This window comes from Dioscorea cayenensis, chromosome 10 (assembly GCF_009730915.1).
Source record: "Dioscorea cayenensis subsp. rotundata cultivar TDr96_F1 chromosome 10, TDr96_F1_v2_PseudoChromosome.rev07_lg8_w22 25.fasta, whole genome shotgun sequence".
NCBI lineage: Eukaryota > Viridiplantae > Streptophyta > Magnoliopsida > Dioscoreales > Dioscoreaceae > Dioscorea > Dioscorea cayenensis.
In genome coordinates this window covers 22,672,324-22,744,412 of record NC_052480.1, presented here as the reverse complement: position 1 = coordinate 22,744,412, position 72,089 = coordinate 22,672,324, and the positions used below count along the sequence as shown (strand labels likewise).

Genomic DNA, 72,089 nt, shown 5'->3' with positions numbered 1-72,089 from the left:
CTTCCTTCCCGGGTTAGTGTATCCTGCGCTTGGAGTGAGGCCGGAAAATCCTGCACGAGGGAGGCCAATTCAGCGTTAGGGCAGTGCTTACGCACGCCTACCCCAGGCGAAATTTCTAACTGTTGTTTTTGAATTATTATTGTAGTTTGTGTTTTGCATACTATAGTTTGTAGTGTTTGCATGCTATTCAGTAGTATATTTCTTACATTCTAACGCTGAATTGTGTCTTATACATAAACTGTTTAGCTGCAAATATATTTCTGTATTTTGTGAACATATTCTGCAATATTATATTATGTACATATAATACTGTAGAATACCATATTTTCGTATAATACTGTAGACTGTATTTCATACGTAGAATTCTCGTATACCATATTCATACATATGATACCATATCTCGTATTCCCATACGTATAGTTCTACAGTACTGTATTTCTGCAAAATTAATTAAACTTCAAAACTTGCTTGTGTCACATTAGTAGACCTTGAACTTGATTAACGTACATTACACACACATGGATGCACAATCTGATACTTTCGTGTAAACCTGTCAAGTTTGACGGTAAGGTGAACTTTAGGAGGTGGAAACATCAGTGCAATTTTGGTTGTACACCTTAGGAGTATCCATGCCTCTTACTCTATCCTCCGATTACGATTCCTCCGATCTTGATCCGGTGGACTTTCGCCGATTATCCATCTCGATCGTAGACCAAACATCTAGCTCCTTAACTCCTAGTAAAACTCCCCGAAGAGATCGATTTCCATCGCCGCCATAGAATTCTTAGCATTCTTTTCCGATCGTCTTTTATGACAAATACTTTGATTATAAGATCGCTAAGGATATATAGAGTGCCTTAGAAAAAAGGAGTATGGCCCCGATAATGCTACTAGGATTAGCCACTCGAGCATAGAGTTTGAAAACTACAAGATGGTAGAGCGGAGTAGAGATGGGAGAACAGATTCACACCTTCGGGACTACCTTAGTGCCATAGAGAAGTGTGGCATGCGTGTACAATGAGAGCCACATTGTGTCCATTCTCCCGAACAAGCTACCACCTTCTTGGTCGAGCTTTTGCAAAATGGACTTAGACACAAGATTGATTCCTTGGACCTTGTAGGAGTTTACAACACCATTAGAATTGAGGAAGCCAACCGAATCTTCTCTAAGGGTGTAGATCCTCATAAAGGCCGGGTTTATCTAGCTGAACATAGTGATAGCCCTAATAGCTCTAAAAGCTCTAGGAATACCCACTCTTCTGATAGAGGTCGCCAGTTTTCCCCTAAAGGGAAATCCTTTAAGGCCAAGGGCAAGCCAACCCATTCTCGTTCTCAAACTTCTCAGCAACCCAAATCTTCGCTTCTAAACCTTATGAGAAAAAGTTCTAAACACTTTGCTTTTGTTTGTGGTAGGACAAACCATGTTGCTCGTGATTGCTTCTTCCGTAAGACTGAACCTGTCAGCAAAAACTCCGGTCCACCCAAACCGCAAGTAAATGTACTTGAGATGGGTGAACCTTCCTCTGGGACATTCTTTAGGTCAGTATCTTTCATTCCTTCTGTTAATTTGACTTGTCAAAACCTAGAGTGGTTCCTTGATTCTGGTGCTAACGTCCCATGTTTTGCTGCTGACCGCTTCCCGGGTTCTCCACTTATCAGGTCTCAAGTGGAGGATGTGTAACTCTTGGAAATGGCTCAGTAGCACACGTGTTAGGGAGAGGACGGATTGATTTGAAGATGACATCTGGGAAAGTTCTCACTCTGTTAGACGTTCAACATGTACCCGACATTAGAAAAAATCTTATCAGTGGTTCCCTTTTGATTCAGTCTGGTTATAAGATTGTACTTGAGTCAAACCGTCTTGTAATCTCCAGGAGTAATCTTTTTATTGGTAAAGGTTTTGTATCTGGTGGTCTGTTCAAGCTCAATGTATGTGAACCTTCTAATTTATCTATCAATGAAAGTTCTGATTATCTTTCTTCCTCTTCATCTGTTATTTTGAACATTGAATCTTCTGATCTTTGGCATGGAAGATTGGGTCATGTGAACTTTGGATCCATTAGAAGGTTGATGAACCTTGAACTGATTCCTAAATCCAAGATTGATCAAGTTTCTAAATGTCAAATCTGTGTTCAAGCCAAATTACCCAAGAAACCATTTCCTCGCATTCACCGTAATTCTGAAGTTCTTGATTTGATCCACAGTGACATTTGTGATTCTTGTAGACCTCCTACCAGAGCGGGAAACCGTTATTTCATTACCTTTATCGATGATCATTCTCGATTCTGTTATACCTATCTGATCAAATCCAAAGATGAAGCCCTTAGCAAGTTCATGATTTTCAAAGCCGAAGCTGAGAACCAGCTAGGCAAGACCGTTAAGGTTCTTAGATCTGATAGAGGTGGAGAGTATACTTCTAATGCTATGTCTTCATTCTGTGAACAGAATGGGATTGTGCATGAGTTTACTGCTCCTTACACTCCTGAGTCCAATGGGGTTGCTGAAAGGAAAAACAGGACATTGATGGATATGGTAAATGCCATGCTATTAAGTTCTGGTGTACCCGAGAACTTGTGGGGGAGGCTTTGCTCTCGACTTGTTTTTATCCTCGAATAGGATTCCTTTTTAAGGACCGTAGCACAACACCCTATGAACTTTGGAAAGGAAGAGCCCCACAGCTCAACTACTTCAAAGTGTGGGGGTGTCTAGCTAAGGTTAAGATCCCTGATCTTAGAACCCGGAAGATAGGCCCTAAAACCTTAGATGCAGTGTTTGTAGGGTATGCTCTAGATAGCAATGTTGGAAGATTCCTAGTTATTAACTCAGAAGTGAGTGAAATAGCTAGAAACACCATCATTGAAGCTAGAGATGCTGTTTACTTTGAGAACATCTTCCCTCTGAGATCAGCCTCCAGTCCCAGTTCTTTTGTACCTCTGACCTCTAGCTCTACTTCTGAATCAGTTCCTATCCCTGTACAGGAACCTAGAAGAAGCAAAAGAGGTAGAGTGGAAAGGAACCTAGGTGATGATTTTGTCACCTTCATGATTGAGGATACTCCTACCACTTATCAAGAGGCTATGGCTCGTTGATTCGGCTTTTCGGAAAGAAGTCGTGAGATGATGAGTACCACTCAATCATGAGTAACCACACCGGATACTTACTTCCCCGCCTCTTGGGAGTAAACCTTTGATCGTAAATGGGTCTTCGGAAGAAGTCGAGACCCGATGGATCCATTGAAAAGTTCAAGGCCAGGTTAGTTGCAAAAGGGTTCAAACAGAAAGAGGGACTTTATTACTTTGACACCTACTCACCAGTTGCTCGCACCACCACCATTAGGATCCTTATAGCACTTGCCTCTGCTTTCAGTCTTGAAATCCATCAAATGGATGTAAAGACTGCTTTCTTAAATGGTGATTTAGAGGAAGAAATTTTACATGGAGCAACTCTGAAGGCTTTGTTATCCTCGGACAAGAGCACAAGGTCCGCAAACTTGTAAAAAATCTCTTTATGGACTGAAGCAAGCCCCAAAGCGGTGGCATGCCAAGTTTGACTCTACAATCATCTCTTATGGATTTGTTGTAAACAACTATGAGCGAGTGTGTTTACGATGAAATTAGTAGATGGCAAATGTGTTATTGTGTGCTTGTATGTTGATGATCCGCTTATCTTTGCTTCGATCTTAATCTTGTCGCGTGATGTCAAGAACTTTCCGAGCGATGAAGTTTGATATGAAAGATCTAGGAGAAGCTAATGTTATCCTAGGAATCAAGCTTACGAGATCGATGATATGGCATCACATTATCCCAATCTCATTACATCGAGAAAAGTGTTGGAGAAATACTGGATATCCGGATTGCAAATCATTGCTACACCTTTTCGACCCCAAAGTGTACACCTTAAGAAGAACAAAGGTGAACCCAGCAAATCGGGATCTCTATGCTCGGATCATAGGATCTCCCGATGTATCTATCGAAACGTAACTAGACCCGACATCGCGTGATTCGTGATCTAGACCGAGTAGATATACCAAGAACTCCAAATCAAGAACATTGGTTTGCTCTTGAGAGGGTTCCTCGATTCCTAAAAGGTTCTATGACTTTTGGATCGAGGTACTGGATTCCCTAGTGTGGTAGAGGGATACACAGATGCCAACTGGATATCTGACTCGGTAGATCTTAAATCAACCTCAGGCCAAGTATTTTTACTTGGTGGGGGAGCTATCCAATGGAAATCGCTAAGCAGAAGCTCAATGCTAGGAGCACCATGGAAGTCGAATTGATTGCGCTTGATTCCACATGTACGTAGGTCGAGTGGATTAGAAATTTACTTTCGAGATTCCTCGTTATGTGTTCTCCTATGCCTCCCTATTGCTATACATTGTGATTCTAAATCGCTATCGAACTGCAAACGTGAAAGTACTAACGATAAAAATGAACAGGCATATGCGGATCCGCCACAAGTCAGTATGGAGACATCTGAAGCACAACGTTGTGAGCATTGATTACATAAAGTCAGAGCTAAATCTAGCAGATTGCCTGACTAAAGGCTTATCGAGACAAATGATAGCCGAGGCGTCGAGGGGAATGGGGCTAAGCCCATAAAGGTCAATAACAATAGCGACCCTACTTCTTTGAATGGAGATCCCAGGATAGAAGTTCAAGGGGAAGCTATTGATTGGTTGACTGGGAGAGCACCCTGTGCATATTTGAGATATGTACATTATAACCCCATTCCTATGACGTGTGCTCTCATGTAGTGGTGTAAAGGTTGAGCATAGCTCTTAATGAGATCAAATGCTGGTTAAGCGAGATATTACACTACAAATATCTCTGGAGATCTCACCTATATGGAGATAGCTGTCAGGCCGCAGCTATGAGAGTCAGCGGGCTAACTCTCTAATAATCTCCATGAAATGATATCGAGCGCATGGCCAATAACGCGCCAACCCCGTTTATCCAAGTGCAATCACAAGATCATCATTAAAGTTGAATTCTGATTCAAGGAGTTGTAGTTCAAGAACTCAGTTCACTACTGTCTCTATCAGTTGGAAACTCTAATGAAAGGTTAAGGTTCAAGTCTTCAAAGACACCTTAGCTTGGTCAAGTGAAAACCCAAGGTTCAGGCTGTTCATCTCTTATTCTTTTGATCATATATTTTTGATTGATTATCTTCCCAAAATCTTTGTTGCATATGTTATCATTGTTGGTCATACTTAGGTTATGAGTGTAGTGGGGGATTGTTGGATGTGGGTCCTGTGGGTCCCACTTGGTCCCACATGTTTTACACTCAAACCAAATCCCTCTCATTCTTTTAGTCCCACATTGCCTATTTTGAAGAGTTGCTAATGAACTCTCTCCTATAAATACATGCCTAAACCATGAACCAAAACACACACTTGCTTACTTCTTCTCTCATATTCTCTTTCTTCCGGGTGTGCTTTCTGCGTGCCTGGAACCGGGTGTGCTTTTTGCGTGCCTGGTAAACCCAAATATTTTGTTCTCATTACGTGGTTCTTTGCTCGAACCTTGTGGGTGCGCTTGGGATATCTCGACGCGAGCGTGCTAGAGCTACGAGAGTTCTTCCTTCCCGGGTTAGTGTATCCCTGCGCTTGAGTGAGGCCGGAAAAATCCTCACGACGAGGAGGCCAATTCGGGCGTTAGGCGAGTGCTTACGCACGCCTACCCCAGGCTGAAAATTTCTAACTGTTGTTTTTGAATTATTATTGTAGTTTGTGTTTTGCATACTATAGTTTGTAGTGTTTGCATGCTATTCAGTAGTATATTTCTTACATTTTCTTTCACTTTCACTCCAGAAACCTTCATATAAAAACATCTAAGAAACAACAAACAATACATTCAATTGGCCATTCATGTTAAATCAAGCATTTCTTTTAACAAGAATGATGTTGCCATCCAGCAATCTTTATATATATATATATATATATACAAGGAATGGTAATTTTATTCCCGTTTTAATGTTTTATTATATGGTTGTTGAATGAGATATATAGATTAGAATGGCCTAATATATTTAAATTTCTATTATATTTAATTATAAAATTTAATATTTAATTATCAAAATATAATTTTTCTTGATAAAAAATCTTAATAGATAATTTCAATATATATATATATATATATTATATTTTTTAAAGAAAGATTTTAATAAACTAGAAAGTTAATGTTAGGTATGGGAGTTGTGCTTCTCATTTAATAAAATGGTATCAAACATGGTAACATGTGTTTTGTTTATGTTGGAATGTGTATTTCATCCTCTAATTTGCCATTTTTTCTGCAATTTCCTTCTGCAAGATAGGGATATATATACCTCCCACTTATTTAAATTAAATGATCTAATTTTCTAACATTTAGACCAATCTCCCTTATAATTCCATTCCATTCTATTATCATTTAATCAAACAATTTTATTTTACTAAAATAAATAAATAGATAACAAGGATATATGGCAATGCATTAATTGATGGCAAACAAATCATCGCTTGTTATCATGAAACAATTTTCATAGTATGTTGTGGCTTAACTGGACTTAGACCCCCACCCAATATTTTAGTGAGTGCCATGGTGTCCGCAATACTTTCTGCCCCTTCATATATTGCTTATTTTTCTAGTTTTATTTTTATTTTTATTTTTTTATCTCTCTTGCCTCATTTTTTTCCTTTTTTTCTCATAGTAAAGAGTTTGGTAGATCATGTTCATCAAACATAATGTTTTGTGAGATTTATAGAATACAAGATTGAAGCTTTTGTTTGTAATGGTGGGCTTTGCTAGCTATTCTCCATTGTTTCTAACTTTGGGCTCTTGTTCATGAGTGCGTGTGTATATATATACATCATAATCATATGATGCTGATATAATGAACTATATATTTGTTTGTAATTATTTATAATTAATAATGATCATATCTATTATCATAACCAATGTTTTAAGTATCCATTATTATCTTGGTTTACCTTCTTCAAAGTAAAAGAGAGAGCCTCATGAATCATGAAAATATCTATTAATATAATTCAGGACCATCAAATACCATTCTTTTGCTTTCATTTCAATATTAAATAATTCATGAGAAGTCAAGGAAGAATGCATCCTATATATATATATATATATATTAATTACCAATTGCGTAAGTCTCTTAATCATTTTTCTCTTCTTTTTTATTTCATGGAAGAACAAAATGTATAAACTAATTCTGCCATGGCCGGTTCCAAATTGGGCAGTAGCCAGCAATTAAATTTTTATTAGAATATCTTTTAAAAGATTGTATATGTATTATTGAATACAAATGCTAATCTATTTTTACTGAATATCTCATCTTTATTAGTTTAAGATTATGTATATATATATCCCATTATATAAATATATATACTTAGTTTACAAAGTGATGAAATAATATTATATAAGTTCTAATTATTATAGAGTTCATTTTATTCTGATCATTTAATTGATCTAGAGTATATATATTAGCACTGATCACAAACACAAACATATATAAAAGAGGATGACAAAGCAATTCAAGAGAGAAATGAAGAAGGGTAATTAATTAAATTAAAGGTGGAAGGAATTGAAGTAGTGTTGCATATATGTATGGGAAGTTGCTAGGGTCATTGAAACTATAATGCAATTGATAGTGGATGATCACGGTATGATACTTTTTGGTAGCTGTTTTCCAGTTTTGACATGGTTACTGATCACTGCTCACTACTGCCTCTCTCTGTTATGAAAGCTGCTATACCATTCATTATATATATATAAACAAATAAATAAATAATAAAAATGCATCTCTTCATCTCTACTCCTCCATGTCCATGTGTTCAACCCTTTTAAACTATCATAACTATCCTCACGTCCATATACTCTTCATAGTTTTCATCAAGCCTGTCCCATGATCACCATCAAAAGCAAACCATGCTTTCTCTATGCTTTCTCTCTTTTCATATATTTATATATAGTTTGAATATAAAAGTAATGTACACTAACACAGAGGAGAGACAGAAGTTGATCAATTAATTATAATAAATAAAATGGTGACATGCATGAGCCACTCTCAACTTCTCTCTTTGCATGCCACTTCCCCCAAAATATTCCTTATACCTTTCCCTTATCCCCACTCTCCATCAACCCCTCTACATCATCTCCCAAAACCCATGGAACCCTAACCTTTCTTCTTCTCCTCCTTTTTTTTAATTTTCTCTATAAACTATATATATATATACATACACTCAAACAAAGAGAAAAATTAAAAAGAAAAAGAAAAAGAAAAAGCAAAACCTTTTGGATGCTTTATGATTGGAATTTGTTTGTACTCTAGTAAGCTAATAACTTAAGTCTATTTCTACATCATAAGTTTGATTACTTAAAAAGTCTAAGTGTGTGCATACTAATAACCCAATTAAACCTGAGAACTGTATATGTGCATATATATATATATATATATATTCAAATAGTCGTCCTTATTGACCAAAGGTGCATGCATGTAATGAGTTCACTGCTAATTAGTAAACTTGTTTACAACTCCCAAGAAGGTGGCCAATTCAGAAACATATACAACAAGAGTAAAAAAGAAAACCCCTAGAAAATTTTAAAAAGGAATTTTTCTGAAAAAGCTTCTGAGTATGAAGTGATGATACATGGTGGCATAATGGCATACAAAGGCACAGATCATACTCATTTCTTTATTCTTTCTTCATCTCTGTGCATGAGAGAAAGAGCAGCAACTCTGCAACCATCCCATATGCCCTGCCACACACTCCCTCACTCACTCACTCACTCACTCACAAACATATATATATATATATATATATAATGGAGTACTAAAGAAAGAAGAGCAGAGATGTTATAGTTTAGTTATTTAGGGTTTTATGAGGAGGAGGAGGAGGAGGAGAAGAAGAAGAGGGCGGCGGGACAGGATAAGAAATAAAGTACGTCCGCGAGTAATATTCCCGACAAGCATGGGATTGCACGCCATTGCATGGGTGTTGAGTTGGGGCCCACTAGTCTGACCACGCGTGCTAAGTGAGTGCTTCTCTACTTCATATATATAATAATTCATATCAATATATTATACATTATATATATTATATATATATAAAGAAAGAAGTCTGTGGTTACGTATCACTAAACAGTACAGTTTTCTGTTACTTCCCATCATTGCCCTTTTTGCACCCATTTAAATAAATAAGTAAATAATTACTCTATTTATATATAATGTTTAGGGTTACAGCCACTCAAAAACTCTGTTAAATGAATCTCTTTCATTATGTATCATGCATGGTTATTCTAGTGTTTTTATCAACTTTTAGTACCCAATAAGTGCCAAAACCAATTAAATATTAGTATGCCCATTTAAATAAATAAGTAAATAATTAATCTATTTATATAACTTGTTTAGGGTTATAGCCATTCAAAAACTCTGTTAAATGAATCTCATTATGTATGTCATGGTCATTCTAGTGTTTTTATCAACTTTTAGTACCCAATTAGTGCCAAAAACCAGTTAAATATTAGTATAATATATATATATATATAATGTGAATGGGCTACTAACCCTAATTGTTGTTGGAGGGAATTGATCCCCCAACCTCCACTCAAGAGCGAAGAGAGTTATCGTTCTTTTGTTGTGAATGTTATTAATATAATATTTTATTTAGTATATAATATATCGAACGAGTTTTAATATATGAACATTGTTTTTAAGTAAGTGATGTTTTTTTAAAAAGAAGTTATATTTAAATAAATTGTTTTTTTAAGAAATGATATTTTATTTTATTTTCCCTAATTCTATGTTTATTTTAATTAACTATTTTGACAATTATCAACAATTCCATAATTTCCAAAGTCAGATATTGTTGTATGTGAAAACTGATGAAGTAGTAATTGAAAATAGTTTTTATAAAAGGGGTTTTTGATCTAATCAATACTCAATAATTTAAAATATTAATTTTTTTAATTAATCTCAATATCAAAATTTAAACGACATTTATTAGAAAACTTAAGGAATACAAAAGTTACGTGAAGTGTAATATTTTATTTACCAAGAAATTGATCTTAGTTACCGAAGTTTGTATTTTTCAAGTGAGTGCTTTTAAATTCGAATAATTGTGTTATGAATAAAAAAATCTCCTAAAAAAGGTCTTCCACTATAAAAAGCTTTTCAATATCTTGCTCTACACTGATTTAAAACATGTGGTTTCTAACAAGCCTGTGGGTCAAACACTATATATATTATTTAAAACATTATATATTTAAATTTTGATCAAAATGATTATATTGTACATCATATAAGTGCCTATACCAAAGTACTACATGCCCTATTCATTTCATGTAGAATTGGTGGACAACAAATAAATCTATATATTTTTTTTTTATGTAAAACATCAAAGTTAATAATGAAGTTCACTTTAAGTTGGAAAAAAAGAAAAACTTCAACCATAATATTTATTAGGGTTATGTTAAAAGTTGATGACATCTATACATTAAAATGCTCATATATGTTATTATATGCAGAAAACAAGTTCCCATTGGTAAAAATATATAAATAAATATATATATATATAAAAATTAAAAACTAGCTAGGGTTAATCCATGAAACCTAATTGCACATGTACAGTGAGAATGTGTGTGTTGGGTGTGGAGAGGGAATGATCATTGATCATGTGCATTGTGAAGCATTGTCAGTTGTACTGGTTTACAGGCACTAGGGTTGGCTCCATGGAAAGCATTTGAGATTGAGAAGACAAATGGGAGGGAAATAAAATGAAATGAGAGACAGTGTGCAGCAGTACTATATACTACTACTACTCCAAAAAGCTCAAACCTCAATGCATTTCATATTTGACAGTCTCCAAATTATCAAAACTTTGTCACCAAGTGAATTTTCAGAACAACATCAATAAAGCACAAGTTAGTGCCTCTTGGTTAATAATCTTTTTGTTTATTTTTTTTTGTATTTGCTAGTGGTCCACAAGATCTTCCATGATAAATCATGGTCTGGAGAAAAATATCATCAGTTTCTCTGACCTCAAACATCTTATCATCTTTTGTTTTTCCTTTTTTTTTTTCTCTTTTCTTTTTGTTCTAAGTGGCCACTATGCTGACAAAGAGGAGATGCATGGGAGAAAGAATGCAGCAAGGCTTTTCTTCTTGGCTTTTGGTGAGATGGAATGCAATACCATTGAGAAGTGATCAAAAACTATAGACAAAACCTCTGCATGTATATATATATATGTTACTATGTATGCATTCATGTGCATCCAAAGTCAATGCATATTCAACTCATAAAACTTTTCTTTATTTTCCATTTTTTAAGAAGAAAAAAATAAATAGAGAGAGCCATAGAGAGAGAGAGAGAGAGAGAGAGAGTTTAATTGGAGAGATTAAATTGTACGTACGAATGCATGCAGGGCATGCATGGAGTGGGCTACGTAGGCAGGTACTCAAAGATAGGCTAAATAAGGGGGTGCAATTAGTGGCATTTTTTGCTTGTATGAAGCATCTAACTTGTTTGAGCTTGAGCTCTCATGAGCCATGATGTTCATGACCTAGCTAGCCCTAGGTTATATATAAGGAAAATATTAGAAGAAGGAGAAGAAGAAGAACAAGGAGGAAGAAGGAAGGAAGAAGAAAGAAGAGGTTTCCTTTCCTATAAAAATTTCCTTTTTGCCAAAAGACCAAAAGAGAAGAGTGCATGGGAAATATCAAATGGGCAAAAGTCTTTGATAGGGCATGCAGTGATGTCAAGTCCCATCAAAGGTCTATTTGGAACAAATGAACTTTGTAGTAGTGTGCTCTTTGCTTTGGAAGCTTTTATCAGATACTTTTTAATCATAAGAAGCCCATTTTAGCCATTAGAGACTCAAGGGTCATAGCTAGCTTGGACTTGTTCTATCACTAGGGTGCATTCATTGTTTTCAAGTCCCATCAAACTATGCCCATTTTGCAGTCCTTGTATTTAGACATCAGTGTTTTATACCCTTCTTTTTCAAATGCCACAGTCCACTATACTTCATAGCCATGCATGAAACCAAAAAACTATATAAATTTTATTAACATATATATATATATATATAAATGCCATGAGAGCACATTGAAAAGAGAGGAAGGAGGGAAGAGAGTTATGATGAGACAGGCATTGATCTACACCTGCCATGCACTCTTTGGCTTTTCTTTTGGTTATTCCATTTCGGAGGAAGAGGAGTTTTTAATTTTATGTGTTTTTTGGGGGAGTGAAACTGATAGGGCAGAGGGCACACATACATAACAGTCCAATGATCTTTATAACAGGGTTATTAATGAGAGAAGAGAATGGAATGTTTGCTAAAAGAAATGGCCTTTCAGCAAACATGTATATATAGCTTTGACATGTCAACTTCCTTCTAGCTAGTTCTACAAATGCATGCTCTGCTTTCCCCATTTGCTTTTTCAACTTCACATGAAAGATGAAAAGTTTTCTTTTGCCCTTCTCTCTCTCTCTCTCAATATATATATATATATATATCTCTATATACAAAGGGCCTTTTACTTTACTTCTTTATTTATATAAAATCACATTTGTAATGTATGTAACTAATCAACATTATATCATCATTAATAAATAACAATGAGAGTTGTTTATAAAAAAACATAAAATAATGTTATATGTGATTTTATATCCTTATTAATTCCCTCTCTCTTTAAGATCTTTAAGGGTTTTTCTCTTTATTTTCTTTTTTTTGTTGTAACCCCTCTATTGCTTATGGAATTTTTTTTCTTTTATATCATGTTAATTCTCTATTTTGCATCTTTGTTTATTTCAATAAATTATAATTTATTTATTTTAATAAAAAATATGTGTTACAAAAAAATTGTATAAATAAAAAATCATTTGAACTGAAGCTAACACTGCATCAAACATATACAAATTTATCTCTATATATATACTATTCAGAAAAATTATATAGCAATTTCTTTTGTAATTAATGATTATAAAAGCATATTAATAGTAGTAGTAATTAATTAACTTGATGAAGGATTAATAAACTCGCCATGGTGATGAATTTGAGAGTCAATTAGATGGTGACACATGGACTAATTAAATTAAATTAAAAGCCAAAAAGAGTGAGAGAGAAGAACCAAAACATTGGGGTTGATGCAGTCTCAACCTGACAGGCCCTTGCCCCCACCTCTTTCTCTGTGAACACACAAACTCATGCATGCATTTACAATCATCAACCGATATTATAAAACTAATTCTCTATCTCAATAAATCTATATATCTATATATCTATATATTAGATATATATAATAAATATATATATATATATATAAAATAAGGTTTTCTCTGTGTAGAAACACAAACTCACATGCAACACTGACAAAGTCACTCATTAGTCCACATGTAACTTTTCTCTCCCACCTGTCTGTTGTGCTCTTCCTTCACTCTCCAATTGCTTCCGTTTTGCTCTCTTTATATAATATATATATATATATTCTTTGGCTTATTAATTAATAGGTCCATGCTTTTTGATGACGATAATGATGATGGTATCATGACGGTTTTTTCTTTTCACTCTCCCTTCTCTTTATACCTACTTACGTATATACATACTTAAATACACTTCAAAATCTATAATAAATACTTGCATTATATTTTGAAACTTAAAGGTAATTAATTAATTAATTAGAGGATGATATATATATATATTTCAAGTTTATTACAGTGAACATGTTAAGAAGAAAATTAGTTGGTGATTAATTTATAAATAAGCGTTATATATGATTCATATATAAAGGTGAACGTGCAGATACTGAAACAGAATGTAGCATAAAAATGGAATGGAGCAGATCACAAGATTCACCACAATGCAAATATGATTAAATAAACTTCAATAATGCATTATATCATAGAACTCATAGTTATGTTGGGAAGAGACATGACAAGATGGGTTAAGAATGAGTGGGCAACACCCCCGGCAGTATGATATATGGGTTTTTTGTTATAATTATACCAGATAGAGTTTGAATATATATATATAGATATATATACATTCATGTAATTTATAACTCAAATTTTTTAATTAAAAAAAAACTACGTACATTATCGTGTCTCGTTAAATCTGTTGTTGTGTTTGAGATTTCTTTCAACAATAAATGATTCTATATATAGTTAATAAATTGATGTGTACTTTTGAGAAGAAGCTAATTATATATACAAATAAAAAAAAAACTTAATTCTTTATGAGCTTGCCGACACTAAAATCCAACATTAATTTAAGCCTATTTACAAGTCATCTCTGCAATGAAGGCATAATTTGTCTCTTTACTAGTGTTTGTTGTATGACATAATGGACTACTTGAACTTATTTGCATCTCTCTTTAAATAAAATCAATACAAACATGAGAGAATTCTATTCATCATAAAGATGACATGCAAGACCTAATTCATATTTATTCATATTTGTACAAACATATATAGTCCTTAATCATCATGCATGCATGAACGTTAATCACGTTTGAGAAAAGACATGTTTAAAAGGTACGTATGTCTTTGTTCTTTAGTTGTTATATCATCTATCATTTCTAACTCGTTGTGTGAATTATCTGATCTTTGATAAGAACAATCATGATCTATAACATTTTATTAACAATGTAGTTAGTTATTATCTTATTTTTTAATGCATGGCAAATAATTGAAGACTCTCAAAGCCTAATTAAATTCATGCAAAAAACCTATAAAAGTAACAAACCCTAATTTTAACCTTTTGTGATGGATGATTCTCTTCTTTTTATTATTTTGTAATTTGCAGCTTCAATGATGTTATGTATGTATATATATATATATATAAATATATATAATATAAATAAATCAAGGTAAAAATACACACATGACCATATAAAAATTTATATTTCCAACAAAGTCTTATTTCTTTATTTAAGTTAAAAAATATATAAAAATATACAATAATCAAATAGATATTTATCGAGTATCTAAAATAAAATTATAAACTTAAATCAACCAAAAACCTATAATGACATTGAACTAATTAAAAGCAAATTAAAAAAAAATAATATTTACATTTTTATTTTCCTTTTTGTTATACACACACATATTATTATCAAGAATTTTTAAAATTTAATTTGGGAAAATAAAATAAAATTGGTGAAATTAAAAATGATTAAAAAGAATATATATATATATATATATATATATATATACACAAAAGCCAATGAGTTACAATTCACAAAGTAGATGTGTGTTTTGACCTCTCCATTTCACCTACTCCAAGTCCAATTGGTAACTTCCATGTTTTGACCATCTTTAACATTATTGACATCACAACCCACCAACCACTCTTCCAATCAAAAAAATCTTAATGAGCTCACCCAAATTAGATCAACCATCAAACTCAACCCTTTTTTATCTTCTTTTACACCCTTCCAATTTTTAATTCAAATACTTATCATATTATGCCTATATTTATATGTCAAATTTTGATAATTTTTTTTATTATTACGTAGTAATTTTAAGTATGTGAATTATAGCATGAAGATATTGAAGGGTATATTAATATATATACATATGCATGTAAATAAGGGAGGATGGTATGATGGCCCGCGGGTAAACGTGTACCACATGAAATCGTACGTGTTGTGGCAGGCGCGTGCGGAGCACGTGCCGATGGGAGAGCTTTGGCTAAGTATGATCTCATTGGTTCACTATCTCGCTACATTGCACCATCAAATCATAGAAAAGGATTTGATATGATACGTGGGACCCAACCAACGATGACTTATGATCCCCCTTCGTCAACCTCATCCTCACCGTCCCGTCTCTCATCTTTTTCCTAGTCCTTATCTCGAGGCAATCTCACGCTTTCCCATTACTCACAAAGAAATATATATATATATATAAATATTGACAATCTCGGTGTCAAGACGGATATATGTGTAGAGTTATTATTTTCAACACATCTGTATCTCATCTTTTATCATCTTTTATGAGTTGAGATTCGACTCTGTCTAATCGTAAGAATATAAATACTATATGCAAAGGATTTATTGTTAATAAATTAAAAGGTTGTTGATTATTGACATAATTAAATAAAAAAAATTATATTTTATTATATATTTATTTTCTATTTAAAACATTTTTTTTACATCTTTCAATAACTTAAAATCAATTAATTTTAAAAAAACCATGTCTTCTTAAGCAAGTATATTTTATTTATCATAAAATTTATAAAAAAAATTAAAATATAATTTTTTAGTGGATATCCAAGTAAACATGATTATTACAAAGGATATGCACCTTTATCCATTTTTACAGGGATATCAAAGTATTATTATTCTAATAAAAATAGTCAATACTAATATATAAATATTAATTAATTTAATAAATTTATATTTAAGGTGAGATATGTAGTATAACAGTTCGTAACAAACCAAATTTAACCTATTGCTTGTCATGTTACATCAAAATTCAACTAATTTAACATCTCTATATATATATATGTAATATTAAATTATGATTAAAAAATTATTTAAATATTTATTATAAAAGTTCATTTTTTAATTAAAATAAATATATATATATACACGTTTCCCATTTCCGTTTCTCGATTCCCAAACATTATTAGTACGAACATTGGTTTGGTTTCTTTCATGTCGGAGAAAGAACCTGGAAATCATGGACTAAACCCTCCGTCCGTAAATAAACTAAAGTTCAAGGGCTTTTCCGGAAATTAATCATAAAGCGACATCTATTCCCATGGGACCCACTTCCCATAAACACCTCCCACGTAGATTACTACGTACCCCCACAATACAACTCTTTTTTTCTTCTCATTTTTTTAAAATATTAAAAATATATATATATATAACAATAATAAGTTCCATAATTATCTAAATAAAATAATATTACAGTATATCATGCAAGCGACCTCCCACCACCTCCCCCTTCCTCTCTCTACGTATGATCCCTTCTTCTTCTCCAATATAATAAAAAAACCCTAGAAACACCAATATAAATATAAATTTTTTAAAATAAATAAATCACTATTTTATTAAAAAAACATGTGAAACAAACATAATCGAAACTGAAAAAAAATAAAAATAAAAAACAATTACTAGAAGTGAGATACAAAAATAGTAAAAAAAAAATCTTACAAAAGAAAAAAACAATCTAGCTAGTGAAAATCACTGTCTGGTAACACAGGTTTACATAGACGGATAGAAAAAATAAAATAATTATTAATTATTATTAATAATTATTATAATTATAATATAAATATAACTGACTAGCCACCATCCCATCCTTTCTCTCTCATAGACTCTTAAGCACAAAAACTCTCTCTCTCTCTCTCTCTCTCTCTCTAAACTATTACATCTCCACAAACTTCCAAAGATGAACAACTGAAAAGAGAAGGAGATCTAATCAACCCTTTTTCCTTCATCCTCATCCCTCTCTCTTTCTCTTTTCTTAATTTTATCTTTATGTCTTTCTAAAGATCACAAAAGAGAAGAAGAAGAAGAAGAAGAAGGAGAAGGAGAAGAAGAAGTTAGAAAGAAAAATCATTGATGGGAAACAACTTGAATCTACAACCTTTGTGAAAGAAAACTACTCATGTGTTGTTGTTTATCTTTATCTTTATCATTATCATCAACATCAACATCATCTTCAAGAATGATGTGTTGGATTTTGAAGAGGAGTTGATGGAGGAGTAGGGTGGAGAGAGCATGAGGAGATGGTCCCGGCGCGCAACCTTCTCCGGCGGCACTACGACAGCTATGGAAGCTGTTTTAGTGAGTTGCACCAACCTAGACAAACAATGAAAGCTCCATTAATGGCTGAAGATGAGACAAAGATAAGTATAACTAATGAAGAACAAGAAGATGAAGAAGAAGAAGAAGAAGAGCAACAAACAGGGACTAGTTCTAAAGAACAAGAAGAAGAAGAAGAAGAAGATGATGATGAGATGATGACTGGTTACAACTAGGAATAGGTAGCCGTAACATCAAGACAGAGAAGATGTCCGGTGATGAGAATCCCCGGTTGATGGAGCTTCCTTTGTTCTCCGATAAGCCTTCTGGTGGAGGTGGTGGATCTAGGTCAATACCAAACACTAGTTCCTTTATGCCTTTGTTTCCGGCTATTGGACAACAAGTCCGGCAACCATGGGGATTATGGACTACTACTACTACTATTAGTCCAAATCCAATGTTTGCTAGTAGTTCAAACCGATATGATTATCGGCATCATCAATATATGTATCCAAGATCACAAGTTTGTTTGAGTGAAGTGAGTTCGCCGGCCGGCACTGGATTAAAGATTGTTAACCCGCCGAGACGGCCTCAAGCCGGTGTTTGGTTCATACTTCAAACCAAGCAAAACCAGTGAGTAATTTGATGATCTTCAATGTTTTATTTATTTATTTTGATTAATTTCTTGATCTTAGTTTTTAATAGTGTGTATATGTGTGGTTAAATGCAGAGGGAGAGAACCCTTTTTGCCTCAAATACCAAAGAGCTACTTGAGAATCAAGTACTAGTATTACTACTATTACTACTGCTTTTGCTACTTCTTCATCATCTTTTTTGAAGAACTTTTTAAAGGGTTTGAGATTCAATCCATTTTAATTTGTTGTAGGGATGGAAGGATGACAGTTAGGTTGCTGAAGAAGTACTTGGTTAATAAGCTTGGATTGGAGGATGAATCACAGGTTATATATATATATATATATATATATGTCTTAACCTCTCTCTCTCTCTCTCTCTTTATCTCTCTTTATCTCTTTATTAATATTTATAAATTCTTTCAAATTATATATCATGCATGTTATTATATATAAGTTGAAGAGTTTGTTGTGTGGTAAATATTTTAGGTGAGATGTATGTATCTAATTGTAGGTGCAGTAGTCAGTACTCACAATGATTAGGGTTTACTTGAGCTTGTTTTGGAACTGATATAGGGAAGGAGGGGCTAGATGTTGGTTAGAGGGTTGGCTATCAATGCTCAGTGTGATATGTTTCATTATTAGGTAGATGGTTTATAGCTTTTAATGTTTTTAGGATGCCCTAAAAACCCTAGGGTTAAGAGTTCATCACCAGTGACCTACCTATATAATTAACTCTTTCTAAGTAATTAAGTTGCCATGGCTTCAAGAGAAGAGACATATAGATATAATGCCTTAAAGAAATCAAACTAGGGTTTGTGTGCATATAAATATTTATATTTTTTTTTCTAGGGTTACAAAGTTTGCTTGTTAAAGACATTGCAGCCATTGTTCTTGTTGGGTATTTGTGCCAACCCCTAAAATAATTTTCACCTACCTTTGGCTGACAGCTATGCTCTACCCTACATCTGAAGTTATCATAAGCTTGAGAACTTCTACATAAAGTTTAATTTATATATATCAAGAAAAAAAAATTGTTTTCTAATATTGTTGTTGTCATTGATTTAGGTTTTTGTTTTCTTTTATAGATGTGTGTAAGACTTCTTTTGATCATTGTGAGTGAAGTGCTACATTTAAGCTCACAATGTTACATCTAATCTTTAGCATGGTTATATATTAAAAATTTATGTTAACTTTTGAAGTATTATGGATTAGAAAACAAGGGGACTACAGGATATATTACTGCCTTGTAGATCAAACTGATGAGTTTTTTTACTTATGAGTTATTTCTATCATTTTGCATTGCTTGATTTTTGTTAGAAAAGATGGTAAAGCTTAATTAATTTCTTATAATGTGTTTGGACAACAACCTTTTCATGATCATCACATCTCAATGTTGTTTTGTTATTGTCCTTTCTCTTCATGTTAGAGAATATTGTTAATTCGATATGGTTTGTTGATTCGTCGTTAATATCATCGATCTAGAATTTAAATAAGTCTATGCTTCAAGTAAGGGTTACTTAGCATTATGGTATTGTTATGATCCATAAATATACTTACAATGCACTAAAAGAACCATTCAGTAGAGTTTAATACAAACAACAAAAATATTCATTGTCAAGAGAGAACTTTTAAGTAATAGAACTGATTATAATCAAAATAGCTTTTGCCTAATTGTCTTTCACTAAAGTTCAAACATATATTGAACTGATATATATATAGTTTCTTTAATCAGGTGAAAGAGTTCAGTAGATGAATAAATCATGCTGAAATTAGAAAATTTGCATTTTGTGAATAGTTAGGGTGAGTACAAAATATATAAATGGTGTTCATCTTGTTGAATAAGACCATGGACTCATTCATAGAGTTGACCTTCTTGCAACAAGGAATCAGTTGCATGTTGCCACTATCCTTGTTATTCTCTGGTTTATTCTATATATGCATTAATTAAATAAGATTAATTCAAGTAGTTCACAGACATATATATATATATATATACACACACACATTTTCTTACCTAAAACATTCTATGAATGGTGTGATTGAATTGACAATGCATTTTCTTTTTTCTTTGTTTAATTCTTGCACTGTGTGTGATGTACGTATGCTCTGTAATGTAGGTTTGATTAATAATCCTTTAGTCAACTATATGATGATAAAGAAAGAGGTTTATATATATATATATATATATCAAGGAAACAATTAATTAGCTTTTAAGTTATAATGGAAAAACATGAAGTTTAGACCTTAGAATTCTTATATTAAATATCTCCTATCCACTCAATGATTAGCTAATCAACCATGTTGTTTCTTTCTTTAATAAATCCCAAGTCTTAACCAGAAGAAGAAGCAAGAAAGATGCCAATTATGTTGAAGCATTGACTTAGTTAGCATAAGACTTTGTTAATCTTGTTAGATATATATATATATATATAGAAGAATAAGTGGTTAATTAGAGTTATACTTAAAGTTAAAATTAAGGAGAAGGATTAATCTTAAATTTTACATCAATGCAAGACATGTAGTGCACTAAATGTTAGCACATATATATATATATATATATATATATGAACATGAGATGGACGTGGACATGTTGCATGATTCCTTAGTGGAGTTGATCATCCTCACGTCAAGCTTGTCTCATCCCTTATTAATAGAGAACTAAAAGAGAAAAATGGTGCATAGGTTTAAGGCTAGCTTTTGTGGTTAGAGAACTAGGACCCATCAAGGACTTAAGTGGTGCACTTTGGTGGAGTAATGAATTGAAAGGCCATCATCTTTGGAGAGTGAGATAGGAAAGAAAAAGAAAGGGAATGCATGGGTGGAAGATAGAAGATGCTTTTATTTATCTACACTTAAAAATCATTAGGGTTTCACAAGTTGGTGAAGAGGAAATAGTGATAAAGAGTGGACCACCCAACTATATATATATATATATTCATATATTTATATATTCCATTGATATATAAAATGCATGGAGAACTATATAAGATTATATATATATAGAATGAAAGTATAGGGTTTGTGAAGGAATATTATGGAGTTATTTTATAAAGAGAGAGAGACGTGCATGAGATTTTGTTTTGTTGTATGATGTGTTTGGTGAAAGATGGAGGATTGGAAGAGAGATAAGAAAAGAGAAAAGGTTGTAAATAAATAATAGTAATAATATTATTATTATTATTAAATAAATAAATAATAATTATTTATTAATATGATTCCTTGGCGTGCTTCTTGGATCCGCCACCTTTCATTCTATCTCTATCACTATAGATAAAAGAGGATATTTATATTTAGAGGGTTTTACCTAACACCCCCTGAAAAATAGCTAAATTAAATGGCATCTTTTGGAACAACTTTTACTTTAGAATAGGATAAACTTTTTTTTTAACCATTTTATTTTATAATATAGTGCGTGATTTAAATGTTTTTTTTTTTTTTTTAACTTTGGTATAAATTTATATACACATGTTGATGAATTTTAAATTTTTAATTAGTTCAACTTGTGGTATTATGTGGGAATCTTTTATATCTAATAAATCATCCTTATCAATCTCCACTCAAATATTAAAAACAGGTTCATGCATAGCAAATATATAAAACATTACTTTTTTTTTTCCTTTTCCTTGATTAATTATCATTGAAAATTATTGTTTATTTACCTTTAACTTTTTTCTTCTCCTTTTAGAAAGAATTAATTAAATAGTAAGAAAGTTTAGCGACAAAGTGAAGATTTGTGGTTACTTAAAAAAATAAAATAATAATAATCAATTATTTTTTTATAAAAAAAAGGTCCGATGTCACAATGCATCTCACAAGTGTTTTTTTTTTTTTTGAATCTAAAACCAGGTGGAGATAACATGCAGAGGTCAAGAACTTATGCATTCATGGACACTGCAGTATGTTAGGGACAATGTCTGGTTTTCCGGCGAGACGATGACGGTGTTTCTGCCGGAGTCTCCGGTGGCCGATCAAGTGATGACATTGCAGTATGGACGGCCAGCGCGATCGATATAATACCGACCCGACCGAAGAATTTCTTTTTCTTTTTTTTTTTTTGGTTCTCTTTTTAACTGCTGATCATCCCTGCACTTTTTTTTTGGTTTAATCTGATTCATTGAGAGCAGCAATTTTGAGGGATTAGTTTACAGCATTGTCAATCAATGTATTTCAATCCCCAACCAATCCTTTAAATCACTAATTTCAAATCAATACCTGTTTCTTTTCTATATGTTTTTGTTGCTGCTTCAATCTGTCAATCATTAACTCACAGTTTAAAAAAAAATTTAAAAAACAAATGAAAGATGAATTCTGAAAAATAATATATATAGTTTTGTGTAGGTATAATACTCAATTTAGTTTCTCTATTATTTTGAAATGGTTTTTCAGTTTTCTATTATTTTTCGTCTTTATAAAATCCCTCAGTTTGGAAAAGCAAAATTGACAAGGTATTTTTCATGATTAAAAAAATTAAAGTATGATATCAATTTAGTTTTTCTATTATTTTGAAATAGCTCTTTAGTTCCCCAATTAGTTTTGCCTTTAAAAAATTCCTATATTTTATTAATTTTCTAGGTATAATACTCAATTTAACCTTTTTACTGTTTCAAAATAGCCCTTTAATCCCTTATTAGATGAAGTATTTAAAAGAAGAAAAATAATAGAAGAACTAAAAAGCCATTTCGCAATAATATAAGAACTAAGCTGAGTATTATAATAAATTTTTAATCATGAAAAATGCAATAGAGAAACTTAAAAATAATAGAGGGACTAAACTGAGTATTATACCTTTTACAAACAGTTATCGGGTCATATATATATATATATATATATAAATATAAAAGCAAACCTGGAAATGTCTGTCATAAATCACATGAGATGATTCATACCATGATCTGCAAATAGATTGATGTGTTGATGAAATAATGTCACAAGATAGTTTGTACAGTTTGTGATTACTGAAGAAACAAAAAATCATGCACCAATTTGTACGGAGAACACACTGAAAGTCATCTAACCAAAGAGAACATTGTCAGCCAAACAGTGAATTTGGAGAAATGAGTTGCAGCACTGAAAGGCTATTGAATGAAACAGTACTAATTTTTGTCACATTATATTTAAGGAACAAACATATTAAATGAAATATATATATATATATATATAAAAGCTAATTTAACTACTTAATATGATGCATTCTAACAAAATAATAATTAATATAATGATCTCAGGATGGCAAACAGCTCTCACAGTTTTAAGTACTGAAGACAATTTGTACGCAGAAAAACTTAAGTCTAACCAAGAGAACATGTCAAGCACACAGCAAAGTTCGAAAGTGCCGTCAATGATATTCTTCAATGCAGCATTGATACGAGATACGAGTGAAACGGTAAAATTTTGTCGGATAATGGAAGAAACAAGAAAATATCAGAGTAGCTGCATGCAGGCAATTTTATGACAATTAGAAAACATTGTGTTTCTAAAGAGGTATGACACTTATATCACCAGTCACTACTCACTAGGCAGGCAAAAGGGCATGAATATTTACAAGCATTGGTGCAGCAAATCAAACACTGCAATCTGATTTTAGCACTGAGACAAACCTTTATAGAAAAAAACATTAAGGGGTTCTTGACTCAGTTGTCTCTAGTTGATAACTAATAGCAGAAGTCCAGAGAATTATAGAAGATCCTTCAACAATTCAGATAATGACTAACTAAGAAAAGAAAAGGATACTATTTTCTGCAAAAAAAGATTGAGCTCCAAAATTAGCATTATGAAGTTATGAACTTTTTGGCAAGCAAGAAGGTAACATTTCAACCAATAACAGAAAATATAACAATTACAAATAGTTTGGGTATCATGGAGTAACTACTCAACCAAAGATAAGACATTAAGTGAGCAACAGAAAGTCACATGAGATCTGATCACATTACTGAATGCATGGGAGTTATAATAGCTGAAAAGTAAGCTGTAGAACAGATAGAGCTGGCAAACATGCAGGTAATTTGTCCCAGATGAGGTTAGAAAGAGGCAAAAATACATTGAACATCATGGATGACAACTATGGGAGAGGAAACATAAAAATTAAAAAGATGAAATTCTTTATAAGGAATTGGTACCAATAATGTATTCACAACTGAGACCCTAATAATTGTAGAAGTACCCACTAAAGGACATAAACCACATACCATTGTCTAGATGCTTGAATGAAATTAAGCAAGAAAATAGCTTAGAATAATACTACACCAACAACTTCCATGCCAAGTTTCATAATGGCACAAATGAATCCTCACAGGTTTCATCATGGATAGGAAAAAAGGGATTAACTGTCACCTGTTACCAAATATTATATGAAATCCAATCATGACCCAGGGAGAAAAGCAAATGAGATTATTACTTGTATTTGTTAAACCTTCTAATAAATATGCAAGATGAAACTTTTCTTCAAGTCAACTTTGAAATATGTTTGTTTTCTAAAGATGAGCTCCAAATTACAGTAAACTAAGAATCTGATACATGGCATATTACAATGGAAAGCGAACCTGCAACCACTACAACTGTCCATTATGCCTCGATATTATTGGAATTTCTTTGATGAGAAAAGAATATTATGACTAGTTAATAATCAATAGAACTTTTCATCAATCATTAAACAGTAATTATTTGGCTCATGTTAAAGGTCAATGTCTTAGAAAAAGATAACAGAGACCTATGAATCAGGCAAAATGTGAATGTAGAACTGTTCACAAGTGTGAGCAATTAGGCATTCTTTGGATGTACAGCAATATCAGAAGTTGAATATCACAACTTCTTTGTGTTTATCCACTCTGGGAAGTATCATGAGCCACAAAATAATTTGTTGAGCTTTTTGCAAACTAAAGCCATTTTACATTAAACATATCAGGATATTCTTTTAAACCTCAGGTATAATGCAACAAGTCAAATTTTAGGATATAATTTTTAAAGACTGTGGCCTAGAAGTGAACAGAAAAATGAAGATCATGAAGAACTTGTAATGGATCAAGATATATAAGAGCAACCACAACCCAAAGAGAGAAAAAAAAAAGTGTCTTCCAGCCAGAAACTAACAATTAAAGTAGATATCATAAAAACATTTATGTACACATACAAACATATGTTACAAGTTCTATCGGCATAATGCAGCTTGGAGATATTACAATACTTATTAGACCAAATTAGCGTCCTTACAGATTTCGTACATTTCAGTAATTCATCCTGGTGATAACCTAAGGGATATATCTAAAACCATTACTGGTTAGATTATTCAACTTGTACACTATTGTAATATGTATAGCATTTAATAGATTTGTCTGATGTTAAGAGAGAAATGTGCCCAACATCCAAGCCCATTAAAGCGCACATCAGCTTGCACCCAATGCTTGATTATGGCACCTTTTCTATGGATGCTTTGACAACTTGATGGCAAACACTTCCTTCTTGCATACAATTAGGCAATAAAGTTACGACACCAATGGTCCAAATTAGTTATAAGAACATCCCATCAATCAAAGTGTCAAACAAAGTACCAAGCAAAATGAACATACAGGTCTGCATATCACACATGCCACTTCACCTTAACCCTCAAAAATATTAAATTCTTGCAAAGAATATTGCAAAGGCAGTAAGGGCATTTAATATTAGGTTGGGACTTTAAAATCCAACAAAGAGAAATATTGTTCCGCATTGCAAAACTTCAATGCTTAAGAATTTAAAGTGCACCTAAATACATTTCGAATCTCAATGAAATATTAAAATATTATCAATCGAAGATTTCTGTAATTAGAAGTTGTTTATAAGATTTTTTTTTTTTTTTAATGCTCAATTTGAAAGCCTATCTGATGATACCACCTGCTGAAGGACAGAAAAGACTTTGATCAATGCGACAACAACAAAAATACAGGCCGAACTTTTTAAATAAATCAGTCATGTAAATAAAATTGAGCTTAAAACATTAGGTCTCTTAGTTATCCAGAAAAAGGCCCAAATTAGTTATTAAACATCCAGTTCCCAAAGTATCAAACAAATAGGGACTAAATAAAATGAACATACAAATTTAGATTTTAGAAAAGATTTTCCTAGGTAGAAACCAAATGACTTGCATATCATACATTAACCTTATCCCCCAAAAATAATAAATTCTTTAAAAGGATGTAGCCAAGCAAGAAATTTAAATTAAGAAGGGATTTCAACATCCGTCCAAGTTGAACTACATTCCACATTGCAAAAGTTTAAAGCTTAAAAATTTTAAGGCAAGTCTAAATATATTAAAAATCTTCATGAAATACGACAAATCAAAAGTTTCTATAATTAGAAAGTTGCCTATAAATTTTCATTTAGCGTTTAATTTGCAATAATGCATGATTATATGAAAGGCTAGATGACAGCCATAAGCCAAAAAGACAATTGAATTGATTCAAAATAACAATGACATAAATACATATAATTTTTGTAAGTAAATGTTAAAAAAAAATGAGCTTAGCACATTGGGCATCTTACTTTTAGCATATAAAACTATAATACAATAGAGAAGACAAGTTCCAGAGATAGTTAAACACAATAAAAAGCAAAGCCAAGTATGCTAAGCAACAGACTTGAGATCAATCAAGTGGGAGCTAAATGTTACATTAAATAAAGCAATGTGCTTTTCTCTATACATAGCTCCTCTAAAACAATAGATTTAATTGCCCAAAAACTGAAGGTTGAATTTTCATAAGCAAATAGCAGATGCAAGAAGAGGTGGTCTTCCCTAGCATAGTTCATAGACAGTGAACCTACTCTTCAGTCTTCAAGAATAATTTCGGGCCACATGTTGACTTCAAAATATGGATCAAGTTCAACAATAAACATAATGAACGGGTGAGTTCAGTAAGAGCAGAGAGTTAAGTAGATAAGCTATCCTAGGAATTCCATTGTTTACATGCATGTGATTAGTAAAAGCAAAAGAGACAATCATGAACCAAAAGACAAATTGTTCAAGACAACAAGGCAGGCAATATAGAAGGCTGATTGGCTCAACTTTCAAGCAAGAACTAGAAGACATTGTTCAAAACAACAAGGAAAATACAAGTGAATCATTTCTAGTAAATGTAAATAAGGACGAGCTTAACCAATTCACCATTTCAGCTTATTATTCTGAACTATTGGACTAAGAACATAAAGGATTCAAACACAACTTAGAAAAATGGTCAGACACAATAGCAAACAAAGCGTTGCATGCTGAGTAAGCAACACACCTGGAGTATAGCTGAATGATATATTGACTAAAAGGATGGGTTACTGTAGTTATTTCATCTCAATCAAACAGTTTGATTGCTGAATAAATTGAAGAATTGGTTTTGCCCTAATGAATAGCAGATCCAGGAAGAGGTCGCACTCCTTAGTACAGTACATGTACAACAAACCTTCTCTAGCTAATGCAGCCTTTTCAGCATGGGCCAAGTATATAGTAAATAGCCTGAATACCCAAGCATAACTAAGCATATCAAGATAAGTCACCCTGTGAATTTCACATAGCAGGAACAACAATCCTGACAAGCGAATTGAACTCCACGCTACAAGAACAAACAGATCCAAATGCAAATATGACAAATTCCACCATGAAAAAGCCACAACAAGGAATTATATACTTCTCAAAATCATAATCCAAGTTTCAAAATTTTTTATTAGTTATCCTAATTATTCATCCAATGAGTACATACAAAAGGGAAATTAAAGATTGTCAAAGTTATGATAAACTCAACTTGGCCACTCTCACCTCCAATTCTCTATCAGATCTTTAACTCCCATAGCACATCTATATCAAGACGTTCCATAAACAAGTAAGGATAACTTAGAACCATGAAATTTTGATGGGCAAGACAAAACAAGCTACATCAAAATATACAACAAATGGAAGCATGAAACCTAAATATTGAACAATACTACTTGGATCAAAACAGGAACTTGTAAGTGATTTCTATAAGCATTAGAACACCAAACCCTAAAATATTCAACTTCACCTTATGTAAAACCTTTCCGGAGCTTCTGGATGGCAGAATACATCTTCCTCCTAGATCCAACAGCATTGATGCCCATATCCTTCAAGTCCTCAAGCGTCAACAATGGCAGCACCTCCTCATCCACCTCATGGATCTCAAACACCGGAGCGTATCGCCCCAGCCCTAATCGATCAAGCCACGACCGCACCCCACCATTCCGGTTCTCATTCCAATCCCCACCGTCAGTCTCCGACGGTTCATCCCCATCAGCAGCAGCAACCTCACGGTTCTCAGAGTCCTCCCGGAAGCCATCATCCCCAGCGTCCTCTCCGCCGCTGGACTTCAATTCACCAGCTTCAGCAACGTCGTCAGGCCTCGAAATCCAGTTCGATCTGGCGCGGCGAAGAGAGGCAGGAGGACCACGCCGGGGTTTACCATCACGGAGGCCTTTCTTGAAGGCGAGGGTTAGGGTTTCAGGAGGATTGTGCTCATCTTCATGGTCATCGGAGGGGATGGTGACAACGCGGGGCTTGAGGGAGGGTTTGGAAGGGAGGGACCAGTGTTTGGGGCGGCGGAGGAGGGGTTCATGGGGGATGGCTGCTGGTGGTTCTCCAATCTCGCCAAGCCGGACACTGGGCCGGCGCTGTCGCTTGGAGCTAGGGCCAGAGGGAAGTTGGTCAGCAACGGCCGATGAGGGGGCGATGGAGCTAGGTCCGTTCGCCGGCGCATCCGGCGGGAGGGGCTCCGCCATTAGAGAGAAAAGTAGAAGACTTGGGAAGGAAGAAAGAGCAGCCAGCCAGCAGTGGGAACACTCAACTCAACACTGTAAATGGATATATACTTCTCTTTTATTTTTATGAATACTTTTTCTAGACAAAATAAAATAAAATAAAATAAAATTAACTACTCCAATTATTAAGCATAAATTAAAAAAATAATAATAATAATAATAATAATATAGACTACTGTAGACTTATTGATAATACAGTAGATGATGATGCGTACGATATTCCAGATAAATCAGAACTTATTAATGGAATCCAAAATAGTAGAATATTTAATAAATTTGATTGTAAATTAGGATTTTGGCAAGTAAAAATAGACTCCAATAGCATAAAATGGAGATATTTTGAATGGTTAGTTATGTCTTTTGGTTTGAAAAATGCACCTAGTATATTTCAAAGAAAGATGGATTATGTTTTTGGTAAATATAGAGAATTTGTTTGTGTTTACATAGATGATATCCTCGTGCATAACAAAAGTAAGGTAGAAGATGTGGGACATTTAAAACTTGTTTTTAGTTAACTCCTAAAAAATGGAATAGTGGTTAGTCGAAGAAAGGCACAATTTTTTAGAAGTAACATAAAATTCTTAGGAGTAGAAATAGATAATGATCAAATTAAGTTACAGCTACATATAGCTAAGAAGATTTTAGAAACACCTCAAATCATAGATGTTAAAGTTCTATAGTAATTTTTTGGATTAGTTAATTATGCTAGACCATTTATTAAGAATCTTGAAAAATTAGTAAGACCTCTTTACAATAAAAGTTCATCAACGGGAGTAAAGAAATTTAATGTAGAAGATGATAAGCAAATTAATAGAATTAAAGAGATAGTTCAAGATTTACCAGATTTAAAACTACCTTTAGATAGTGATTACTTAATTGTAGAAATAGATAGATGTGAATTAGGATGTGGTGCAGTCCTTAAGGCTAAACCCAATAAATACGCATCTAAATTAGAAGAAGTAATTTGTAGGTATAGTATTGGTAACTATAAAGAAACAAGGCTAACACATAGTATAGATCAAGAGGTATTAGCAATAGGGTATGAATTAGACAGCTTTAGGTTATTTTTGAAAAATTAAAAAGAAATCTTAGTAAGAACAGATTGTGAAGCAATACTTAAGTTTTTTGAAAATAAAAATAGTGAACCAATTAGTCAGCGTAGGTGGTTGGCATTTAAAGATAGGATCTTAAATGGTAATTATAGAGTAAATTTTAAGCATATTAAAAGTAAAGATAATAGTCTAGCAGATAAGATATTTAGATGCATTTTCTTAGAACAAGTTCTTGAAAAACTTCCTTGATTTATCTAACAAGCTTTGTATCAGTAGTTGATACATCTTAGAGAGTATTTCCTTAAATAAAGCACTGTAAGTATAGCCCTTTACTTGTCCATACGCTTAGTCATAGATGGGGATTACAAGACTAGTAAGTTCCTATGTATCTTCACTAATGTGGAAGCAAAGTTTCTTACACCAGATCTTAGTTGGTTCATACGCCTAGCCATAACGGGGATTACAGGTACCAGTAAGTTCCTTTAAATTATGAGCTAATGTGACAACTAAGCAATCTTACCTTTGTAATTAATAATAAAAGCTATGATATTTAATCGGTTTATATTCCTACAGGATGGAATAAACTCTGGCATAAAGTTCGACCTTCCCAGGTACCAAGACCCAATTTCTCAAAAATCAGCACACTGGCTTGACTATATATCCATTGGGATCCCCCATGTCATTTAATCTGCCCTTAAACCTCATGTTGGACCAGCAAGAAAGAAACTACATTGACAACTTATGGACAAATAATCGTCACCCCTCCTTCCCAAAAATCCTTACCCAATTTTGTGACTATCTCCATTCCAAAAATCTCAAGATCCAATATTAGATTTTTGTTAACTTAGTTCTCTCTCCCGAAAGGGAAAGGGAGGTCTAATGGAGTAATCCTTGCCAACGTTTGATGGTAAGCAACCAAGGATAGCCTCTAACCATTAGGTTGGTGAAGATGTCAAACTGTCATGGTGAAGGGTGATAGGTGAAGTAAGTCGTGCCAGTTGTGAGGTGAAGTATTTAGGCTGACCGACGCCGAACCAGGTTGAACAAATAAGGTATGATGTCTATTATATCATATATTCTTAAAGCTAAAGGACCGGCAAAGAAAGTACCCTTTGAGGCAAGTGACCATTTGAGGGGAAAAGAGTAGCGTAGATTCGATGCTTGAAGGACTATATGATATTATATGATCATCTACCTTGTTTTTGTAGACTTGCAGCTGAGGCAAATAGTAAGAAAACTAATACCTTGGCAAGAAGAGAAAAACTGAAATCTGGTAACATGAGGTAATGACATCAGAGGTAAGACATGAATCCAGGAAATGAAGGGAAGGTGACAAGGATTATTTTATTAAGACACTCCTAAGTGCTGAGTACGGAATTCTCATAAAATGGTTAAAGAAAATAGTTTAATGATTAAAGTAGTTATAATTGCTAAAGTAGTTTTTATTCCAGCAAATATAATTCTAGAAGTTAAAATAGTTTATATTTCTGCAAGATTAATCTTAAATTTAATTTCAGTCTTTATTCCAGATTTTACTATAGATAATATAGTAGGTAAATTAGTTATTATTATAAATTCTCTTTGGTTTCGCTACGGCAATAATCTATGAAACTAGTAGGATTAATCTTAGATTTAATTTCAGTCTTTATTCCAGCTTCCACTATAGATAATCTAGTAGGTAAATTAGTTATTATTATAAGTTCCCTTGGGTTTCACTACGGCAATAATCCATTGAACTAGTAGGATTAATCTTAGATTTAATTTTAGTCTTTATTCCAACTTCTACTATAGATAATCTAATAGGTAAATTAGTTATTATTATAAGTTCCTTTGAATTTCGCTACGGCAATAATCCATGGAACTAGTAAGAATAATCTTAGATTTAATCCCAGTATTTATTCCAATCTAATTATGAATTCAGTAGAGTTATAAAATTATATTAGAGATATTTATCATCATAAGTATGGCCAGTACGTTTTAGAAATAGATTTACGTAATAGCATAAATTTATATTGCCAATTAGACTTATTGTGCCAGATATTAAGGGAAATTAGAGATGGGTATGAGGATTATGGTCCATATATAAATCGATCATTCTAATTTTTTAATAATATGAAAGAGTAATATATCATCAGTTAAAACCGTATTAGTGTATTACACATTAATACACAGTATCGTAAATGATGAATTTGTATAATATTTATATAAACAATAGTTGTTGATGATCCAACGACTATAAATGACTCTACCGCATATGTACACAAACAACAATCAGGAACTCACTGCTGTTGGCCCGAGCATTTAAATATATATATATATATATATGTATTTTTAAAAAAATTAAGAAATTGCTTTTCATAAAATTAAAAAATAATTTAATAAACCATGTAATCATAGACTTGTAATTCTAAACAATAAATCCAACATAAGTTGATTTTGTAATTACATAAATACTAATCAAACTCATCAGTATTGTAAATATATATATATATATATATATTATTTATATACAAACAAATTCTAAAAGTTTAAGATTTACTAAATAAATTTGGATAAATTACATTCATTGAACTAAAATAAAAAAAATAAAAAATAAAAAAATCACAAGGATTGTGAGATTACAAAGAAACAAACATATTTCACATTGTTGTGTGCCAAAATCATGAAAGAACCAAAGTTTCTCTGCAATTTGAAGCACATCAATACTACAACAATGCCTGATTATTTTCTTGTAGATAAGTTCGTGACTCCGCAAGAACGATACAATAATCCAAACTAAAGTAAAAACCAAACAAACGATCGCCACTTAGACTTAATATACACATGTATTAATTGTCAGTCGAAAAGTCCTGCTTCGGAATTCAGATATATGAACAACAGATTGAGCATGATGGTTTTCCTTCCTCTCACTTTGTCTGGTTTTCCAGGATTGGAGAATTTCTACTCTAACTTCTTCAGCTTTGCCTCAGCATGAGAATTCTCGGATTCAACAGGGAAGTATTTGATCCCAACAAGGTCACCGACTTTGCTAAGAACCTGCAAAGATCAATGCAAGAGAATTGGAATTTGGAGGTCGTGGTGGATGAATTCGTATTTTATTCAGAATGAAACAGAAATCGTGAATGACTGGCGGATTGTGTGTACCTCCAAGCCTTTCATAAGGTCTTCCCGGGAATGTGAAGCCGAAATGCAGATACGAGCCCTTGCGAGGAGAAGTGGAGTGGCCGGGAATGCGACAGTAACCACCGCGACCTAAAAATGTAGAGATATTGAGATGTTGACTCGGAAAAAAAATTCAGGAGATGGAGATTTGAATGATGTATGTGAAGTGAATGTGTAAACTGCAAACTGCTTACATATGATTCATGGAATGCATATGAACATGAGAAAAAGGAAGCAAAAGACAAAATGTGTGAGGGTGGACATGACCAAGTTCTCATCGGTCAAAACAGTCAAACGATAAATGTGTGAGGGTGGACATGACCAAGCTCTCATCGGTCAAAACGCTTTCCATATTAGAGCACAGACAATAAAGACCAATGGCGAATATCAAAACCACCATGCATTTTCACTGCTTCAGTGCAATAAGATGCTACTATCACAACGCAAAAGAGAGATCTAGTAAAGATTAAGTAAATGAAATGCACAAAGAGGATAGATCTAATAAAATGATGACATTCATAAAACACAAACTGAGTTAGAAGCTGATTGTGAACCCTGAAAAAAATGAATTTGTTGCCACAAAGATGACAACTAGTTGAATGTTCGCTCATCATATGAGTAATAAACAGAATAATAGTGTAAGTTAAACCCTGGAAGGAGAGAAGGATGCAACAAACATAACATGGAAATGGGACTAAACAGTGTAGTATGCATGTAACATAGTAAGAACTACTCACATTCTGTTTAAGACATTCCCTAGAGAAGGCAGGGATTTTTGCTGGATTGTAAAGCATTATGGGCATAACTGGAGAGTCCTCGTCACCAAGAACCTCAAAACCCATCTTATGAAGCTCTGATCGGAAGAAATTGCTGTTATCACGAATTTGTGCTAACTTTTGAGCCCCTAAAACAGTTAAATTTTCAAATAAGTCATTTCCCAGACTGAAGAATTGAATAGAATGCTGTCAAAAGTGAAAACTAATAAACCTGGAGTAATCCTAATTTACCTCTGTTAGATCCATCCTCGCCGAGAATAACCTTGATAGCTGATATAACTTGTTGTACTGCAGGTGGTGACATGGATGTCCCATAAAGATGCGCTGGGCAAGTGTGCTTTAAGTATTGGATAATTTCCTGAGAACAAAAGAAAGAAGAATTAGTTCAGGTTTTACAATTTTAGCTAAAAGCATTTGCTATTTCATGAAAGCAATTGCTCAAAATTTAAGAAATTTGAACCTTGGATGCTGCAATGTATCCTCCACAAGATCCAAATGATTTTGTGAAAGTTCCCATCATGATATCAACGTCAGCCGGATCCACACCTAAAAGCTCACAAACACCTCTGCCTGTTTTTCCAATTGCACCAATGCTATGGGCCTCATCCAAGTATGTGTATGCCTATTTCAAAATATAATAACAACGATTTAAGTTTAACATTTTCAAGCCAGAACAGAAAAACAACTGCTGTGACCGCCAGGCTCTCATAGGAAGATGATAATGCCCAAGTGAAATTGATTACAATGAACGGTTGGTAAACCATTATGAAAACTACATAGAACCCAGAATGTGAGTGAAAATGGAAAACATAGCCATGTCAATGTGTTTATACCTTATATTTCTTGCAGACGGCCATGATTTCTGGAAGTTTGCAAAGCTCCCCTTCCATGCTATAGATTCCCTCCAGTATAACAATAATCTTCTTCCATGGCCTATGTGTCCGAGGCTGCCCCTCGGCAATCTGCTCTCTCAGAACCTCCTCCAAGTGAGATGGAGCTACAAGTGCAATATATAAAATTGTAAGATTCACCACAATGCAAATACAGTTAAACGAACTTCAATAATGCAGGAATATCGTTGAACTCACTGTTATGTTGGAAAACCCGCACAGTTGCACCTGATCCTCTAGCACCATTGACAATAGAGTTATGGTTTAAAGAATCACTGATTATCAGCCCTCCCTGAAGATACAATCACGAAGAGTGAACATCCCATCAGCAAAAAGATAGTCGGATAAGTACAACTGTGTGTTCCATTTCTTTTCACTCTGATAGAATGAAGTCACTACAAACCTTGCCAATCAGAGCAGGGATAATAGCAGAGTTTGTCACATAACCCATGCCAAAAAGGATAGCAGCTGGCTTTCCAACAAATCGAGCCGCCAACTCCTCCAATTCAGTGTGCAGTTTAGTGGTGCCTGATGCATCAGAGATCAGAATCAACATAACTCTAAATGGATGGAAATTGTCCGCCCTAACAAGTTGTGTAGAATAAATATTCATACCTCCATCAACTCGGACACTGCAGGTACCGGGAGAATATTGCTTCAGAGACTCAATAACACGCGGTGTGCAATATTCATCAGCCGCAGCAAAACCAAGGTAGTTGTATGATCCAAGGTTCAGACATTTAGTAATATTTGAGGTCCGGCTGCATTATAGTGAAGAAGTCCTCAGTACAAAATGCAAATGGGAATGTTTATTATAGGACTTAATTCTCTAACACTACGCGCATAAATGGTTCGAAACTCAACCATTAAGCATATCTTAAGTGGCAATATAATCAATACTACAGGCAGTAAAACAAAGCAATGAAATTCAGTGAAATATCGGATGGCAAAACTTACTGCAATGTCTTGTTATTGTCATTTGAATAACGGTCAACCACATCTATCCAAGAATCTGGAGCACTCGCAATAGGTCGGCCAAAACAGTCCTGGCAAACAGAAAGATTTGAGCAAAACCTTCAAAGCTCTTCATACATGAGAGTCCTCAATTCAAAGCCCATTGGCAACAAATACATACATACATACATACATACTTCCATACATATATAAAAGAAGAGTTCATTCAGAACATGATATATAAGCAGAAAGAATTCATTCCAACTAATCAATCTCGTTCAGAAGTAGTTTTTCATCGAAAACAACACAAGTGTATCACTCTAGCTATTACACACTTTATACCTACCAAAAATCATATTTCATGGAAGACAAGAATCATAATTCCACAAAATCTTTATTTTCCTACTGACCAGGATCATACACATTCAACAGAAAAAACGTCATGCTTAATAGAATCTGCTAACTTTTTGTAGAGTAGGACAAAATTGATACCAGAAATCAATCTTTTTGAGATAACCCTAATCCGGAAAAAAACCATCGCAATTCAAGCAAAAAAAAAAAAAGCAGGAGAAAAACACACCTGGGCCCGGAGATAAAGACGGCGAGTATAGAAATCCTCAAGCCCTAAACAGATCGGCGCATACCCCTACAAAAGATCAAACCTTTAAAAAACCATATCCAAAAATTCTCACAGATTTAAAACAAAAAACCACACAAACCCAAGATTCAGAGAAGAAAAAAATCGAAAATCACCTGAACTTTCTTGGATTTAGGAAGATCAAGGATCTTGCGGAAGAGATCTCTCATCTGGCCAAACGCGAACAGCAAACCATAGCTGAAGAGCGTCGTCAGAGCAGTAAAGTAAGGTAGTCTCACCATTATCACTCTCAACAATGAATCAAACCCCAAAGACACAGAAAGAAAGAGAGAGAGAGATGGGAAGGACAAGTAGGAATGGGAGAGGGGGGCGTAGATTTATATGGAATTGAAAAGGAGAGAGCTTGGGGTCATCAATGGCGTCTCGAGAGAGAGAGAGAGTGGAAGGAGAAAGAGAATTGAACGTTGACATGAAGAAGTAGTGATGGATGCGTTGACCGAAGAGCCCTCTTCTTCTCTACTTCTTCTCACCTCTTCCTCCATTTTGGACTTAATCAAATTATTATTATTTTTTTTTGTTAATAATAATAATAATAATATAAGGGTGAAAATGTAATAGTACAGCCAACGACCATTCGGTCTATTAACATCGGGTCTCTTGCGTAGGGTATTCGCTTCAAGTGTCGAGCGTGGCTCTCCGAGTTCGATCCCCATCTCGCGCAAGGTGAGGGCACGGTTCGATGGTAAGCGTTGCTCCCCCACGTGTTCGTCCCTGGGTTCCGGCGCTTGTCGCTTTTCTCAAAAAAAAATAAATAAATAAATAAAATATAATAGTACTTATTATTGTCATTGATTTGGTTTTAGACAATTTCTTTAAAGTTTGGTTTACTAGATTTTTAATGTCTTTGATTTTAAAATACACTGAATGTAATAGTATAAAAAATCCTTCGTTTTGAGAGTAAAATTTTTTGTGTTACTTAGTAAAGACATAGGATAGGAGACTAGAGTAGATATTGTGCTTATATTTGTATATGTGTTTTTTGTATTTAAAAAAAAAAATTGTAGTTTCTAGTTTTGTATAATAATAATAATAATAATAATAATAAGAAGAAGAAGAAGAAGAAAGAGTTTGTTTGTTTAAGCTATTGTTTCCTAGTAAAAATAAATAAATAAATAAAAAGAAATGCAGAGTAAACTAGATACAATAGTTTTTCCATTTTTTGAATATTAAGTTTATATGCTTATGTTGCCACATATATTGAACGAGTAAAAACGTAAGTTTCTTGAATAGCTTTTGTGAATAACATGGATGATATGTTGGCACCCACATTAAAACATCCATATTAATTTTTCTCTCTCCTGAATCTTAGCTTTTTTTAAATAAAATTTTATTTTTATTATCTAAACCATAAATTATAAATAATAACCTAATAACTCTCCATAAACTCTAAATCATAAACCACAAACACCAAATGATTTAATATTTAGGAGTTGGTTGACTCACAAATCTTACAATAGAGTTCACAATAAGATTATTAAGAATGTGATTTCAGAATTTTATTGACAGGAATTTGTGTAATTTTCTTTTATTGATAACAGTAATAAGGTTGTAATCGTTACTATATTTACTGGCTGGGAATTTTATATTTTCAACTATCTTTTTACTGAAATACATTGTCAAATATATCAAAATTTATAATGTTTTGATGTAAAACTATGTTTAATAATAAATATTTTTTAATTTTATTAATCAAAATTAAATTTTAAATTTTAAAATATAAAATTTATTAATTTTAATTAAATCCAATTTAATATTTGAAAAAAAAAAAAAAACTACTCTCAAATATTTTTCTTATCTCCAAGCAAATATTTCGAGGAAAGAAAAAAAAACATGATTTTTTATTTTTAAATTTGTTAAGTTAATATTTTTGAGATTTTATTTTAATGTTAAATGAGACGATTTTTAAATAAAATAATAATTTTACCCATTTGAGTTAACACTGTTAACACCTTATTAAGGGTTTTTCTTTTATTTTTGCTAGCGGGAGAAATCATATAGCTAAAAAAAAACAGTCCTTTTTTTTCAAAACTGAAAAAGCATAATTTTATCTTTTTTTGAAATTTTTCCTAATAATTTTCACCCCAGAAAAGGCTATTAATTTTTGAAAAAAATATGATTTTATTATCAACATTTTATTATTATACAGTCTTTAATTTGTATAGCTTTTTTTAATTTTTACCTTACAAGAGGATTTAATGCAGATAATATAAAGGTCAAACTCTATAGTTGACTTGCCATTTGTTGCCACATCATCAACAAAAAAAAAACTTAAATTAAATTGAAAGCATCACTTTCTTCTAAATTAATCTTAAATATTTGAAATGTGCCAACGTTAGTGACTACAATTTTTTTTTAAAAAAACTATGTTTAGGAGAAATAAAGTACATGCATACGTACATTCTTACGTACATGCTTGCTTACATGTCATCAAACTATTATCAAAATTTATACGTAGTATAAAAACATTAATTTAATACTAATTGATAGAATTATCGTCATGTAAGTCAAACCCAAGAGAACATAATGGTATAAGTTGAAGGGTCAGAGTACATTGTTTTTCATATTGCAAGGACTATTGGTACATCTTCATATATTATGATATATAATCAATATATAAAATTATGACAATATTATTTTAATCTATTGGTATCTAGTTTTTTGTGTAAAATATTTACTTATAGGAGAATCTGAGATCAAACCCAAAAACTCACCTAAGATATGAGCACAGTGCTTATTAAGTTATACTTTACATTTGTGCATATCCCTGATAATTCTTGATAATTCTTGAATGGAGCACTTATTGTCTATTTATCATATATATATATATATATATAAACTTGTACAACTAACATGGCGTAGTCAAGTGAAAGATTGTTAGAATGTGGATTACAAATTATCTGGGGATTTAATAAAATATATGTCTTAATTAGGCTGTGTAAACATTCATGAATCACATTAATAATTGTATGTATATATATATATATATATTGCCGTATTTGATTTTCTCTTATAAATGATTTTCTCTAATTAGGGTTCCCAAGCTCAATGGATTGAAATGCAAGTATATTGCTGCTATCTTTTCTTGTTCCCAAACAATTTTTAATAAGAAGATTCGAGTTTTTATAAAGATTATTCCTATTAAGTTTTATCAAAACTAACACTAGTGAATTTTTGGACTAACATTATCAAATTAAAAAAATTGAGGGATTCAAATAGTATAAATTAAATAGGAGGGCTAAAAGGGTTACTTTGCCTAAAGGGATTAATTGAGGATTTTTGGGAGCAATTTTCTTTTTATTCTCAATTGGATAAGGTCTGTATTTCAAAAAGTCATTGAACTAAAATTTTTGAATGACTCAATGACAACTTTTCGTTGCCATTAAATTCAATGCTTAGACCAATAAATTATTATATTCATCAATAGGCCACACTTGAAAGTTTCTAAAATATCTAATGAAGTCAAGCTTGGGAAATATAATAATATTTAAAATTTATTTATTCAATATGAATGATGTTCATGCATCCACAAGGACACATAATAAATCTTTTTGCAACCAAAATTTCCTTCCAATTTAATATCATTTGTCATCATCAACAACAAAGTCATTAAATTTTAGAAATAAATGCTATGGTCCCTTGATTAAGATATTTTGGCGTGTGCATGTTCCAAGTTGCCATTCAATTAATTTTTCTTTTTGAAACAATTTAGCCAACCTACTTTGACATGATCAAATCATCCACTCTACAACAAATGCTTCACTTTCTTAGTGATTAGTAAATATTTATATATTTTTATTTAATTTATGCATTGATTTTTGACACTTTTGTATCGTCATCAAATGGTCACAATTACATATTTTTATTTTTATTTTTTTAAATAAAAACAACAAACGTATGTTAAAGATATACACAGTTATGAAATAAGCTCAATAAACACATATGCTCTCACTTTGCGGGAGTTTTGGGATTTGATCGAAGATCTTTTTTTAAACAAATACTTTATGCAAAAGACTCAATACAAATAAAACAAAAAAAAATTGGTAATTTACAAATTTCAAATAAATAATACACACAACAAAAATAAAAATAATAGATAATTAAAAAATAAATAAATATCAGACGAAAAAAATTAAAAAAAAATTGTACTTATGGGTACTACTGTGGGATTCAAAAGATCTGGTTCGAAGAATAATTTGAAAATACAATAATTGCTTCGATATTCATGTCTCAATCTCTATCTTTTTATGACAATTGGCAATTCCACTCCACACATTTTTCTTTAAAAACGTTTTTACAATTCAATAACTCTATTAATTCATAATTAATTTGAGTCCATCAAACTGATTTTCAAAAAACATGTTTATCTTTTTTATGCCACATTAAATAAAAATATTTTTTTTACCGAAATTTAATATATATATATATATATATATGAGAAAACATCAACTATGGACAGTTGTAGAAGGGTGTAAGGTGAGAGTTAATTGGAGTTTAATTTGGGTTCATTAGTTGTTGGTTTGCTTTTAAAAAGTTGTTGTAAGTGTAGTAGATATAGGATTGAACATTTTAGATAAAAATACTGTGCATCCCAATTTGTGTCCGTTCATAGAAATATGTACAGTGAAAGTTAATTAAAGTTTAGTTTTGATTCATTAGTTGTTGATTTGTTTGTAGAAGGTTGCTGTAGGTATAATAAAAATAGGGTTGAACGGTTCAAATATTCATAATAACAGTGATATTATTTATTAAACAGTGCATAACTATTAGATAAAAATTCAACGGTTTGCATCAATGTTTCTAGATTAAAACTATATGAAAATACAAAGAAGATGCATCATATATATATATATATATATACCATTCATGAAATATATATATGTACATACATAGGTCATATTTAATAGTACCTAAATCTCTCTCGCTGCCATTTGTTTATTCTAATTGGTTTTTTTAGTTGACTGGGTCCTACATCACCCACCGTTCCTTTCTCTCAATGCCTATATTATATTAATATATAATATATATATATATATATAAATATAGACATGATTTTGTTTATTTTATTTTTTTATTGTTTTTAATATATTATATATATATGTGATATTTTTGTTTTTATTGTTTGTATATTATATTATTTGTTATTATTTTATTAAATTTATCTATTTGTTTTTTTAAGTGATTTTTTTAATTTGTTTTTAAATAATTTGTATCATTAAATTAAATCCATAGGATAAGCACAAGCATCTATGCTAGTCAATATTAAGCAATGTTTTGAAACCCTATCTGAGGGTGTGACCCTGAAAGGCTTCTGGCTGACGGATCAATGGTCGAATAGGGGTTTACCCAGTTATAAATAATATATATATATATATACATTAGTATTAATTAAATATAAATATATAATATGTATTATAATTGTTAAGAATTTTAAAAAAATAATAAAAAGTATAACTAACAAATATTTTTATTTAAATTATAGATAAAAAAATAATAACCATTATAAATTCAATGTTTTTTAATATCATATAATAAATCAGTATGATTTATAAGCATAATGATTAGTATGTATATGGATGAGGTAAATCATATGCATATATTTGATGACTTTATAAAAAAAATAGTGTAAAATGTAAACTCAGATTTAAAATTGATTCCAATAATCCGATTCGGTTCTTAAAAGTTTAGTATTAATTGATATTTAATTAGGTTATACATACAATTATTTATGTTTTTGTGTTTGTGGATTTAAGAGGAGTATGATTTTTTTGAATTATAGGAAAGTATAAAAATTTATTATAATATATATATATATATATATATCAACATGTTTATTATAAGATTTGAATCTAAGATATCACATTTGCTTGAAAAACAACTAACCACCTTAACTATAGTAGGTTATAAACATTTAAGAATCTAGAAAATTTAAAATAATATTTATTATTTATAAACCCGGGTTGACTCAACATGGTGACTTGACTGGGTCCGATTGAACCGGGTCCTTCCAGCTAGGTCAATTTGGTTTCAAAACATTGATATTAAGAACATATATCTTTGCTCCCAATGGTCATTGGGATAGGCATATTTTAAAAGAATGGTCTTCGCCCAATGTGTCATGCAAACCTTGTATGAATCTAAAAACATAAATTATATGACAATTAAAAAGTTTATTATAACTATTGAGCATATAAAACATAGGGATCAATTTGATAAATATACTATCAACTTGTTTAATTCATATTTTGATATTAATGTGTCTATTATATTGATCTGTTTGGTTGGTTAGGAATAACATACAATTAAATTTTAAATTATCTTAACACTTATGTATATATAAAAATACTAAAAAAATAATATAATTATACAACTCCATATATCTCTATATACACAAGATATAATAAATTGTAGATAAATTGATCATAAACATTAATCAATTACTTAAAATTATTTATAGGATTATTGTTAATATTAATTATGAATATATTTTGGGCCTTGACATAGATAGTTCTTTATGGGTTGGGCTATTTATATAATAATAGATCTCTTTGCTTTGATTGTGAGATAGAAAGATTACAATATGATCCTTATTAATATGAAGTATGTGATTTCAAATAATTTATGTTATTTGTTTACTATCATAATACAATAGGTGTATATATTTATAAACATTGGAAATATCATTTATTAATTTTCATCCTCCACACACACCCTATACTTATCTTTATTGTCATAATGATCAAATTACTTGTTTTTATTTTCACTTGTAAAATGACCATACTACCACTCAATTCATATATTATTTCTAAAAATAAAAATAAGTCATTTTAGTTAGTTTAAGATATAATGAGCACTTTAATTATATTGATATAAATTTTAAAGTATTGTTATAATAATAAAAAATATATTTACATTAGTCAATGACCTCCTAGTCTATTGACACCGAGTCCCTTATGTTAAGTGTTCATATTGTTGTCGAGGTGGGTTTAAATCTCAGATCACGCAGAGTGATGTGAATATGTTCCTGATGTGATTTGTCCATTTTGTGTATATATATATCTTAATGAAATAAAATATAAAGTGAAATTTTCTCATTGTTATATTTCCTCAAGAGAGAGTACAAGAACATCACTTATTTTGGAGGATTTCATATTCCCATATTTTTTTTCCTTCTTGTGCTTGAAATTTTAATAAAAATTCCTGAACTTGACATCTTACATGGCCATCATCAGAAATGTCACAAATCAAAAGCCTTTTTTAAGAGAAATTAAGAATTTACATAAATAAATAAACTTGTTGACATACATTCAAGTTCAACACATCATTCTGCTTTATAGAAATGAGCCATCTTTTGCATGAGAAATTAACATTATAACCTGATTTTGATTCTCTTTTTTTTTTTTTTAATTATATTCAGAAAACTACAATGATATTTCCAATTGTTTTAACCTTTATTTTTTAAAAAAAAATTTGCTTAAATGCTTCTTTTAAAAATGCTTATTATGATTTTACTTACTGTTAATTCAAATGGCCCCCAACTTACTTGTTAGTCCTTAAAGTGGTTAGGCCCACTAAAGTTTAATTATTAATTAATGGACCATTCTAGTGACCCATCTTTCCTACTACTTTTGACATACTCAAGGTACTAGTTTTTAACTAAAAATGATTTACCCATATAATATAATATAATCTTTTATCAGCATCTTATAAAAAAATAAAGTTGAAATAAACATAAATTAAGAAAAGGACATAAACAATGTACTTAGAAACAAAGCAAGAAAAAGAAAACGAAAACTTTAATTTATATGAGAATGGATATCACTCTCAAACAGCAACTTGCAGTAATTACTTGCAAATAACCACATATAAGTGTCTGATATAACATGAATAATAGAATAGTAGCTAACCAATAGTCAATAGCAACATCCATAGAACCCCAAACTTTCATTTGGACCCTACAATGTTTTGTTTGCATGTATGATTAGAGTAATATAAGTCGCCAATAACGAAGAGAAAGAAAAAAAAAAACAAAAATTAATATAACCAAATAAACGCCAATATAAATCATGACATATTATTAATAGGTGAGATGGTCAAGGGATTGGGCGCCCAGTTTGCTTGCATATGGAACAGCAGCAGTCAATCTGCAAAATAAATTTAAGACAGAGTTGGGTCAGTTTTTCAGAAAAAATGCTCATCTTTTCATGATGATGATGTGACCCATGAAATGATACAACGCTGTTCTTGAAAAGCATGTTTTTCACAAGTTCAATTAAATTTCTAGGGTTTGAATCCGGTTCTCTGTTCAAGAAGACACATTATATCATGTTTTATATGTAGAAAATTGAAGGCATAAGGAACTGTGAATTCCAAGCACAACTTCGGTGGGCTTTATGGACTTTCACAAACAAATATAAAAAACAAGAAAGTCCAGCTCAGCATGTTGTGGCTTATTCAGTGCAATCACAATGACTACCACTAAATAATATTATAAAAAAACAAATAAAAGTAGCAGTAGTGCATGAGAAATGTATAGGCATAATAAAATTGTACAAAAAAAATAATAGAGAAAAGATAGAGAGTTTTTCTTTCTTTCCTCTCCTAATCCAATGCCAAAAATCAAGAATTCATAATTATATGTTATATATAACGACAACAAATTAGAAAAGCGTTTGCTTTAATTCGACATCAGAGCTTGATTATTTTCCCGTAAAAAAGAGAAATAATAAAACGTGACAACTACACCTAACAATAGCCTAGGGGCCTAACCCACTTCACCAACCGTTTGAATCTATTGCATGATATATATATATATATATATATTTTTTATATTTGCTTATTTTGCACATGCTCCGTATCTTGGTTTCAGATTAGTTGTACCACCACCAAAACCCACTCAAAATATGAAACGTAGATATTTTAGAATAATTATATGAACTAAACTAAAAGCAATATAAAACTTCTACTCAAAACTCAAAAGTAGTGGCAAATTTTCAAATAAAAAAAAAGATATAGGTTCTGTAACCTAACTCATTAAAAAATAACTAGGATCATGTATCTAAGACGGCATTTTTCTTGACAATAGTTCCATAGTAACATACACATAGTACATAAAAGAATAAAAGCTTCCGAACACCAACATCGAGTACAAGTTAATAAACTTATTCAGTGTTCAAATACAAAACTATTCTGAAATCCATCATAGAATTGTTCCTAAAATTCCATTCCTTTAAAGCTTTCTTCTTCATATAAATATAGATATAGATATAGGAACTCAAAATATAGTTCAAATACAAACCAACAAATAAAAGCATATGTATTATTATACTAACTTCACAATCTTAAAAATAATCCAGCATGTGTTGAAATTATATTGCAACATTTAACCAATATGGTATCATGGTTCTCATAATATTTTCTGAAAAAACTCTTCAAACAAAATTTTGCACTTGCCTACCATCCATAAATCTAAAAGCACAAATAATAAAACAAAATATAGTTTCTTATACATGCAAATTGTATCTACAATGAAAAATGATTGTTTGATAGAAAAACAAAAGACTTTGATCCCTGAAATATAGATATTTGCATTAAAAATTCATCAAAATGTTAGAAAAGAGTTATCATTTTTTGGGCAACAGAAGTTAGGATAGAGTTTGCTACTCTGATGGGACCTGATAAGTTTTTTGTGTTATAAAACCTCGTGGTCTTTTACTTTATCCGGAAACTTTTCTTGTCAAAACCATCAACTCAAGCTGAGCAAACAACACCACCAATATTCTCTAATTATCAACGTCAAATCTGTAAATTTATCAACACGTGCCTACTTTTTTAGATTTCTAGGGTTCACCCTTCACCAATGCACTGTTCATTGGACTCGCCGCCATGGGTTCTTTTTGCTCTTCAACCCCTTGACAAATCCGATATTCCACGTCTTTTCATTTATTTTCTAGTTTTCATTTGGCCCCTTACCGACTATTTTACTTTCCAACAAAACAAAATATGATGCATTCATGCATCAGCTAATGACGATCTTATTTGCTAATTATTAACCTATAAAAAAATTGACAAAACTTTAATTTTTTAAAATAAAAAAATTAAAATTTTGTCAATTTAAAAAAAAAATTATATACCAAAATTCAGAGCCTAGGTCCTAGGATAGCTGGTCTTATTACCGAAAACGAACATAATACAATAAAAAATCTCGAATTAAAAAGTTGATGAAAACAATAATAATATTGGTTGTGGGTGTGAGATCTCACCTAAAATATTTATCGAGGTTAATATATACACACACAAGAATTGTTAGTTTCATAAAAAGAAAACTGTTCCGCATAATTAATAAAGCATTTTTCTACCAATATCTTAAGAAAATTAATGGCTTTCATTAAAGTTCATCAACTCTAATTATATCAATTAAAAAAATTATTTATATGGTAAAAAACAACATTAAAATTTTTCCATTTCCATGAAATCATCAAATGCATGATATAGAATTAATATTTCAGAAAAAATTCCACAAATGCTAAAAATCACAGAGTTATTCAGATAATTTTTTTAAAAACAAAGTTGGTTACAAGAAGGACAGAAGCAATACCTTTCCTTCCGCTTCTCAAGGAAGCGTCGCAGAGAAATTCTCCGGGCATGTGGAAGATCTACATAAACACCATTTTCAACTTATAAAAAAATCTCAAAAACTAATCACACCGCCATGAAACCACCTCACAAAAAGCTAAGAAGACCATTAGAATCAAACTCACCTCCATCCTCCAGAACCCCAGCAGCATTTCCCTCACCCGCCATTCTAATTATCATCTCCGCCTAAACAAAATCAAACCAACATCAACAATCCAATGCCTAGATTTCCTCCCCAAAGACACAGAGAAAGAGAGAAATCTCAAAACCCTAATACCTTATCATGCGGAACATCAAACACGGCGACAGTACCATTGTAGAAGATCGTCAACCGAGCTGTGCCGGCAGGGCTCTCCGATGCTGGCCTGAAAAACCCAAATCGATAATCAATAACCATAAGATCAAGAAATATTTGAAGAAAACCCTGGATCAGGACCAACATACGGAGAAGAAGGGATCGAAGCTGAGGCGATGACGGATCGGAGGATATTAGGGTTCATTCGAGAGATCGCGGCCTGGAGACCACGAACGGAGCTACGGGAAGCCATAGGGATTGGTTCCTTCTTCTCCAATGCAAAGAAATCGAGCTCCACTGGGCCTTCCTCCATTGATCGAGCTCCAAGGTTGGCAATGGCGCGAGCGAGAGCGAGAGCGAGAGCGAGACGAAGAAGAGATGCTTGAAAGAAGCGGGTGGGAATTGGGATTTCTTATTCACGCGATTCGTGTTTCAAACTGTGGATAAAAAGACATTAATACCCTCAGATTTCTTGAAGATTGTTGGCTGAATATAGGGGTAGTTTTGGGAAATCAGATTTGATGGGTCACGCAAGTGACGTGCGGCGCAAGAGTCACGTGACTCGGTCTAGCCCACGCGCTCTTTGCTTTCGACTTTACATCACGTGTTTAATTCGGGTTATGAGTACCGGCGGTGACGGAACTCAGCGGTGTCTGTTGATTTGATGGTTATGGTTACTCTCTTCCCGCCAAAATTGGTGGTGACCGGTGAGATTATCGGACGGCTGTGATTTGCTGATGGCTTTTTTTGCGGTGTGTGCATGTCGGCCACGTGGTCACCCTATGAATGTACTTATAAGAAACTACATTGAAAATTCCTATTAATATTTAATTAAATACTATGAATTTTTCCTTTTTAATATATACATATGTATATATATATATATACATGAGGCCGCATTTTCTATTAACATTCATTTTACAATATAAATTTTTAACCAAGATAATTTTTACCTACTATTCAGTATCATTATTACTCATTCTTTTTATTACTCTTCTCTGTTTCTCTTCTTTCTTTTTGTTTTTTCTCCCTTATTTTTTTTCAGAAAATATATGTTTTCTTATTCATTTGCTCATCGTATAAAAAGGTATATATTATTTCATATAATTCAAATCTTTCATTAAAACACAGTTATCATCTAATTATTTATATTACTTTTCAATAATAAATCAATAAAAACCTTAATTATGTTAATTTAAATTTTGTTTGAATTAACTTCAGGATGAATTATAAATTTAAAATTCGAATCTTGTATTAATTCTTATTAATATTTTGTAGATAATAATCTGTTTATTTAATATTTTAATGAATAAGATTATGGCCTTGTTTAGATTGATTTTTGGAAAACCCAGAAGTGTTTTTGTATAAATTAAGCACTTCTGAGTTCCAAAAATATTTTTTGTATTGTTTTTTCTAAAAAAAACATAAGCTGTAAAAAAAGCTGAAGAAACATTTTTTTTAAAAAAGCTAGTTATGACCAGCTTATGAAAAAAAAACTGTTTTTTAGCTTATTTTTACAGCTTCTGTTTCTACATAAAAACTAATCCTAACAGAAAATACAAAAAGTGCTTAACTTACTCTGGAGAAACACTTTTTTTCAAAAACACTTCTACTAAACTAAAAAAAGCACTTTTTTTATAAGCCAATCCAAACAAAGCCTATACATTTCATCGCTTTCACTGTTAATTTTATAAGCAACATGGCATTTAAAGATGTTGAAATAAGTTTGAATTATTAATGGTTAATATAAGTTTTTTTCTGCTTAATTTCAAGCACTTTGATACTTCCTAGAAACATCACCTTACCTACAATGATCAAGACTAGTTAAACAAATAGATATTGTCTCATATTGATATCAACTTAATAATAAATAATCAAAACTAAACTTAGAATAAAAAAGATGTACATAAAAAACCAAGACACAATTCACCTACCTCTGAGATACAGTCAAAAGGTGGCAAAAAGTAAACAAGGAGGACTTTAAATGTGAGATAAGAAACTACAAGGAAAGTGTGATGGTTGGCTTGAATAAAACATGGCCAATTTTGTTTACTTGGTCATTCATATATAAATGTCTCATGGAGCATGTTTTTTTTTTTGTTTTCAATATATATATATATATATATTTATGTACTTGTTTAGAGTACTAATTAATTGAAAGGTGGCTAAGTGGGGGCTGCTGCATGACAATTGTTGCATCTTTTTGAAATCTAGACTTTGGTGCATGAAACTTGGGTTGATTGTTTTGTCAATTAAGTAATTTGTCATGTTTTTCTTCTATCATGTGCTTTTAGATTTTTCCCCTTCCGTGCATCATGAATCAATAGATTAAACTTTAAAAATTGCATTCGTATACATATATTAAAACTCGAAATTGAAGTAGAAGTTTCAAAATTAAAAAAAAAAACACTAGAATTTCTGATTACTATTTTTTTAAAACACCTTTTTTTCACTACGTAATGTGCTATTATGAACTGTGTTAATAATAAAAAGTTGGTATTTTATTTTATTTTATTAAGAATTATAATAATTTTTTTTATGAATTATAGTTGATATGTGATATATAGAGTAAATTTTTCTGTTGGGTACCAAACTTTTGCCTTGTCTCAGGTTGAGCACTAATTTTCAATTTGTATAAAAATGAGCATTAAATTTAAATTATATTTCTCAAGCGGGTTAATTGGAGATTTCGGGTGGATTTTTGGTGAAGTGGATGCCGGAAAGCATGCGTGGATGCCCTGGGCTCACATCACCGGCTCGCAAGCTCATCCACTTAATCATGGCGGCGATCTACTTTCCGCATAGGAAGCACATATCAGGTTTTTTCTCATCACCCTTTTCTTTCCCTCTTTCCTTCCCGACTGCTATAACCCTAGTTCTTTTTTTTAGACCTGATCGCCCACTATCACCGAGAATACCGTGGCATTGAAACCGAGAGCAGTTCTTTTGAAGGTTAAGGCATCTACATTGGGATAGCGTGGCTCAATCACCTGCGGAATAGAGGTTACTCTTGCACCATAGAAGTGGATTGAGTCATAAGATCGCCGGAAGCTGGCCGACCAATCTACGGTAAGATAAACAGTTTATAGTTCTAAACCTTCAACTGTGAATCAATGCATGGTAGGGCTTTTTTTTACAGTGATAGGGTTTGTTATTGTTGATCGTCAATAGTAGGGTTTGATACAGTTGGGATGTCTAAATTGCTGGCGAAATACTTGGTCTAGGATTTTTTATTGATCAGTTGAGTCTAGGATTTGTTATTGATCAGTTGAGTCTAGGATTTGTTCTCAAATTTGTGCTTTTATAAGTCGGAATGTCCGTATGTAGTTTTCAAATTTTTATTGGCCTTTTATTTTAGTTGCCTGCTATGTTTGATCAATCTTGGAGTTTGTTAAAGTTGCAATGTTTATTCTGGTTGCCTATTATGTCTGTATGGAATTTCAAACTATTTTTGTGCTTTTATAAGTCAATGATCAGTTTCCAAATTCCAACTGTGATAACTCAGATTGGATCAAATGTTGAGAAAAAATAGTTTGTATACTTTTATAAAAATGAGATTGGAAACATACTTGTTTATATTTTCAAAGCAAAAGAAGTAAACCATAATATGTATTTTGCTTTGGGATTTTTAGAGCTAGTTGATAGTAATTAATTTCATTAAGGTCTATTGAGAGTCATATTTGCCAAGGATTAGAGTACCTTTAAATCCAGTTGTATATTTTCCAATTTCATGATTTTAAATCTCAAAACCCAATTCAAAGTACTTTACTATAGTGCTTAATTACACAATAGGTGAGGTGCAAAGATGGGTTAACCGCAAATTAGCTAGGTATGTTGACTACTGCTGCCATTATAATATGTCTATGTTAGAGCTTATAATCATGGCAAAAGAGTTCAATTTATAAGTTGTGGAAGGCTGAAATTTTTGGTGGTTAGATCTCATGAGTGATTCAATGTGTATGAAACATATTACAACATATGCAAATGCTTTGACAATGACCCAATCTATTGACTTTTATACAGAGGTTAAGGTTTTTGTTAAGGTGCCTGGATTGATTGAACCTTGCAAGAGAGTTGATAGTTCAAGAAGTGCTGCATATACACACCAATTTAAAAAAAAAGAGAGAGAGAGAGGAAAAACATTGAAAGACCAGCTGTGGAAATGTGTCAGGGCATCTTACATTACTGTATTTAGCAAAGAACTAGAGGCCCTTAAGATGATGTCCCCATAACTAGGGGTGAGCAAAACCGGGTAGCCGACCCGGTTTTTAAAACCGGATCGAGTACCCGGTTTTTCGGATCAGCAAAAGCTTGACCCGTATCCGACCCAGTTTAAATCGGGTACTAAAAATCGGGTACCCGGTTTAAACCGGATCGGATATCGAATATCCAGATCCAAATTTAAGTTTCATCTTCTCCATGGATTTTTTTTATATAACAACATCAACATTCATAAAAAACCTTAGTAACTTATAAAGAGGATTAAAACCTTACATTATTCTCCCACAAAAAAAGTCAAAAAAACATAATAAAGAGTTTCACCAATCTTAGACATAAAGATTTGAAATTTTTTTCCTTTTTACTTTTTAATCCTAGAAGAGTTTAAATTTATTAATATGTATATATATAATATAACTATATATAAGTAACTCTTTAAGTATTTAAACGAGGGATTTTTTTATTTTTTTATTTTTTTCTACTTACACCCTCATAAAAATTTTTAAATTTATTAATATATATAATAAATTTAAATTTTATATGGTCTAAAAAGTATTATCTTCAAGGGTTTAAATGAGGGATTTGGATTTTTTTCTTTTTTTACTTTTTTTAAAACCATATAAAAATTTAAATTTATTATATATCTAATTATCTATCTATATATAATTATATATATAAACGAATATATTAAAAACCGGATCAGATTCGGATACCCGGTTTTTAATTTCTCCCGACCCGTATCCGATCCGGTTTTCACCTTAAAAATTCAGACCGGGTACCCGACCCTCTTTTTCGGATCGGGTACCCAAAAAATTCGGGTAAAAAAACCGGATATCGGATCGGATCATCGGATCCGGATTTTTTTGCTCACCCCTACCCATAACCATGTGAGCATTTAAAAACGATAGATCCTCACCATTGGTCATGGTCACATTTCAAGAGTCATTTCAAGTGTGACATGCTCTTGAATAATCTTTGTGAATGTTTTAATAGTATCATATTAGAAGTTAGAACAAAAGGGATTATCACAATGAATGAAATCATTAGAACAAGTAATGGTCAGGATACAAAAAAAAAAGGAAAAAAAAAGAAAAAAAAAAGAGATGTCATAGCAAGATATGAAACAATTCACTGCCCCAAGATTTTAAAAGAATTAGAGAAAGTAAAGGCTTTGAGTTGGGCTTACAGGACAATATGGTCAAGGGGTCATCAGTATCACGTTATGGGCCATGATGGCCAATTTGTTGTTGATAAAAATCAAAGAACTTGAAAACCATACCCCTATTCTATTTCAGCCATCTATTACAACCAAGATAGACTTGAAAACCACATACATGACTACTATAATGTCTCCAAGTTTTTAGGGACATATAGGCACATTATAGACCCTACCCAAGGCAGGGATTGCTGGCCTAGGAGAGTGATCAAAATCCTATGATTCCAATTGAACCTATCAACAAAAAGAGGGGGAGGAAGACAATGCTAAGGAGAAAGGAGGCATGTGAGGAGGTTGGCTTCAACAAAGGAAGAATTAGTAGAAAAGGACTTAAAATTACTTATAGTGTATGTGGCATTGTAGGCCACAATAAAAGATTCCATAGGTCACTGGTAGTGATGTTTGTGTGAATTAACATAATTTAATTATATGTGATGTTTGCTGATGATTAACAATGTATATGAAAGTAGGGCAAGCAGACTGAAGGGACAACAAGTACATCTGAAATTGGTGGAACAACAGTTAACATGGAGGTAGATGTTTCATGTATCTTATAATTGTTCTTGTATTAATTTCCTGTACAATCAGATGAGTGGTTGCATTAATCCCCTGATAATTGCTGCAATTGACCCTCATATACTTGAAGAACATTTTCAAGAGGCATATCTTATGATGTAATTAATTTTTTTTCTTATTCCTAGATGTTAAATCAATAATTATTGAGAAATTCAAGGGTTATCTCATAATTGTAGACTAGGGAACACAACAGACAGAGACTTCATCACAGGTGAACTTCTCTTTATTTAGTGTCATTAAGACATTTTGATACATTAATTAATTATGTAATTGGTTTAAATCCTTGCAGATTATTGATATATCTCAGCAAATGTCACTCACAACTCAACAAATGATTGACTCAACAACTCAACATGTCAGCAATTATGGAGGGCTCTAAGAGAAAAAATTATTACAAGAGGTGGGGAAAAATGCCACAACTTAAGTTGAGATACAATTACCCACCAAGGACAAAGGAAACATCAGATGTTGGTGGGGATGGTTCTTTGAGGAATAGAGAGGAAGAGATTAGAAAGAAAATAGTGCACAAGTCTTCAAGGCGTGGAAAACACTTTCCTTTAGGCTTAATTCGCCTCCACCTAATTTCAAACCTTGGATATAAAATGGATTGAATGACGAATTTCCTTTAGGATACAATGAAGATCCTTGAGTATGGTTTGCGCGCACTTCCAAACTCAAGCAAAGACAACAATGACTTTTACAAAGTGAAAGTTTGCTTCTATCTTTTGTGCACTCAAAGAACAAAGCAAATGAACTTGTGAAGAGTTTGTTTTTCATTCAATTGGCTTGAATGATGGTAGGAGATTATTTTTATAGGGATGAAGTGGTGTTTAGTAAAGAGATACACCACTTAAATAATGAGTGTCATTTAAAGAGACACATCACTTCTATATACCATTTCAATAAAAAGACACATTAATTCATTAATGAGACACACCACTTCATAAATAGACACACCACTTTACTAATGAGACTATTTCATTAATGAGACATATTTTCAAATAAAATAAAACAGTCATTCATTAATTAATGAAATTACAAATGACAAGCTCTCATTAGTTGTTTTACAAGTGGTGTTTTAGTGTCTTTTCATTTTTAAAATCCTCTCACATCAGACACCTATGGAATCAAACAAGAACAAAAAAGCAGCAAGCAAGGAACATAAGGTCTTAAGAATCCCTGGACTGAAGTCCCAAATGACGAATAAGCTAGTTGAAGGCAAGGAGAAAGATGGAGCAACAACGAAAAAAAAAAATGGATTCCTCCAAAACATGGAGGATTGGGAACACCAGCACCTATTCCATCATGAAGACAAAATAAATTTCTTTATTTTTTGTTAAACAGCTGATGAAATGCCAAATGAATCATATCAATTGTGGGATTTTGAGGTGGAACATATACTACTGGTTTCGAAATTTTGTACAATTAACATGTGTAATGATCTAACAACTCAATGAAAGGATCAACAGAAAAACTATAATAGAAATTGATGTTCTTCAATTCATTCAATGAAAAACACTCTTCAATCAATTCTGAATCACAGTAATTTCAGATTCTAATTGATTATCAAGCATTCAAGCCATTGAGTTTCCATTCCCTCAAGCCTTCAAGTTTCGGAACTACTAACTCGCAAGCGAGATTCAATTCAGCAGATAAGAACAAAATTCAGGAATTAAAAGCAAACACACAATATTCAAAATAACAGAGCACAGGAACAAGTCTCAAAGTAAATGGAAATAAAGATAACTATTCGACAGCTTCCACCATCGAATCCTTTCCTCCCTCCGCAGAGAAGAGTCTCAATTCTTTCTTCAGAGATGAAACCCTAGCCTCATTTTCCCTTGCTATTTATTCCAGACAAAATCGTTCAAGCGAACATTGGTGTGCCTCAGCCGTGGATTCTTATCAGATTTAATCCCATCTATCGGATCAACCTTGAATTCCACATTAGCCAAATCAACCTTGAATTCCACATTCTCTTTAATTAACCTGGACCCAAACTGATCAATGAACTCCCCCTGTCCATCATTCAATGCTTTGGCTTCAAATTTAAATGGTAACATTACAACATGCTATGTTTTTACCATTCAATCGAATGAATCATTTTTTTTTTTTTGCCCTCATGTGTTATTTGTGAGATAGGTTGATTTTTTGTGGATTATAACAATGAGTTGAATGAAATGTTAATTAGATGAATTTTTATATAGTTGAATTAATTTTTGTGCATATATGGTTTACCTTTTTATATATAATGCACCACTGTACATTGCAGAAAAATGTAAGTTGTATGTGTATTTATAAATAATGATCAAGTTGTATTTATATATGTTGCACTTGTATATTGTATTTATAAATAATGTATGTTATGTCCATATTTATAAATAAGGATCAAGTTAAATTATATATGTTGTAGCTGTATTTATAAATAATATAAGCTGTGTCTGTATTTCTAATTTGTATAGATAGATTAAAATTGTAACTGCATCTTTATAAATTCATTAAATTGTAAAATGTGTGACTTTGTATACCTTTCACTACATTGAATTACAATAGCTATATTAAGACAGAATTTACATTAATAGTTGTATTTACATTAACATATTAAATCTATCTTTTCTTCTTAGAAGTAAAAAAATAAATCCTTGCAGCTGAGCATCAAACGTAACTGTTATCCTACTCCGGCAGACGTCAGTGGCGCATCTAACGCACCAAAAAGGAACTAGGGCTACAGTAGTCTGGAGGGGTAGAAGGAAAGAAAGGAGTGATGGGAGAGAAGCTGATGTGTGCGCCCAACATGGAAAATAAATCACCAACATCATTAAGTAGCTGAGCTTGCGAGTTGGTGACGTGGACCTAGAGCATCCATGGAAGCTTTCTGGTGTCCACGCCACCAAAAATCCACCGAAAATCTTCAATTACCCTACTTGAAAAATATAATTAAAATTTAGTAGTCATTATGATATAAATTTAACTCCTTTTATACACATAATGGCAAATAAAATGATTTCAATTACAAATTAGTTAATTTAAATATTATTTTTTTCAAGATCTACGCTGTTTTTATAAACCCTATTTTTATACAAGTATTTACCTGTATATAATCATGGCAATAATAAATCCATCTCTATATCTAAAAAGAGGGAGAGAGAAAATTAGGTTAATTGTATAAATGAAATGAAGAGAAAGTATGGTGCGATTCTGAAGTGGATTAGACTTTCCTCCACTTCAGATGTTTATTTGCCCCTGAAGAGGAGGAGTAATACTTTTTTACTTTGACATTTGTCTTATTTTTTTAACTAAACCCGCTTTAAGCTATTTTTTTTTTTCATTTGAGGGAAGTGAGTTTTTATGTAAGCCCATTCCCCTAAATTCTTCCCATTTCAAGGTCTCTTTCATATCTTGCAAAATGAACATTAAAACTACGAGAAGATATATTGCCTTTCAACATCCAAGGAAATGTTACTCCAGATTTTTCTACTTCAAACCACTTGGAGCAAATGAACGTCCCTTAAATGAATGGATATATATATGGTGGCAAAATTGTAATTATTTTAAATTTATAGGACACATGTAATATTTTATCGAGTTGGGATCCCATGGTACAAGGAATGCTCTTCTTCTATGCTGCAAGTAGCATGGATGGTATTTGGGTGGGATGGAGATGGGAAAAGGCCTGGGATAGGAATTTCCCATCCTTGTCTCTGATAAGAGGAATTGGCCTCCTCGTCCTTGTTTGTTTAGGGATTCTCATCCTACGCAAACATTTTAATAATTTGATTTGTGACAATTTAACTTGTTCCGTACCCATAACAACAAATAAAATTATTTTAATTATAAATTAATTACTTTAAGTATTAACTTTTTTTTCAAGATTTGCAATATTTTAACAAGTAATGTTTTCAGACAAGTATATACCAATATATCTATATAAAGAAAGAAAGCACGAAAATACAAGGTTTATTGGGCAAGTCGAATGAAGAGAAGTAATGGGGGCATTCATTAACTCTTGAAGTAATGATGTAGTTATCAAAGTGGACTTGACTTTTCTTCACCTCAAATGTTCATTTATCTCGAAATTGGAGGAGTTACAGTTCTTTTGTTTTAACATTTTCTCTTGATTTCGAACTAAACCCACTTCATGATTTTTTTATTGAAGGAAGAGAAATAAGTTTTTATTAACTTCTAATATCCAAGAAAATCTCATTCCACAAGTAATCATTTTAGGCCACTTAGAATAAATAAATTTCTCTTAATTGAATGTATATATATGGTGGTATTATTGTAATTATCTAAAATTTAAAGGGCATATGCCATACTTTTTTAGGCTGGGATCCCATGAAACATCGAAACATTGAATGCTCTTTCCATCCCCCGTCTTGTTTTAGTTAATGAGGATATTTTGGCTCGTTCTCTCATCTCCATTGGGTTACGTTAAGGCAAAATTAAATAACTACCTTCTAATAAAATGAAAATTAACCAATAAATATCTTCTTAGTTACCCCCTTCATTCGAAATTATATATTGTATTATGAAAAAAAAATTATTTTAAAATAGTTGTCATTCTAGAATACTAAAACAATATTTATTTATTTATTTATTTCAATTTTATTATTATTTAATTTTTTATAAGTTATATAAATAAAAAGAGTAATATTTATAATTATAAAAAAAATATGGTTCCACGATAAAAATAGTTTAGTAATTTGATTGATTTTTTTTGTTAAATTTTAACATTTAATGATACCTTAATTCTTATGCAACCTCTAATTTTTCATCATTAAAAATAAAATAAAAAAAAATAAACCACAAATAAAACAAAATAACTAAGTTAGATAAATTATTTTAATATATATAAATAAAAACATAGCCAAATATATAAAAAAAAGGGTCCAAACCTTCACTTCAATGTTTGGGCCGGCCCATTGGGCCCACATTTGCCACATCATCAGCGAACCGAAACCCTAACCCCGCCAAAACCTAGCTCTCTCTTTCTCTCTTGCTTTCCTCGTTCTCCTCCGGCGATGGCGGAGAACTCCGACGAGCCCCAAACCCTAGCCCCTCAAGAGGCCCTCTCCCACCCCCTCAAGCGCAAGGCCGATCTCGACTCTGTCGAAGAATTCGAAGCTGACTGCAAGGACAAGCTCCCGAAGCTCGATTCCTCTCCCGGTGCTGGACTTGATGACAATGGCGTTGAGAAATTCGGACCGGAATCGGAGGAAGTGATCGCTGAAGTGGTTGATAGGAAGGGGAAGGGGAAAGCAGTGGTCGAGGATGAAGACGATGATGATGGTGATGATAGTAGTAGTGAGAGTAGTGCGGATGGTACCATGGGAGATGAGGATGATAGTGATTTCGATGATGATCCGCTGGCGGAGGTCGATCTCGATAATATCTTGCCGTCAAGGACTCGACGAAGGGCGCCGCCGCCGCCTGGTGCGTATCTCGTCACTGATCAAGATGGAGACGATGACGATGATGATGATGAAGTCGAGGGTGTTGAGGAGTAGATGGATTAGGAGGCGAAAAAGGAGGTAATCTTCGTTCTTGCTTTTGTTGTAGCGCTGATTGTATGATTAAATGTGAGTATTTGACTGAGTTTTTTTCCCTGTTGCTATAATATGGCAAGAAAGATTAAATCTTGTGAATTTTTCTCTCTTTCTTTGTCCATGGATTGATTCACAGGTTAAACTTCACATTTGTTCAAATATTTAGGATGAAGATTTCGTGTTTGTGATGCTTACATTTGGAGATCAATTGTTTTTGATAAAATTGGAGATCAATTGTTGTTTTATATGTTCTTGGTGAATTCTGTGAAAATTCTTTGAGTGTCTGTGGAATATTGAGATTTTGATGTGATAATCTGTAGGAAAGAGATATTTGAATATGTAAATTGGTTTATCAATATATATACACATGCACATAAAGATCAAATCTTTTGCCAAGTTCTCTCGCGCGCTCTCTTGTTGTCCATGGATAGATTCATGATGATATACGCAACCATTTCAGGGAAGATCAGATGTTTTTGTTGCATAAACTTGGATGTGATCAATTGCAGTCTTATATGGTTGTGAATTCTGTGAAAATTGTTTGAGTGTATGCTGAACAAGTAAATATTTTGTGGGGATTTTTTTAATTGTTAAAAAAAAAAAAATCTTGTGTCATCTCTGTTGCTAACCGCGTCATACCTGTGTACTCATGTAGATTGATGTGATGACCTGTACGAAAAGGAATACGTTTTGGTTGCTTTAGACTCTTTCCCATCGTATTGATGCTTTTCAACAATGATAACAACACCATTGGTGATATTGGTGTCATATCAATATTGTTCTGGACGTCAATGAAGGATGAATAATCAATATTGCTTAAGATTAGTTGATGATGTTGTTTTGTTTGACTAGGAATAGTTGTACGTTTTGTGATGGTAGGAAAATTTTTGGAATTTAAGTTGCTTGACTGTAACCTTGAAGAGACTAGCTAGGCATATGGATGTCATGTGTTAGAAATCACTGATGTGATTTTATTGGTGTGTGATGAAGATCTCCATGATCTTCTACCAGAGAAACTTAAGAAAAAGCAGTCCTTCAAGATAAGTTTCAAGTTGGAGCCACAGCACCTTGGAAAGCAACAGCACTTGACTGAAACATCTATGACTAGGATGTTTCTTCTTGTCTTTTAGGTAGTTATGGTGAGGCCTACTTCTCTACTACAGTAGATGAATTCTAGGATATCTGTTCTCTTTGTCATGCTTTTTATGACAAGTAGGGATTGAAATGATCTGGCTTGAGCTTGCTTGAAACATCTCGGGCCCAACTTGAGCACAGCTTGTGCTGAACTTGAGCCTTAACTATTGGCTCGTTTAAGGCCCAACCTCAGCTTAAATGTGGTTTGAGCCAAGCTGAGTTATCTGTGGCTCTTGTTTTATTTATTTATTTTTTAAATAAGATTTAGCTTTACCTGCACAGAGTTTAGAAGTGGTGTAGCATTTTGACTTTGGGAAGGTTTGACACCCAACTACCACAAGATCTTAGTTTGTGTTTTAAAATGATGAGATTTTTTATAAATATTGTTTGATATTATTATGAATGTACACCGAGCTATTTCGAGTTGAGCTTAGCTAACTCATACTTGTGATTTGGTGTGAAATTAAATTTTGAAGTATAAAATCCGGCTCGAGTACAACTCATTTACTGTATTAAACAATCGAACAAAATCAAGCTCAAATACAGCCGAACTTGAGCAGCTTTCGCGTGTGTGCTTGATTGCTTGCTGATTCTAATTACGATATTTTTGCGCAAGATGATAAAGGTATTTGTACAAAGATTGGAGTGGTTATAGATGTCAGCCATGATTTCTCCTCAAATATGCATGCATGTGTTGGTGCTTGGAAGACTTAGTCCATGCCAAGCAGAATTCATATGGTGTTGTTTTTTGAGCATTGCTTGCTACCTCTGAATAATTTCACAGTAAGCATGATCTTGCTCCTACAATTATATCTTTCAAACTATATCTTGTGAGATGTTGGTGAGTCATGCATTTGGAAAGTAAGTAAAACACAGATCCTTATGTAAAAGGTGAACTTTTTGCCATTGGTTGAAAATCTAATTGATCTATGTTGAACAGACAAATAGCTCTTATTTAGTCAAACTATTTGTACTATAGGAAATATACGTTCAAATCTAACTTTTTACATTACCTTTACCAAAACAGTTTGACCTTTAGTGGGATTCATGATATACTGCTAATTAGCATTCTTGTGTTCGTTATGCTTATGGCTTGGCTATTAAAGTTGAAGTTTCTTTAAGTGTAAGAAAGGCAAGCAGATTATACTTGTGAAGGTATATTATTGGCGTAACTATTCTAAATGAAGCAGTGCAATGATTTGAAAGGGGAAAGGATCAAAAGAAGCTGCAATTATTGAACTTGTGTCCCTGAAGTTTTATATACATATCTAGGTAAAAGAGCATCTATTGAACCTTGGACTTGTAAATATACTTTGATTAAAGAGGAAAAGTTTCTAAACAATGCAGAACTTAGTCACTCTGATGTGATATGTCAAAGACTAATCTATGGCTTAGTTTTTGATGAGTTAGGATCCTTTTATCCTTTTCCATTGATTACAAAGATCTTATGAGAAATATGTCAATTAGGAAGTGGTTAGATACTTTGGATAGAATAGGACCTCAAAGATCCATCAATCTTTAATAATTTTTTAATCTTTATGTGGTAGCTCTCCACTTAAAGTTGTCTTCTTTTCCTATTGCATACTTCACATGGCTGCTGCTATTCTACCAATTAATGTTATAGTGGCATGAATAATATCCTTGTAAACAACTCTTATGATTGTCTTATTTTAGGTTGAAGTGGGGTCTTAACTTTTATGTTTTTTATTCAGCTTTTCTCTGCCTAACCCTTTGTAACTTGTAAGCATGTCTTTGTGTTAGGTCTGGTGATCATATTCAGACTCAATTCAACCATGCATTGATCAATGGGAGAACCAAAGACAAAAGTGACAGGTTAGACTTCCTTTAGAGCCCCCCCTCCAAAGGGCCATGATACTTACACCAACTAAAGATGCTTTTGCTTCACAAAACAAACCATACTTCCATAATGTTTACAGTCATCCAATCACATGCTCTTACTTCCTTTTTCTGCTATTCTATTCTCTTTTTTTTTTTCTGCCTTCAACTTGCCTAACTGATTGTAGACTTTTTAAATCTTCAGCAAAAAAGATTAGACATGAATCTCAAATCTAATTAGGGTTTTAATTCTTAAAAACTTAATTAGATGAGATTTGCACTTTGTTCTTGTGTCCCCACTGCAGGTACCATTAACCTAGTGGACATTATTTTATAGTCTTCTCTGTGGTTTTTGCCCTAGAATTTGGTTTTTCTTCAGGTTTGGAAATGGACAACATATGGAAGCAGATGCCAAGCAAACATTTTTTGGTTTTTCTTTTTTCTTTTTTCTTTTTTTTAGCAGAGCAAGTGGAAGTTGAAGTAATTCCCACAAATATGAGATTTTTTTTTTAATTTTTTTTCTAGATAAACTTATCTAAATGCTTTGATAATCACTTGTGGATGGATTCCTTCTTTCTTTGTTTTTGCCTGCTTTCTTTTTTTTCTCTGTCTTGTGTTTTGTGTCTTTTTTTTTTCCTTTTGTGGAATTTCATTCATGAAATTACTTATATACCCTTGTAACTACCTGAAATTACACCTCATGCCCCCCTAATATATATATATATATATAAATTTGTAATTTAAAAATTTAATAAGATAATTAACTGATACTTAAATATAAAAGGGTATACGTAATATGTCTGTAGATGTGAGAATCTCAAGTATATGATTTATTTTGGCTTTTTGTGGGGGCTTTTGGATTAAAAGCCATCGACTTCTACAAACTTTTCATAGGTCTTTTTATTGGGAATTAAATACTTTAATCTGAGTTGACTTGCTCGTTTGATGGATTTTTTTTTTTTATCTTTATAGAAATTTAATTGTCACGTTTATTTATTTATTTATTTATTTATTTTTGGTGGCTATGGTCTATGGAATATGACACTTTTGAAATAAAACCAAATAAAAAAAAAACAATAAAGTTCTTTTTTTAAGAAATAATCGTAGCCGTTCATCAAGTGGAAGCAACCAAAGATTTTTCCCTCCACTTGATGTACACGTGGCATAAAAAAAGCCGTTGGATTGGAATATCAGGAAAGGCAAACGAACGAGATCTAGCGGTGATGTCACCGCAGCCACTCATTCGGTGGTCCTCAATCAATCCGTGATGGACCACCAATCACGACCGTCCATTCCGTTGATTCCGGATTTTTATATCTTAATCAACACTAATCTCAAATTTTACTTTTAATTGCAAATATAATCATCATTTAAACGATCGTCGAAGTCGTCTGACCAATGCAGGACTGCCACGTACCCACTGAAAAAGCTTTGTTTGCTGTTTGAGACGAGACAGCTACTGTCGCGAGTTTATGGATGGCAAATCCTGTAATTTCAGTCAAATTCAAGTGCTTTTCATTAGTCTCGGCCTTCGTTTTTTTTTTTTTCCTCAAATTTTTCTTTATTATTATTATTATTATTATTTTTTAATTTTTTCTCATCGCTTATCCGCAACTGGCGGATAAGGACACGTCCAGCGCCAAGAAGTGATCAACATCCAACGGTGATAAGCTTCTGCGTCAACGTTTATTGAATCTTGGCCGTTGATTTTTCTAACCACGGTTACCTGAACACTAACCACGGTTAACATCGATCGAAGTTATAGAAGACAGAGAGAGAGAGAGAGAGAGAGAGAGAGAGTGAGAGTGGAGCTGGAGAGAAGGGGAGTAAGAGATCAGAGCTTCAATTCGTCCAAATTTGGGTGGAATTTGGATCGATTTCGCTTTTTCTCTCTTCTTTTTGGTATGCTTCTGTCTTGATACCGTTGATTGCTGGATTTGCCTCTTTTTTTTGGGATTTTTTTGTTCGAATTTGTACGGATTTCGCACAGATTTAGGGCTAGTCTTTTGTTGTGTGTGTGTGTGTGTGTGTGTGTGTGTGTTTTTGGGAGCTTATCTTGGTAATTTTGTGAGAAAAAAAGGAGGGGTTTTGTTTTTTTGTTTACTTGTGGTAGTATGGGAATGGATCTCCAAGTAGATCAGATTCATGTTTTTGTTTCTTTTTTTGCGAAATTTGGGGGCGTAGGGAAAAAGGATAATGTGAGATTTGCTCTTATTTATCTAATTTTATGAGCTTCTTGTGTTACTTGGAGGAATTTCGATGTGTATCTTAGTGATTTCAACTGTATTTGGACTGAAAACAATTGATATCCTGAGGATTTCTTGTGGTTTCATGCAAGTATTGTAGGGTATAGCTAAAATCTGCGAAAAGTCTCAGCTGATAACCCTAAACCTTGTGGATTACAGAGAAATGGTGTAGAATTTGAGAGAAAGTTTGGAGATTTGCTCATGCTTCCTGTTTAGGTTTAGATCCGAGAGGAAATCCTTAACCGAGCCCTAATTCTAGGGCTCATAAGGATAAAGTATTTTAGTTGTGCTCTCTATCTGTTGGCAAGATGAACTACTTCCCGGAGGAGGTGCTGGAGCATATCTTTGATTTCCTTACTTCAGACCGGGACCGGAATAATGTCTCCACAGTATGCCAGGCTTGGTATAGGATAGAACGTTATAGTCGGAAGCATGTTTTCGTTGGCAATTGTTATGCTGTGAGGCCAGAGCGGATGGCGGCAAGGTTCCCAAGATTGAGGTCACTCAAAGTGAAGGGAAAACACCATTTTGCTGATTTCAACTTGGTGCCTCCTGGTTGGGGTGGATTTTTACATTCATGGATTGAGACTGCTGCTCGAGAGTGCCCTTTCCTTGAAGAGCTTCAGTTGAAGAGGATGGTCGTCCTTGACGAGAGTCTTGAACTCCTTGCTCAATCTATACCCAACCTTAAGTCTTTGGTCCTGATCAGCTGTGAGGGGTTCAGCACAGATGGACTTGCTGCCATAGCTGCTCATTGCAGGTGAACTTTATCTATTATCTATTGTTGAAGTTTGGTCATACATTTTTCTTTTAAGCAAAGAATGCCCACTTGGTTCTTCTTCATCTTTAGCTGATTAGTCAATCACATCAAATTTACATTGGTGATCTATCTGTTCTACAACTTGGTTATCATTTCAATCACGGATTCATGTCACATGATGATTTGAGTTCTACTGGATTAAATTATAAATTATTTGTGTGCCTCATGGTTCATTTGATTTTGATTTCTGTTGCTATCATCTTTGTGCATGAGTGTGTTGTCTATGTTTGCAACCTATTACTAGTTATTGTGACTATTAAATAGTTTAGAAATCTAGCCGTGTTCTTGTTATTTGGGACATGAGAAACCTTGATTCCCGTAATTGTCTAAAGATTTCTACCAAGCACTAGTTTACACAATTATATTTGGCTCTTGTTATTTGAAACTTGAGAAAGCTCTATAACTATGTTGTTGATGGAATCCGGCTTCAATTTTATCTTTTTCTGTTATCTTTGTATGTTTTTCATATGGCAATAACTTGATGAAATTTAGTTTGAAATGTGGAAATTGTTATGAAAGTTTTTTGACTTGCTTTAACAGTTTGTACACTGAATGTTATTTCTGTGATCTAATGGTGTCATTTTTGCATTTTAATTCAACCATTTTGGGAATTCCAGAGTTTTAAGGGAGCTGGACTTACTTGAGAATGAGGTGGAAGATCGTGGTTCTCAATGGCTCAGTTATTTCCCTGAATCTGGTACCTCTCTGGTTACCCTGAACATTGCCTGCTTGAAAGGGGAAGTGAATGCCGGGGCTTTGGAGAGGCTGGTTTCCAGATCTCCAAATCTCAGGAGTTTAAGGCTTAACCGTGCAGTGTCCGTGGAGACTCTTGCCAAAATTCTTGCTTGTGCCCCCCAATTGGTGGACCTTGGAACCGGTTCATTTATGCTTACAGACCGGCATTCTGATGCTTACCACAAGCTTTATGGCATGTTCCATAAGTGCAACTCTTTGAGGAGCATGTCAGGGTTTTGGAATGCGGCCCCTCACTGCCTGCCTGCTTTGTATCCCATCTGCTCAAACTTCACTGTTCTAAACTTGAGCTATGCTCCAACTATTGATGGCTCCGACCTTATGAAGCTGATTCAGCAATGCTCAAGACTCCAGAAGCTTTGGGTGGGTGATTGCCTTCACTCTTCAGTCTCTTTGTTTTCTGATTTCTTTTCACTTGTATGTAATTTGGATGATTTTTATGCTTGACTCTGCAGATTCTGGATTGCATTGGAGACAAAGGATTGGAAGTTGTGGCGACAACTTGCAGGGAATTGCAGGAACTCAGGGTGTTCCCGAGTGATCCTGGTGGTGCCATTGCCGATGTGACAGAGGAAGGTCTGGTTTCTATATCTTCAGGCTGCAAGAAACTAAGCTCTCTGCTGTACTTCTGCTTCCAGATGACCAATGCCGCACTGATTACTGTTGCAAAGAACTGCACCCGTTTCACGTGCTTCAGATTATGCATTCTCGATCCGAAGAAACCTGATCCTGTGACTGATGAACCTTTGGATGAAGGCTTTGGAGCAATTGTCCGGTCAAACAAGGATCTCAGGCGGTTATCAGTTTCAGGTCTTCTCAGTGATCGAGTGTTCATGTACATTGGCAAGTACGCTGAACGCCTTGAGATGCTCTCAATTGCTTTTGCCGGTGAAACTGACATGGCAATGATGCACGTATTAAACGGGTGCAAAAGTCTGAGGAAGTTGGAGATCATGGACAGTCCGTTCGGTGATGCCGCACTCTTGCAAGACGTCGAGAAGTATGAAACAATGCGATCCCTTTGGATGTCATCCTGCGACGTTACATTGGCAGGCTGCAAGACACTTGCAGCAAAAATGCCGAGGTTGAATGTGGAGATCATGAACCACAGGGATGGAACGGATGTCGATCTCGATGACACTGATAAGGTCGATAAATTGTACGTGTATCGGACGATGGCCGGACCCCGGAGTGATGCGCCGCGTTTTGTCTTGACACTATAGAACTCTCAGGCTCTTTATTTAGGTTCAGGCAGTGTTGGAAGTCCATTTTCTCAAGATATGATATTGAACTATGGTGGTATTATTATTAACCCAGACATTTGAGGATTATGTTTTCGGATTGATTATATGATCTTGTAGTAATGTAGCCATTTGTTTTTCCATTGATATTTAGTAATCAAGTACTTAAAGAAGCTTTAAAAGAAGCAGCATGCCATAAAACATTAGGCATTGTGTTTGTTTTATAAGATTTCTAAGTTATTTTTATTTCACATGCAGACATACAAACATTTCTAAATGTGATTTTTGTTATGACATATTATCTTTTACCTATTTTGTATAAAAATATACAAGTAATTTTTTTTTATAAAAATATTGTTTATATTTATATATATATAGAGGATCGGTAATTTAAGGATGTCTTTAGATTTTAAATCTATAGATGTTTACAATAACTGTTGGATGAAAAATCGATAGTTATTATCTATCATAACAGTGTAAAATATTTTCTATCGTGTTGTACAGTACGTGAACATTAAAAAAGTTTCAATATTTATATAAATAAACAACCATTGGATAGTGATCCAATTTATAAACCATTTCCCATGTACAAACCATTTCCCATGTGTATATATATATATATATATATATATATGAAGATGTGTTATACTTAGTTTTAAAATTAAATTGTTCATGACTTCATATAAGTTATATGCCAATAGAGATGCTCTTCTAAACCTATATACATCATGCTCTTTATTCTTATTAGAAGATGCTTAAGTAGAAATAAATTTGTTTTGTTTTATTTGTTTATTTATATATTTGATTGTGTAGTATCAAAGTTAATGGTTAGAATTTAGAAGTATGCTATCTATATCAATTTCATAATTTTAATGATGTTCAGTTATTTTATTTAATTTTGGATATGGAAGAAAAACTTAGATAAAACAGATATAATGAACTAAAGATAACAAAAAGGAAAAAAATACATAGGAAAAAAAATGATTAAAAGAAGTATATGTATATATGTATATATAAATAAAGAAGTAAAGAACCATTTGTTGGAAATTTCCCTAATGTGTGTCTATACATACAAAGAACACTGGGAAATTTCCCTAATCACATTAGGGCAAATAGTTTTGATCAATATTTAATCAACAATAAATCAATTGTTAAATATTAATATACTTATGGGAATATATGATATGTAATAGATCAAGGTTACGAAATGAAGATTTCACATGTACAAAATTCTCTGAAGTATACATTACAAGAATTTGCGGGATTAAAAACAGAAATTTAGATGGAATAATTCTATTTAAAAATAGATTGTAGTTGGCTTTTTAAATTTGAAACAGAATAGTTTGTTTCTAATTTAGAAACTGAATTACAGTTGATTTCTAATGTTTTCATACCTGATTCTAATTAGAAATTGGCTTTGAGTTCGTTTAAAATCCGTTTCTAATTTTCATAGATTTTAAAAATATATATCAAAGTTTTGAAACAATTTTTAAAAAAATATATAATAGATTAAATCTATACAAATTTAAAATATTTTTTTTAAAAATATATCAAGATATTATGGGATTCAGATTTTATAAATATTAGATAAATATTTATAAGATTTTGAATCTTATTTTTAAGAAATTATGACTTAAAATAAATGTAAATATTTAAAAATCTTTTTTCTAATTATATTTTTCATGAAATATTATTTTAAATATGTATATATGTAAATTATAGTACATACTATATACACACAATTTTTTTAGCTACGATTATACACAAATACACTTATAAGCGATATTCTTCCACTTTTAATCTTTGATCGTAAAGAAGTAATGCATTTTTTTGCTTCAAGCAGCTAATGCGATGATGTGTTTTTTTAATCAATCTTTTATTAGTTGAAATTCTAATATTATATCACATATATATAGAGTAATTGGATAAAATTATTATAGGTAGCAGCCTAAGAGTTCAGTAGTGAACTAGTTTAATATTTGCCACTATAGTATAGATATACACAATATTATTAAAAGTCGCCACTCTAGTGACTAAACATATCATGCTATCATATATTGTAATACAACATGTGGCAGCTAATAAAGAATATAAAATCATATTTTATCTCATACATTATGAATTATTTTAGGTTATAACTAAAATAAAAACATAAAAAAATATGCCTTAATGTAACGATATCTCTTATGAATTTAACTTCTGTACAATGCAACTCAACTACCCAAAAATAAAATATGTAATAATAGAATATTTGGTTTGTAGGGAAGTTGTAAGTGATGACACTAATCACTACAAGAAATACAGGAATAAGCAACAGATTTTTCCGTTGCTAAAAACTACATTTCCGTTGCTATAAATATTTAGCAACGGAATTAGCAACGGAATCATTTCGACGGCTATTCCTAAGTCGCTATTCAAATTCCATTGGTATGATAAAATTCGGTTGTTATTTCTTATGTTGTGCCGACGGGCGCTTTCGTTGCCGAACACAAGAACTCCATTGTTAATATAATAATAAAATATTCAATCTTTTATGGTTCACAAAACTTCCGTTGCTATATTTCCGTCGCTAGTGTTGGCTAGCAACAGACTATTCTGTTACTATTATTGTTATAGCTACGGAAAGTTTTAGTTTAGTAACAATTTTTTTTTTTATTTTAGCAAGGGAATCTCCGTCGCTATTATCTTATTTCTAATGAAAGTCTGTCGCTATGCCCTCATTAACTACAAAATCCATTATATTTCTATTGCAATTGTTCTTGTAGCAATGTAATTTCGGTTGTTATTTTTTTATTAGCAACGGAATTTCTTTTTTTCCGTTGCTATTTCCTTTGTAGCAACGGAATTGTGGTGGTTGTTTTTCTTATTAGCAACGGAGTTTTCTTGTAGCAACGGAATCACAGTTGTTGTTTTTTTATTAGCAACGGATTTCCTTTTTTCCGTTGTTATGTTTTTGTAGCAACGGAATTTTGGTTGTTGTTTCCTTACACAATTTCAATATATGTATTAGCAACAAAATTTCCAATGCTATTTTCCCATTTCCAAAGAAATTTCCATTATCATTTGTTATTTTGCAACGGAATATCTGTCTCTATTCTTTGTTATTGATTATTATAGCTATTAGCTACTAAATTTTTTTTCACACAACCTACACAAATTATTGCACAAATAAAAAAATCACCCATACAAATACGAATAATGCAAATGATACATAAAAAAAATTATCTCATTAAGTATCCACAATCCATCATTTCAATCATACCAAAAATACAATTAATCCATACAAATGATCCAAAATTCAATTCATACCAAAAATACAAATAATTCATACAAATGGTCCAACATTCCATCACAACCAAAAATCCATCGTCAACAATTCTCTAATCCATCAATACAATTGTCACCAACAAACAAAGTGAAACAAGAAGTCATCATGAACATACATTGTTTTCCTTTATTAAAAATCATAAAAATTTAAAATCCATCAAATAAAATTGCTATAGAAATACAATTGTGGAACAACAAACAAAGAAAAATTGATGTATGAAGGTACATTTAATTAACTTGAGTTTTTTTTTGTTGCACTCTTCTTACCCCAATATCTTCCTCTATGAAAATCATGAAAATTTAAAATCCATCAAATTAAATTACAAGTAGAAATTTATAAGTAAAGCACTAAAACTTAAGAGGAGTAAGATCAAATTCATACCTAAAATCATTTACTTGTTGGTGGAGGAATATTTGATCCAAATTTCTCCATCATGAACCTTATCATAATTTGAAATTAATTTTTTAAGTCGCTTATGGCACCTACAACATTCTTCACTTGACTCACATCATCAGTCAATGATTCAAGCTTCTGCTCTAAACTCATAATTCTATCATCATTAAGAGAAACATCCATATGTGGAGTACTAGTAGAAGGACCACAAACTGAGTTAGTTGTGCATGCAGCTACACTAGAAGTAACATCAAATAATGCTTTAGAATTGACCATGGTGCCAAACCCATATACATGCATGCGTGTAGCTAACTTTCCTCTAATTGATGACGCCCATGCTTCTGGATCAAACTCAAGATGATTAGAAGTATTATCACCATATTTTTCGGATAATGCAGATTGATATTTATCCTATAACAAGTGAAAAACATAAAAAAAATTAATTGATTTAAGTTCACCAAAATATGAAGTAACAATTCACAATTTAAGGATACTCTGATCCTTCCTTACGCTGTCTTAAGATCCATTGATATAGCTTCTACAAAAAACAACAAATAGAACAAAGCTTGGTGAATTTACAATATGAATAAAAAGTGCAATAGAAGCTTCATCTGGGTAAAAATACAACTCTGTGACGTACAACTCTATGAACTACTAACAATCATATAATAGAGAGATGACTGATGTTGGGCAACAACCACTCACTGAAATTCCGAAACACTACCTAGATTTTCAATCATTATTTAACCTCATGTATCATGAAGGTCGTTTGTTCCTTGGGATGAAATCGGTCCTAACCATATCACTAGCTTGTTTGGTGATGCCAACTTCCAACTCAGATAATTCCATTGGTTTCGTTGGTGCAACCTTCATAACATAGGATGATGACGTCTCAGGTAAGCCTTCACAGGTTACTTCCTAATTTTCAATCTTATAATCTAGCACTTCAACTATAGGCATCGGTGCCTCATTTTCTTTGGTAGGTTCGTCGACTTGCAGTATGGTTGGGGGTGGTCTTCATTTACTGGAACTTCATGAGGGATGACAACACTGGGATAATTCATCGATGGGGATAACTTCCAACTCACTAGAGGGAACCTAAAGATTAGCATCTTTCGTGGCTTGTTCGCCCACATTTGGTAGTTCTACAAAGGATAAAACTTTCATCTCAGAGACGACAGTTTGTTGTTCGT

General features: G+C 32.5%; 6 protein-coding genes across 9 annotated transcripts; 3 read left to right on the top strand and 3 right to left on the bottom strand.

The window, feature by feature from the left end:
* Window positions 1-17,336: 17,336 nt before the first annotated feature.
* On the top strand, window positions 17,337-22,611 carry LOC120269984 (protein LAX PANICLE 2-like). Its single transcript, XM_039276982.1, has 4 exons — window positions 17,337-18,383; window positions 18,481-18,531; window positions 18,637-18,709; window positions 22,232-22,611. The coding sequence occupies exons 1-4, from the start codon at window positions 18,019-18,021 to the stop codon at window positions 22,397-22,399; spliced, it is 657 nt and encodes a 218-aa protein (XP_039132916.1). The 5' UTR covers window positions 17,337-18,018; the 3' UTR covers window positions 22,400-22,611.
* A 4,314-nt stretch (window positions 22,612-26,925) lies between these two features.
* LOC120270956 (translation initiation factor IF-2, chloroplastic-like) lies at window positions 26,926-29,194 on the bottom strand. Of its 2 annotated transcripts, none has more exons than XM_039278043.1 (2): window positions 28,402-29,194; window positions 26,926-27,216 (listed from the first exon to the last, which is right to left on the bottom strand). In XM_039278043.1, the coding sequence occupies exon 1, from the start codon at window positions 29,129-29,131 to the stop codon at window positions 28,403-28,405; it is 729 nt and encodes a 242-aa protein (XP_039133977.1). In that variant the 5' UTR covers window positions 29,132-29,194; the 3' UTR covers window positions 26,926-27,216; window position 28,402. The 2 variants fall into 2 exon arrangements, with proteins under 2 accessions (XP_039133977.1, XP_039133976.1); XM_039278042.1 differs by lacking the exon at window positions 26,926-27,216 and adding an exon at window positions 28,030-28,196.
* A 3,646-nt stretch (window positions 29,195-32,840) lies between these two features.
* LOC120270633 (long chain base biosynthesis protein 2d-like) lies at window positions 32,841-37,129 on the bottom strand. The gene is made up of 12 exons (XM_039277689.1): window positions 36,758-37,129; window positions 36,585-36,650; window positions 36,008-36,096; window positions 35,666-35,811; window positions 35,454-35,578; window positions 35,249-35,342; window positions 34,994-35,157; window positions 34,621-34,782; window positions 34,392-34,518; window positions 34,122-34,288; window positions 33,367-33,474; window positions 32,841-33,258 (listed from the first exon to the last, which is right to left on the bottom strand). Exons 1-12 carry the CDS (start codon window positions 36,881-36,883, stop codon window positions 33,163-33,165), a joined length of 1,470 nt encoding a protein of 489 aa, XP_039133623.1. The 5' UTR covers window positions 36,884-37,129; the 3' UTR covers window positions 32,841-33,162.
* Window positions 37,130-44,584: 7,455 nt separating this feature from the next.
* LOC120270137 (protein TIFY 9) lies at window positions 44,585-47,987 on the bottom strand. The gene is made up of 5 exons (XM_039277163.1): window positions 47,739-47,987; window positions 47,572-47,659; window positions 47,420-47,480; window positions 47,257-47,314; window positions 44,585-44,803 (listed from the first exon to the last, which is right to left on the bottom strand). Exons 1-5 carry the CDS (start codon window positions 47,900-47,902, stop codon window positions 44,737-44,739), a joined length of 438 nt encoding a protein of 145 aa, XP_039133097.1. The 5' UTR covers window positions 47,903-47,987; the 3' UTR covers window positions 44,585-44,736.
* Window positions 47,988-58,559: 10,572 nt separating this feature from the next.
* Window positions 58,560-62,278, top strand: LOC120270141 (histone H2A.Z-specific chaperone chz1-like). Its single transcript, XM_039277165.1, has 2 exons — window positions 58,560-59,130; window positions 62,041-62,278. Exon 1 carries the CDS (start codon window positions 58,621-58,623, stop codon window positions 59,104-59,106), a length of 486 nt encoding a protein of 161 aa, XP_039133099.1. The 5' UTR covers window positions 58,560-58,620; the 3' UTR covers window positions 59,107-59,130; window positions 62,041-62,278.
* Window positions 62,279-63,872: 1,594 nt separating this feature from the next.
* On the top strand, window positions 63,873-67,360 carry LOC120270461 (transport inhibitor response 1-like protein Os04g0395600). Of its 3 annotated transcripts, none has more exons than XM_039277472.1 (4): window positions 63,873-64,017; window positions 64,521-65,121; window positions 65,799-66,297; window positions 66,390-67,360. In XM_039277472.1, exons 2-4 carry the CDS (start codon window positions 64,670-64,672, stop codon window positions 67,155-67,157), a joined length of 1,719 nt encoding a protein of 572 aa, XP_039133406.1. In that variant the 5' UTR covers window positions 63,873-64,017; window positions 64,521-64,669; the 3' UTR covers window positions 67,158-67,360. The 3 variants fall into 3 exon arrangements, with proteins under 3 accessions (XP_039133406.1, XP_039133403.1, XP_039133404.1); XM_039277469.1 differs by having other exon boundaries at window positions 63,881-64,017; window positions 64,462-65,121; XM_039277470.1 differs by having other exon boundaries at window positions 63,893-64,017; window positions 64,454-65,121.
* Window positions 67,361-72,089: the final 4,729 nt, after the last annotated feature.

Coding starts and splice junctions, on each gene's coding strand:
- LOC120269984 (XM_039276982.1), top strand. CDS start 18,019: ATGTCCGGTGATGAGAATCCCCGGTTGATGGAGCTTCCTTTGTTCTCC. Junction 18,384..18,480: donor CTTCAAACCAAGCAAAACCA/GTGAGTAATTTG, acceptor GGTTAAATGCAG/AGGGAGAGAACCCTTTTTGC. Junction 18,710..22,231: donor GATTGGAGGATGAATCACAG/GTTATATATATA, acceptor ATCTAAAACCAG/GTGGAGATAACATGCAGAGG.
- LOC120270956 (XM_039278043.1), bottom strand. CDS start 29,131: ATGGCGGAGCCCCTCCCGCCGGATGCGCCGGCGAACGGACCTAGCTCC.
- LOC120270633 (XM_039277689.1), bottom strand. CDS start 36,883: ATGGTGAGACTACCTTACTTTACTGCTCTGACGACGCTCTTCAGCTAT. Junction 35,158..35,248: donor GCGGGTTTTCCAACATAACA/GTGAGTTCAACG, acceptor TTGCACTTGTAG/CTCCATCTCACTTGGAGGAG. Junction 34,289..34,391: donor CGAGGATGGATCTAACAGAG/GTAAATTAGGAT, acceptor TAACTGTTTTAG/GGGCTCAAAAGTTAGCACAA.
- LOC120270137 (XM_039277163.1), bottom strand. CDS start 47,902: ATGGAGGAAGGCCCAGTGGAGCTCGATTTCTTTGCATTGGAGAAGAAG. Junction 47,481..47,571: donor TTGATGTTCCGCATGATAAG/GTATTAGGGTTT, acceptor GATTTTGTTTAG/GCGGAGATGATAATTAGAAT. Junction 44,804..47,256: donor CTTGAGAAGCGGAAGGAAAG/GTATTGCTTCTG, acceptor TTTATTTTGCAG/ATTGACTGCTGCTGTTCCAT.
- LOC120270141 (XM_039277165.1), top strand. CDS start 58,621: ATGGCGGAGAACTCCGACGAGCCCCAAACCCTAGCCCCTCAAGAGGCC.
- LOC120270461 (XM_039277472.1), top strand. CDS start 64,670: ATGAACTACTTCCCGGAGGAGGTGCTGGAGCATATCTTTGATTTCCTT. Junction 65,122..65,798: donor GCCATAGCTGCTCATTGCAG/GTGAACTTTATC, acceptor TGGGAATTCCAG/AGTTTTAAGGGAGCTGGACT. Junction 66,298..66,389: donor CAAGACTCCAGAAGCTTTGG/GTGGGTGATTGC, acceptor TTGACTCTGCAG/ATTCTGGATTGCATTGGAGA.